Source organism: Heloderma suspectum, chromosome 5, assembly GCF_057233095.1.
Source record: "Heloderma suspectum isolate Gila_16-S chromosome 5, 16-S_ref, whole genome shotgun sequence".
Classification (NCBI taxonomy): domain Eukaryota; kingdom Metazoa; phylum Chordata; class Lepidosauria; order Squamata; family Helodermatidae; genus Heloderma; species Heloderma suspectum.
The window spans coordinates 135,214,156-135,286,244 of record NC_139462.1 but is presented as its reverse complement, the minus strand read 5'-3'; positions in this window follow the sequence as shown (position 1 = coordinate 135,286,244).

The following is a 72,089-nucleotide window of genomic DNA, read 5'->3' as shown; positions in this document are numbered from 1 at the left end:
TATCGGAGGTTGTTGATAATTCTCCCAGCAATCTTAATTCCGACCTCTGATTCATCCAACCCGGCATTTCTCATGATGTACTCTGCATATAAGTTAAATAAGCAGGGTGACAATATGCAGCCTTGTCGTACTCCTTTCCCAATTTTGAACCACTCGGTTGTTCCATGTCTGGTTCTTACTGTTGCTTCTTGACCCTCGTACAGGATTCTCAGGAGACAGGTAAGGTGGTCTGGTACTCCCACCACTTTAAGAATTTGCCACAGTTTGTTGTGATCCACACAATCAAAGGCTTTAGCGTAGTCAATGAAGCAGAAATAGACGTTTTTCTGGAATTCTCTTGCTTTCTCCATGATGCAGTGAAAGTTGGCGATTTGATCTCTAGTTCCTCTGCCTCTTCGAAACCCCGCTTGTACTTCCGGTAGTTCTCGGTTCGCATACTGCTGAAGCCTAGCTTGTAGGATTTTGAGCATCACCTTGCTGGCATGTGAAATGAGCGCAATGGTGCGGTAGTTTGAACACTCTTTGGCGTTGCCCTTCTTTGGAATTGGAATGTAAACTGACCTTTTCCAGTCTTGTGGCCACTGTTGAGTGTTCCAGATTTGTTGGCATATTGAATGCAGCACTTTAACAGCATCATCTTTTAGGATTTTAAATAGCTCGGCTGGAATACTGTCATCTCCGCTAGCTTTATTGTTACTAATGCTTCCTAAGGCCCACTTGACTTCACTCTCTAGGATGTCCGGCTCAAGTTCAGTGACCGCACTATCATGGCTATCAGGGACATTCAGATCTTTCCTGTATAATTCTTCTGTGTATTCTTGCCACCTCTTCTTAATCTCATCTGCTTCTGTTAGGTCCCTGCCTTCTTTGTCCTTTATCATGCCCATCTTTGCACAAAACGTTCCCTTGAGATCTCCAATTTTCTTGAAGAGATCTCTAGTCTTTCCCATTCTGTTGTTTTCCTCGATTTCTTTGCATTGTTCCTTTAAGAAGGCCTTCTTGTCTCTCCTTGCTATTCTCTGGAACTCTGCATTCAGTTGGGTATATCTTTCCCTTTCTCCCTTGCTTTTCGCTTCCCTTCTTTCCTCAGCTCCTTGTAAAGCCTCATCAGACAGCCACTTTGCTTTCTTGCATTTCTTTTTCTTTGGGATGGATTTCGTTGCTGCCTCCTGAACAATGTTATGGACCTCCGTCCATAGTTCCTCAGGCACTCTGTCTATCAGGTCTAATCCCTGAAATCTATTCCTCACCTCCACTGTATATTCATCAGGGATATGATTTAGGTCATACCTGAACGGTTTAGTGGTTTTCCCGATGTTCTTCAATTTAAGCCGAAATTTTGCAAGAAGCAGCTCATGATCTGAGCCACAGTCAGCTCCAGGTCTTGTTTTTACTGACTGTATGGAGCTTCTCCATCTTTGGCTGCAAAGGACATAATCAATCTGATTTCGATATTGACCATCTGGTGATGTCCATGTGTAGAGTCGCCTCTTGTGCTGTTGGAAAAGAGTGTTTGCTATGATCAGCGTGTTCTCTTGGCAAAACTCTATTAGCTTTTGTCCTGCTTCATTTTGTACACCAAGGCCATGCCTGCCTGTTATCCCGGTGATTTCTTGACTTCCTACTTTAGCATTCCAATCCCCTATGATGAAGAGGACATCTTTTTTTGGTGTTAGTTCTAGAAGGTGTTGTAGGTCTTCATAGAACTGATCAACCTCAGCTTCTTCGGCCTCAGTGGTTGGGGCATAGACTTGAATTACTGTGATGTTGAATGGTTTGCCTTGGATTCGTACTGAGATCATTCTATCGTTTTTGAGATTGTACCCCAGTACTGCTTTTCCCACCCTTTTGTTGACTATGAGTGCTACTCCATTTCTTCTAAGGGATTCTTGCCCACAATAGTAGATATGATGGTCACCTGAATTAAATTCGCCCATGCCTGTCCATTTGAGTTCGCTGATTCCCAAGATGTCGATGTTCAATCTTGCCATCTCATGTTTGACCACCTCCAGCTTACCTTGATTCATTGATCTGACATTCCAGGTTCCTAAACAATATTGTTCTTTACAGCATCGGACTTTCTTTTCACCACCAGACACATCCACAGCTGAGTGTCCTTTCGGCTTTGGCCCAGCCGCTTCACTCTTTCTGGCGCTACTTGGAAATACCCTCTGCTCTTCCCCAGTAGCATATTGGACACCTTCCGACCTGAGGGGCTCATCTTCCGGCGTCATATCTTTTAGCCTTGTGATACGTTCCATGGGGTTTTCTTGGCAAGAATCCTGGAGTGGGTTGCCATTTCCTTCTCCAGTGGACCACATTTTGTCAGAACTCTCTGCCATGACCTGTCCGTCTTGGGTGGCCCTGCACGGCATAGCTTATGGCTTCACTGAGTTACGCAAGCCCCTTCGCCACAACAAGGCAGTGATCCCAAAATAAGGAACGCACGGGTTTTTTTTTTTTTAAAGTCAGACGTGATAGGCTACATAAGCATTTACGTAGCCTATCACTTTTTTTAAAAAACCTAGCTGTGATAGGCTACGTAAATCTTTACGTAGCCTATCACGTCTTTTTTTTTTTTTTAAACTGGAAATGGCAGCGGCGGCAGCCAGTCGGAAGACTGGCTGCTGCCGCCGCCACACTGCCGCCAGAGCCGCCGCTGGAGCCGCTGCCACCGGGAAGATCCGCCCCAGGTAAGTCTCGTCCCGGGGGTGGGGGGGTGGCAGGCCATTCCGCCACAGATTTCGGGGGGCTGAATGCACTGGCATTCAGCCTCCCCGAGATCCGTGGTGGAATTCTCTAACATCCCTACCATAATGTTGAAACAATTACGTATGTGGGAGCCAAACTCTGAAAGTATGTGCACACCAAAATGCAACTCTTTCTTTAGTAATATTTATCTGTGCAGGAAAAATAGCAACCTCAAATTGTGCCAAATTATAGCTAGGTGAACCAGTTATCATGACTTCAATGGGTCTAGTCTGGCCTAGAATCAGGGCACAATCCTATGCATGCTTAGACAGAACCCCTTCCCCCACAACTCCCAGCATCCCTTCAGCCAGGGATGCTGGATGTAGCACACTGGGAATTGTAGGACTTTTTCTCTCTCTAAATATGCATAGCATTGCATCTACCAATTAAAGGTGTGCTGAAAATCCTGCCCTATCATAGGGCCATTCACCCCACCATGAAAGGGAGGTGGGCTTTAGGCAGCTTTCAGAACAGGTGGGCAAATTTTAACAATGGTTTTGTGAGGGAAGGTTTGGTGTCTTGTAGGTACACAAGGTGATCATGGGTCTGGTCTCCTTTTAGAGGGTCTACTCTCCAGAGCCACTCAGCCATGTTTCCATCTGCTGAGAAGACAGAATGCCTACAGGAATGATGCTACAGCAGGAAATTTGGCCATGTTGAGAGGATGTGGAGAGGCTCTTGGTTACTTTAGACAGGCATCAGGCTTTCTTCAAAGTTAAAAAGGGGGAATCAAAGCCCTATGAGGAGAGACTGAAAGAACTGGGCTTGTTTAGCCTTGAGAGGAGAAGGCTGAGGAGAGATATGATAGTGCTCTTCAAGTACTTGAAACGTTGTCACAGAGAGGAAGGCCAGGAGCTCTTCTCAATAATCCCAAGTGCAAGACATGGAATAATGGGCTGAAGTTACAGGAAGCCAGATTCTGGCTGACCATCAGGAAAAATTTCCTGACTGTTGGGGCAATATGACAATGGAATCAATTACCTAGTGGGCTCTCCCACACTGGAGGCATTCAAGATGAAGCTGGACAGCCATCTGTCAGGGATGCTCTGACCTGGATTCCTGCATTGAGCAGGGGGTTGGACTTGATGGTCTTATAGGACCCTTCCAACCCTGCTATTCTATGAATCATAGAATAGTAGGGTTGGAAGGGGCCTATAAGACCATTCGGTCCAACCCCCTGGTCAATGCTCAATTCTAGAATCCTTGGCTATCTCCTATAATTAAGAGAAGCTGAGTGCTACTCCCCCTCCCACATAAACTTTGTTGATACTTGTCTACTCAAAATATTTAGGATCATGTTCATTCCCCCCCCCCAATAGCTCCCAAAAGCTGGGCCAAAAGGTTTGGCCAAGCTCTAGTAAAAGTGCGACCCACCAAGCATCCCACCACCCACTGTTACTTCTGCCTGCCTGGGGCCACAAAAAACAAAACAAAAATAAACAAACAAAAAACAGGGTGCTTGCAAAGGACCAGGAAGACTACCATATATGGTGAACTTATTCAGCCTAGAGGGCCACATGTTGTACAGATGTGGTCTTGTCACAGTCTATATATTGAAATAAAAACCGTCCTCATTATCAGCTGAAGAGGGAGGAGGATCTTTTCAGAGAGAGGATTGGGTAGGGCCACATTTAGATATCTGAAACCCTCCTGAAAATTGGAATTTTCCTTAACTTCACTTAAAACTCCAATGTCTCACCTGAATCCTCCAAGTGTACCTCAAATTTTAAAATGTTGTTGTCAGTAAGATCCAGTGGCAACTTATGCTATTGTGGAAATAAGACTTAACAGTTAGCACCAACCATGATTTCTTTTCTTAACTCTGGTTAAGATCCCCCCAAAAGAGTGAAACCATGGTTTAGTGCTTTCTAGCTACTGTAAGTCCTGCATCCAGGAAACATGCATAGGGAGAGGCTCTTGAGACCTGCTTATCACGGTACAAGCAGAGAGGTTTGAGAAGAGGAGGCAGTGTATAAGCATATAGCAGGAAAACAAACTATGGGTAAGGACCAAACAACAGACAATGTTAATGAGTCTTTGTATCTAACATACAGGATTTAAAAAAATGTAAATTGCAACAGGTGAGGGAATTGATAATTAATGGGATCAGAGCAGGAATGGAGTATTTTAACTCTTCCCTCCCTCCCGGGGAAAATCCCTCATCTGGAGTTAGTGCATGAATTGGGAGGAAATCCCTCATTGGTGCCAATGGGGGATTTCTCCCCAAACCAAGTATCAGCTTCAGAGGAGGGATTTTTCTCAAACCTCCAGCAGGGGAGGAAGGGGTTAAGTTTCCTTCCACACCTGCTCTGATCCCATTAATTATCATCATTATTATCATCATTATTATCCCATTAATTATCATCATTTGAGGCATTTTTCAGTTTTAAAAGTCTCCAGGTTAAATTACATCATGAATGCCACACATAGTTTGGCCCTAAGTGTTGTGTCTGCATGGAGCCCTGGTGTCAATAAACAGCATACTTTCCATATGACTAGTGACATTTTTAGGGGCACTTGACAATCACCCCCTCCCCACAGTTCTTTGGAATGAAAGCCATCAGTCAGTTGATCAATGGCGGTTCAATGTTCAAAATTTGATTATTTAGTGTGTTTTTCTAGAACAGGATGAAAAATCAGGAAACTTGGAAATGTGACGTACCTATCTAACGTTCATAAATCTGAATTATATTTATGGGTAGATTTTCTTACTGAATCAATTCAGTCTTGCCTCATTATTTTCCCAGCAAAGAGCAACAAACTTGAAAATAGGGGTGTACAGATTACTCACCCTATTCCAGTTCGGGGCGTCCGCAGTGGGGGGAAGTGATCCGTCCCTCCCCCCAGAATACTCCTTGGCTGGCTCTGCTCCGTGGCGAGTCTGCGGAGCCACCAGCTGGGGCCGCCCACAGCTTGACCTCTGTCTGCTGCCAGGTTGCGGCAGCAAAGGGCAGCTGCTGTGGTAGCCACCATTTGCGTCCCTGCGTTAGCCGTGATAGGCTACATATATATTTACGTAGCGTAGCCTATCATGAAAAGAGCAGGGATGCAAATGTGTAGCGGATGCTAAATATGTATGTATTTACGCTAAATACTTATGTAGCCTATCACAGCTAAAGTAGGGAGGAAAATGGCGGCTGCAGACCAGGGCAGCCATTCACAGCTGCAGACCAGGGCAGCGGGATGGACCGGGTGGCTGACAACAGGTAAGATCCATCCCAAGGAAGTTTTGAGGGGTGGCGGGGGGGCATTGCTCCGTTCCGCCACGGACTCGGGGGGTCTAAAGAATTCTAAAGATTCTAAAGAATCTGGCCTCACTGGATTCCGTGGCAGAATTCTCTAACATCCCTACTTGATAATTATTTTTCTAAGTTGATTACTGCAACTTGGTTTTCACAAGGCTGTCCTTGATGATAGTTCAGAAACATTAGCTCATCTAGACCACTGTGGTATGACCACAAGGAGTATATTACGTCAATCTTGTATGAGTGCCATTGGCTTCCAGGCTAAATTCAAGATGTGGTTTTGTGTTTTTTTTAACCTTAAGAACCTTAAATACCCAGGACCTAGGGTATCCGAAGGACTCTCTTCCCCTCTGTAACCCCCTGCCCCCATAATTAATCTGGTTGGTGGCTGTCACCACCATTGGAGGCAAGACTGACATCTGCTTGAAATAGTACCTTGGACCCTATTTTGATGCCCTCTATTTTGTGGAATTCCCTCCCCAAGTGAATTAAGTTCTTCCTTCTGGCTTTATGCTCTCCCTTATGATACTACTTTTTGTTTGCATTATTGTTGATGTTAGTGTTTTAATTAATATTTTGATCATTAAAGTCTTAAGAACTGTTAACCAATCTGAAGACCACTTGGTCAAAAAGCAGCCTGTAAATGCAGTGGATGAGTGGATAGGTTGAGTGAACCAAGTAAATGCCTGGATAAATGGATGAACAAATATAATTTTTTTAAAAAATGTTTATCTTGGTAGCGACTCTTCTAGAGGTGCAGAGAACAAGTGACATTATGAGCAATTTAGACATTTTGGGCTAGAAAAAGGGGCACATCATTAACATCATTATGCATTAATCATGCAGTTGTAGGCATAATTCCATCTGTGTCTGTTTCAATGAGACACTGAAGAGGCACTATTTTTAATACTTAACTGGATTCATACAGGAGTCTTGTGACAAGCTTTTAATGCAATTCAAGTGGCTGTTAAAAAGTTGTCCTGATCACTGCCTGTTCTGGCGGAAAATATCTTTCCCAAGAGTAAGTACTAAGTAGTGGAGATGGTGATGGGGGGGGGGACACCAGCTGTAATTGTGTAGAAGACTAAGAGTGAGGCCATCCAACATATTGTTTCATGAACCATATACTTCCTTGAGTGTTAAGACAGCAAGAACATAAATTATCTAGATCCCTTTCAGTCTGGTTTTCAACTTGAATTTGGTACAGGGATGTCAGGGTTGCATCTGAGCCCATAGAGTCCCAAAGCAGCTCTGATTCTGAGGAAGAGAGGCAACTTGTTGGGGAGGAACTTTCCCAGACTTCAGAGGTGCAACTGGAGGGGGAGCCCCCCCTTCTCACATCCCTGGGAGTGACAGCGAACAAGGTGTGGAAAGGGAAGGACAACCTGAACTTTTAGATGTGAGGTGCAGTCACAGGCATAAGCGAGAGATCGCAGGGGCCAAGCGTTGGCACTCAGCACGATTGGCTCAGCATCAACAGCTGCACCCAGAAGCATCACAGGAGAGGGGGGAGATCTTCCCCTCCCACCCCTTAAGTTCAGAGAATTGCCGCCCTTTTCCCAAACAGAGATCAACTGAGGTAGTTTCCCTTTGAACCCCTAGATGGCTGTTCCTTTGTAGTTCCCTGAGTCTCTAGTATTTAGCATCTGTATGCCTTATTAGGGTAAATGGAATTAAAGCCTTGGAAAGCAGCCCTTTTGTCTGAGTGTTGATTTGGCTATTGGAGTATTCAGTAGGCAAAAGGGAATCCTGACAAGGGACAGCCTCCGCTGCTCCAGGTGACAATCAGAACCAGGAACTGGACAGGGGATGGAGAAATCTTTCAGGTTTCATTCAGGCTCTCAGTTTTCCACTGCTAGACTCATTCCATTTCAGTTTCACATCAGAATATGTTGTTCTGCATAGAAATTCATATGTATTTTTGTGCACATTTTTCAAATGTGCACATTTTTGTATGCATGTATCCATTGACTACTACAACATGTTTGTGCAGTTTTTGTCACTATAAATTCTTCTGTGTTCATTTTTCAAAGTGCACATTTTAAACACTTTTTCTGTTGTATAGGACTCATTACACGTGCAGATATGCATGGATTTTCAACCACCAGTTGTGTTTGCATCGACATTCAGTTCTGGAAGGTGTGCATTGTATAATCTCATATTAAAATGCAAACCTAATCAAATTTCCCATCCCTAGTTCTTACCAACTTTTGTTCAGATCACAGTATCCTTCTGGGCCAACTTGCTGAGATGAGACTGTGGGATATTGTTTTGCAGTGGTTTCATTCCTTCCTGATGGGCAGACCTCAGAAGGTGGTGCTGGGGGCTTGCTACTTCATCCTGTGGCTTTTGGCCTGTGAGGTGCCATGCTTGTATCCCATGCTGTTTAACATCCATATTAAATCACTGGGTGAAGTCATTTAGGGATTTGGGGAGTGGTGCTGTCAATATATGGATGACAGCAAGCTCTATTTTTCTTTAAATCCTTGAGAGTCAAAAAAAATCCTGAACTAGTGTCTAAAACCAATGAAGAACTAAATGGGCCCCTCAAAAGCTGAAAGTTAATTCAGATTATATGGAGGCACCATTGTTTGGGGATATGCCTGACACAGGAGTAGGACAAAAGCCTGTGTTGCATAGGTGTGCTCTTGTATCCAGCACTGCTCCTGGATATCCAGGCGGAGGTGGTAATCAAGAGCACTTTTTATCAGCTGAGGCTTGTACACCAGCTGAGCCCTTTTTGGAGTAGGGAAGACCTTGGCCACAGTCAGTCACGTTTTGGTGGCATCCAGATTAGATTATGACTAGGGTTGGACAGGGACCCCCCACGACCTGATTCGGGGCCCCAACCCACCCAGCCACATGACAGCCCTGCTCCTTACCTTGACCTGCTGGGAGCACCCACAGCCATCGTTGTCTTGGAGGGAGTCGCCATTTTCTTTTAAAATGGCAACTCTTCTCCTTTCAATAATTAAATGTTGCATAGATTGCAGCTATAAAGGGGCCATCTATGTAACACTGCAGGTGTAAATGGGCCATTTAAAAGAAAATGGCTACTCCCTCCAAGACAGCAATGGCTGCAGGCTCTCCTCATACGTCCAGGTAAAGAGCAGGGGGCCCATGTGGCTGGGTGGATGGATCCACCCCAATCCACTTTGGGTTTCAGGACCGAAGCAGTGCACAGCCCTACTTATGGCAACATTCTGTGTGAGGCTGTCCTTGAAGAATGTTCAGAAACTACAACTGGGCATGAATGTGGTTGCCAGGATGTTAACTGTGCAGACCACATGGATCATAGAACCCCAATTTCTTGAGACAACAACTTTGGCTTCTAGTTGGCTTCCATACTTAATGTAAAGGTTTTGATGCCTAAAAGCCTTAAGCAGTTTGAGATAAGGACCACCTTCTGCCATATGAACCTACCCGTACACCTTGGGCAACAGCTGCACAGCATCTGATCCATGTATCGTTCCCCCATTGAGCTTTTTCAGTGGCAGCACTGAGGATGTGGAATAGTTTCCTCATGGAGCTTTAGCTTACGCCTTCCCTGCTGGCTTTTAAAGTCAGGTTAGAGTAGTTCTGTTTGAAAAGGGTTTTGGAGGTTAACTGGTTAATGTCGATTGTGATGGCTGAGTGCCCCACACTGTTGGCTTTTGTGGGTAATTATGTTTGTTGGCTGTGGCTGAGTTGTTGTTATAGTTACTTAATTTTATTGTTACCATGGTTTTTATTATGGCGTTTTATGGTTCTTTAACTCCCTTTGGAGAGTCAGTTGATCAAAAGGTGGGGTATGAATATCTTAATAAAGAAATTGGCAGTTTCTTTGTGAGGAAAGAGTTCTGGAAACTAATGGGTCACAATCTAGCCAATGTAAAGTAGTTAGAATGATCCATCCATCCCTACTTCCATCTCTCATCCCCGTTACATTCATAAGTCCGTTCCATCCCATTTCTGCATTGAGCTGCAAATTCATTTTACCCTGCATGAAAATTTGCATTTAAATATACATTTTATATAAGTATTTGTGTATATATTTTCTCAAAAAACCCACATTTCTAAACCTAGGAAGTTGGATCCAGATTTACACTGGATCAACTGCTCAGATGGAAATGGACTTCCCTACTGCCTTCTTCCCATGGCAACCCCTCCTTGCCCCCGAAAATGCTTCAGAGAGTCAAGAGCCCTTGCTGAATAGGGTGTGGTATGGTGAGGAAAGGGGGATCCCCAAAATTGGGTGGAGTGACCTTCCATGAGCAGAGGCTTTCTTCTCTTGGGAAGTTGCTTTCTCACACAGAAGGAAGCTCCTGGATCCAACTCATTGTATCTCAAAATATTTATTTAATGCATTTCTACCCCCCCCCCCTTTCATGCAGTCAGTGGTCAAGGCAATTTACAATAAAACCATAAGAACACAACACAATTTCAAAACCCTATAAATAAAACAGATAAAATTCATACATTACAATAAAACAGGGCTATCATCTAAAATGGAGCATCACTGAAAGCTCAGCAAATTTGATGATGATTATTACAAGTTGGTTACCCGCAAGCACAGCTCATGGAGAAAAATCTAATCTTACTGAAGGTTTAACTTAACAGCATTTGTTGAAACATTCGAAGTGTTACATCTTTTATCTTTACAAAACTTCCTTAAATACAATGTTCTTGGTGTAAACTCCAGGGCAGCCACTGTAACGCCCTTGTTCTGGTCCATCAACGACTTGGATCTTGAGGTTTGCCAATGAGCACACACAACTCATGGCAACAAGAGTTGCCTATGGAAGAAGACAGGTGTAGGCAGATAGATGCCAACTTGGTCTGCAGTCTGTCCCTGGCTCCTGTTGATGCTAATGGCAAAGGCCAGACAAATGGGGAACTGGTGATACTGAACTGGAAGGGGAGAGATGAGTTGGGAGGTACAAGGCTGATCCTTGATGGGAAGATCTGCTTGCACTTAGCCTGTCCAGTGAGGGCTTCCTGATACACAGTTGTTGTGCATGTCAAACACGATGAACTTCATGCCATTGATAAGGCCCTGGGTCACTTCCAGGTTCCTTAGCAGGATGACCACAGTGCCCTTCATCAGAGTCAACTTGCTTGGCAGCAAGGCGCTTGGGTTGAGAATGTTTAGGAACTCTGAAGGGTATTGCCCATCAAGACTGGCATTACCTCCAGTGACTTTGTCAGTGCTCAAGTAGATCCTTCCCTTGCCTTCCATTCTGTGCAGTACCATCTGGTTGATGCAGTCACAGTGCTTGTTCTTGGGACACTGAATGACCTTGCCTGCGTTGTCACATCTGGCTGCCTCACTAAAGTCAGTCCCAAATACAGCAGTGACAATGTCCTCGTTAACAATGCATGAGTCTGGGATCTTGATCATGTCTTCTCAAACAGCTGGGAACTCTTCCACAGTACCATTCTGAGTCAGAACTCAGAAGTAGGCAGCAAATTCAGATTCACTCTCCAGGGTAGGCATGTTGTGAGTAAGCTGGAATTTGGTGACACTGTTCTAGGCTTTGGTATCCTTGACCGACTGGCCAATGATGGCTGCCCAGATGCCATGTGGGACAATGGGCAAGGTCTTCCTAAAGTCACCACCAAACACAATAGTCTTGCCACCAAATGTGGTGTGATTGCTCATGAGCTCCTTCAGCAGCCTGTCTACACAGTCAGCAGCAAAGCGGTTAGCCATTAACACTTCATCCCAGATGGCTATGTCAGCAGATCTAAGAAGAGAGCCAAGAGCACTGTCAGGCTCGATTGATGAGACTGACGTCTCACCCAGTTTGAGTGGCAGCTTTAGGTATACCCTTAAGGTGTACAGAGACTTTTAAATGCTACTTTGTTAGATTTAACAGCTAGAGACTAGGGCTGTACATGGGCCCCCTGATCTGACTCGGAGGCTGCTTCAGGGCTTCCAAGGTGGGCCTGATTTGCTTTGGGCTGATTCACTCCCCAACTTGCCTTGGCCCCAAAACCAAAGTGGGATTCGGATGGCGGAATCCCGCTTGGGGGCTCCTGATGCCCCCAACATGCTGCGCAAGCCCCCAGCTCTGTACCTGGGCCCTTGGATGCATGCCAGCAACCATCACGTTCCAGGGAGGAGGAGTCACCACTGTCATCATCATTGCTGCCACCACCACCACCGCAGCCCCTGCTTCTGCCGCCGCTGCCGCCGCCACCGCTGCCCCCATCAGCTCCTGAGCCCTGCAGGTCTTGCTGCAGGGAGTCACCATTTTTAAAATGGCAACTTTGAAAATGGTGACTCCCCGCAAGAAGAGCCAGCATGCTTCCTGAGGGCTCAGGTAAGGAACTGAAGGTCCAGCACAGATGGGCTGCTGAATCTCTGGAGAGTACGGAAGCTCTTCAGAAAGCCCCCCAACTCACTTGGGTTGCTTCATGCCCTCTCTGCTTTGCCTCAGAAGTGGCCTGAAGCAGCCTGCTTCCACTCAGAGCTCGAGCTTCAGGCTGAAGCACTGCACAGCCCTACTAGAGACTTCCTTTCTGGGAAATAACTACTTTGACTGGGTTACTTTTAAACGTAAGTGTCTCTGCATTCCTTCAGGACATGTTTACAGGCCAGCTGGGTTACTTTTCACTGTAGGTGCCTCTTCATCCCTTCATGCTTTGCTTACAGGCCATATGTTACTAAGCATATCATTGTACTTTGGCCTGCACCTGGGTTTATAAAGGTATACAGAAAGGCTTTTCTTCATATTTCATTTTGCCCCAATTTGTAATTAACTATGTTTGTTTAATTATACTTGACATTTTTGATATTGAAATAAAACTTTATAGTACATTGTTTTGATAGCTTAATTCTTAAAAAAGGCTTCATGGACATAAACTTCAGACTTTGAATTATAGTGAAAAACATTGTTATTCATGGAATCCATATGTCAAGAGCTTTCTAATGAAGTATGTTTCATGAGAATCAGTCAACGGGAAGGCAGTCAAAAAGGGATGACCAACTAACTCCCAACTTCGAATGATATATAGGATTATTTAGATTTATGTGTTGCTTCCCACTTCAAAAAGTAGAAGTAACTTACACACACACAGTACAGAAGTCCATAGTTAACACAACAGGAAGAAGAAACCAAGATCAATATAAACCATAATCAGCACAATAATACAAATTAAAAATACCATTAAAACATAATCTGATAACAATACAATATGAAAACTGTTCATCCACAAAGACAGAAAATCTCTCCCTGCTCACAGCCTAGAATGACCATCACAAAAGCAACCCACAACAATTGGGCCATAACTAATGTCCAAATTACTGGAAAAATAAGTACATTGGCACCGAAATGGCTAATAACAAGGAAGCCAGATTTCCTCCCTGAGAAGGGAGCTCCACAATGGAGCATTTTAAAAAAAACACCTTGATACATGGTTTTGAATTAAGAACTACATTTCAAAATCCAGAGAAGTGCAGAATTTGAAGGATAACTACATGCCAATCAGCACATTAGTCTGGAGGTGCCGATCATGTCAATTCATATCAGCATCCACAAAGGTTAAATTCCACAATCATCCATACTTGGAAGTCCTATTTATTTAAGTGGGGCAGTTAAACATGTGTTTAAATTATCCTCATTAAAATCAATGGGACTTAATTCTGGCTTGATTTTGCCTTTGGAGTTTTTGATTTTATTTCTAAGCTGTGTCTATTATTTACAAATATATACGTGAGGTAGGAGGGAAGCAAGCACGCAGATAGATAGGCAGTACTAGTCTTAAAAGTATGGCAATCCATCCAAAAGCAAAAATGTACCTTTGTAGTTCTACAGAGCTGCTACCAGACCAGGCCTGTAGTCAGGGGTGGGGGCAGGGGGCCCTGCCCCCCTACGTTTTCCCTGCCCCCCTTTTACAAACAATTAAGGAGTTTACAATTTTGTCTTTAAAAGGCTTACAAACTATGAACTGCCCCCAAATTTTAGGCTGGTTATGGGCCTGTAGCTGACAGTCAGCTCCTAAGCATAAACTGTTCTCCTCTTTCAGCCCATTCAAAAATGACCTCTCCCTAGGGATGTATGAGAAATTTGTTTCAGTTCATTTGTTTTTATCAGAATTTACCCAATTTGCACCTTCTGGACCAAACACGAACTGATATGCAGTCTGCAATTCAAGTCCGTACATTTCCGAGCTTCCAGTGTAATTTACAGGCCTCAAAAATGCATCGACAGCATGCATACGTTTGAAAAACGCACATGAAAAAAATGGGTACTTTTCAAAAATAAGCACAAAGACACTTTAATCAGTGGGAGAGGAACATATACGTTTAAAAGGTGTGCTCAGCTGATGCATTTGTTTGGAGAAATATGCATTAAAATATGTAAGAATGTTCACGAGAAAAGCAAAAAACAAACATAAAAAATGAAGATCAGAACCTGATACAGACAGGAGATGGAATGAGCCTAGAGGTGGAATTTGGAGAACTTGAATGAGCTTGGTTTTTGCTTGTATGCACATCCCTAGCTCCCCCACACCCTGACACGCAATTCTAAATCCAAATCCATTTCAGCTCCTACCAATGCAGAGAGGCATGACCTCCTTAGCTGGTCTTAGTTGTCTGCTACTTAGCATTCATTCTCAGTAGCCAACATATGCCGAAAGTAAAAGAAGGCTCTTAAGGGAAGGACATCATGGCCTGTAGTGATATCAAGGAGTTACGATTAATGCTGGCTGATGCCAGGGCCTTCACTGGATAGTTCTAATCTGTGACTGTGTCTGCTATCAGACAGCCAGTCAGGAAACATTTCTAACTAGACCTACAGTTTTGTTGAGTGGTGTCCTGCTTTGACTGCTGCAGACTGTGAATGAATGCAGGGCTAATACAGAAGCACAGCAATGAAGCCAGCAAACATTCAAGCATACAGGTTTCCATCCAGTGGGGTTCAGGCTTAAGACAGGAGTGGTCCAAATATCAGGGAGAGGTCAAAACACAGGCAACCAGTCAGATACATTACACAGTCCAGAGGCAGAGTCAATGGGGTATCCAAAGGTCAGTAACATGGAGCATCAATCACAGGGCAAGACCCAGGAAGCAAGGTACACAGGAGCTGGAAGAACACTGTTGTCCCAACACTGCCTAGGTCTACAGTGAAGGCTTTTAACCCCAAAGCCTGTTAAGCCCCACCTAGAGCTCAGCTGCAGTAATCACAGCTCCTGGTTCAGAGCCCTACTCCTGAGCAGTTGGTTTCTCCTGAGGACTCCCCTGCAAGCAAGCACTCCTTCTCATAGGGGCCCTACTGGCCTGTCGCTTGAGGCGACAATGCTCCTGGGGGCCAGAGGGTTGTTCAGCCTCAGAGGCAGAGTCTCCTCTTCCTGACAGGGATGGACCTGCAACCATCACCTCTGAGGGCCCAGGCTCCTGCTGGACTGTTGGCAGGACATGATCTGGGGTACCCTGGGTCTCTGGGGGCTCCAGCTCCTCCTCTGAGGAGGACTCCTCCTCTGAGGCCATGAGAAGTGGTGTGAGAGAGAAAACAAATCTTTTCCATATTTTTATTCCTTTGTGAAACATGGTTGCATCCAAGTGAGAAAATATGCCAAGTCATAGCTTCAGAACAGAGGTTGAGTAGCACCAAGAGAGGATGACAGCATTTTTCAATTCAAGGGGTGTTAATATAGGCATGCCCCCTCCCCCCACTGGTTAGTAGAAAGAAGTGGGCATTTTGGTAGAGTCAGTATGGTAAGGAAGCTTCAACTGGACTACTGATTAGGAGTGCTATTCCGTGCGCCGTGGATACAGTTAGAGAGCGAGAGGCGGCCTGTGGCAAACTGGTTTTGTGGGATCGGTTCCAGCTTCTTCCTTCTGATGAAGTGGACAAGGTGCTTTCATCTGTAAAGCCAACCACCTGCTTACTTGATCCTTGCCCATCTTGGCTCATTATGAGCTGCAGAGAGAGATTGGGTGAGGGGATCAGGGCGGTGGTGAATACCTCCCTTGAGGAGGGAGTGATGCCATCAGCCCTCAAGCAGGCAGTGACAAGACTGCTCTTAAAGAAGCCCTCTTGGATCCCCAAGTTTTGAACAACTTTCACCCAGTCTCAAATCAGCCATTTTTGGGCAAGATTATTGATCAGGTGGTGGCGATGCAGTTGAAGGCACACTTGGAAGAAGCTGATTATCTAGATCCATTTCAATCAGGCTTCAGGCATGGGCATGGGACAGAAATGGCCTTGGTTGCCTTGGTAGATGATATGAGGAGGACTTTGGATAGGGGTGAATGCTCCTTCCTTGTTCTCCTCGACCTCTCAGCGGCTTTTTATACTGTTGACCACGGTATCCTCCTGGACCGCCTGGAGAGGATGGGCATTGGAGACATCATATTACGGTGGTTCCGGTCCTTCCTCTCTGGCAGGTACCAGAAGGTAGCACTGGGAGAGGAGGTGTTGGACCTGTGGCCACTCCCTTGTGGGGTGCCACAGGGTTCTATCCTCTCCCCGATGCTATTTAACATCTATGTGAAGCTGCTGGGGGCTATCATCAGGAGGTTTGGGGTGCGGTGTCATCAATATGCAGATATTGTCCATGTGTAGAGTCGCCTCTTGTGCTGTTGGAAAAGAGTGTTTGCTATGGTCAGCGTGTTCTCTTGGCAAAACTCTATTAGCCTTTGTCCTGCTTTATTTTGTACACCAAGGCCATGCTTGCCTGTTATCCGGTGATTTCTTGACTTCCTACTTTAGCATTCCAATCCCCTATGATGAAGAGGACATCTTTTTTTGGTGTTAGTTCTAGAAGGTGTTGTAGGTCTTCATAGAACTGATCAACCTCAGCTCCTTCGGCGTCAGTGGTTGGGGCATAGACTTGAATTACTTGAATTACTGTGACATTGAATGGTTTGCCTTGTATTCGTACTGAGATCATTCTATTGTTTTTGAGATTGTACCCCAGTACTGCTTTTCCCACCCTTTTATTGACTATGAGTGCTACTCCATTTCTTCTAAGGGATTCTTGCCCACAGTAGTAGATATAATGGTCACCTGAATTAAATTTGCCCATGCTTGTCCATTTGATTTCGCTGATTCCCAAGATGTCGATGTTCAATCTTGCCATCTCATGTTTGACCACCTCCAGCTTACCTTGATTCATTGATCTTACATTCCAGGTTCCTAAACTATATTGTTCTTTACAGCATCGGACTTTCTTTTCACCTTGCTACTTGGAAATTCCCTCTGCTCTCTTCCCCAGTAATATATTGGACACTTTCCGACCTGAGGGGCTCATCTTGCGGCGTCATATCTTTCAGCCTTGTGATACGTTCCATGGAGTTTTCTTGGCAAGAATACTGGAGTGGGTTGCCATTTCCTTCTCCAGTGGACCACATTTTGTCAGAACTCTCCACCATGACCTGTCCATCTTGGGTGGCCCTGCACGGCATAGCTCATGGCTTCACTGAGTTATGCAAGCCCCTTCGCCACAACAAGGCAGTGATCCATGAAGATAAGAACTGTACTGTCTGCCTATTTGGTACTGGGCCAGGTTTAAGGTATTAGTACTAGTGTTCAAAGCCCTAAACAACTTTGGACCATGATACTAGAGAGAGTGCCTTCTTTACCAATGTGCCTGGTCACTGAGGTCATCAGAGGGCTTGTCCTTGGTGGTTCCACATGGATTCCTGGCTGGAGTCCACCAGAAAAAGAGCCTTCAGTGTGGCGGCCCCCTTCCTGTGGAACTCCCTGCCTTTGGAGGTCAGGCAGGCGCCAATGTTGTGTTGCTTTCGGCACCTCCTGAAGACATTATTATTTCGAGAGGCCTTTCTTGAGTGACTAGCTGCAGTTTAAAGTTCAGCATCTGTTTCTTTATAATTTTTTATTGTTTTAATATGGTGTTTTATTCTTTTATCTTTGTTGTTCACTAGTCCAAAATCTTTTGATGTGGATTAGTATAAAAATATTGTAAATAAATAAGTGCTCATTGAATGAGTGAAAGTCAAATCCCCAACCAGTGATGCAGCTGGTAAAACAGAAATAAAAACATTAACAGACAGCTTGCCTGTGGCAGTGTTTTGTATGGAACTTACGAAACAAGGTGGCTTTGAGGTCCCTCTTCTGGGTGAACTGCGCACACCCCTTTTGCTTTCTGACAGTAGCTCTCCTAGGTATGTATGAATCCCACTTCCCAGTCCTCTGCTGGGGTCCACTGGGGGGGGAGGCAATCCGTCCCTCCCCCCCGGAATCCTTCCCAGCCGGCTCTGCTCTTCAGCAAGGCCGTGGAGCTGCCGGGCCATTCCTGTGCCTGCTTTTTGCTGTGATAGGCTACATAAATACTTACATAGCCTCTCACAGCCTAATGCAGGCATGCAAATGGCGGCCGCAGCGGCCGGAAGATGACCTGGAGCTGCAGCTACCGCCGCAGCCATCAGGTAGGTCCATCCCAGGGGGGATTTCAGGGGTGGGGGTGGGGGCGTTCCGCCATGGACTCTGGGGGGCCGGATTCTTTAGAATCCAGCCTCACTGGAGTCCGTGGCAGATTTCTCCAGCATTCCTAAGCTCTCCCTGGGTACACCAAAAAGCAGTCCAGGAAGAGAAGGCAGCCATTTAGACAAAGATGTGGAAAGTTATTATAAGCAATGACTACATCTAACACAGAAAATGGTATCTATCTATCTATCTATCTATCTATCTATCTATCTATCTATCTATCTATCATCTATCTATCTTATGTATTCTACTGTGAACTGCTTAGGGATTTTAATTTATTGTAGGGTATAAAAGTATAAATAAATAAATGTTGCCTGTATTATGTTTTTCATTTGCCATTTTGGACAAGCTACTTCTCCCTCTCTTTTTCTTTTTTTTTTATGTGTACTATGTAATTTCTCTTTGATTCTGCAAGTGGACTACATGGCAGTAAAGCTTCGGCTATTCGGCGGTATAGAAATGAAATAAATGAAATAAATAAAGTACCTCACAGTGTAAAGCTTTTATGTATCCATATCCCAACCAAGCCATAGTGCAGTGTTTCCAATGAATGACAACTATGATAAAACCAGCAATATACATTGTGATTTTAAAACAACAACCTCATTCCTCTACTACTAGGAGATGTTATTCAAATTTAAATAGTTTTCCTTTCCTGTAATTAGAACACAAAAGGAGTCTAGAGCAATACCAAAAAAGAAGAGAAAAAAGGCAACATGCACACATCACACACAACACCCACGAAGGCGTGTCAGAGCATTGTGACAGTTCCCTTGGCAGTAAGTGCCTGGAGTTTGGTGTAGACCTACTTTCCCCTTTGTGTTCCTCTAAATCTTCACAGCAGTATATGTACAACGATCAGATCAGTCAAAATTTCTTGGCAGGGTTTCAAACATTCACTCAGTTCTTTCTGTCTACTGTTGAAAATCTTGCTACAAGCTTTTGTAGACCAGGAGTGCAACTCATGGCTGCCTAGAAATAATGTAAATGGGGCAAGGGAAACACCGGACTAGAATATTAAGGCTGCAATCATATGTAGATTTGCTGGGAAGCAACAGCAAAACTAGACATTAAGCAAAAGTAGACATTAAGAGAGCAATCATATGTCCCCTAGACAGTGTCTGGGGGAGATAGAATTTTTCAGTTTTCCAACTCCAAGCTTGTAGATAGCACTATGAGCTCATAGCCAGGAAACCATGCTCCCCACCCCTACCTCCTCCCCCTCATAGCTGGGTCAGAGAGAACCACAGTGGTTGCCCCTCCATGCCTGTCCAAGCTTGTGACATGGAGCATGGACAGGGCGAAAAAGGGGCATTCCTGGGGGTGGGGAGGGGAGGGGAGGAGACTGTGGAAGCTGTTTTAGACAGTTTCATATGAGGTCTCCAGCCCTGTTCCTGTCCCCTCCCTGAAGCCATTCTTAGACACCCAAAATCGGGTGTCTAAGGCAAAGTGCAGGATAGCCAAAGCACAGAAGGAATCCTTTCATCTGTGCTTCAGCTTCAGAGGAAATTGGAGTTGACTGTCCATCACAATAGGATTATGCCCTTAGCTAAACTAGACATTAAGCTAGGGATGGAGGAGAATTTCTCCACGAATCTCCAGGAGGCCAAATGCCAACGCATTCGGCCCCTCGAAATTGGTGGAGAAATGGTCCGCCCCCCCTGCCCCCCCCCGGAATGGGACTTACCACTGTCGAATGTCCCTGGCGCTGGCGGCTCCCGGCGGCGGTTCGGCACCGGTTCGGCAGCGGCGGCGGCGGCCGGTCTTCCGACCGGCTGCCACCGCTGCCATTTCCTAGTAAAAAAACAAAACAAACAACAACAAACGTGATAGGCTACGTAAAGATTTATGTAGCCCATCACGGCTAGATTTTCAAAAAACACCTTTACCTTATAGGTAAATCCTTACGTCGCCTATCACGGCTGACTTTGGGGAAAAAAAAAAAAGCGCGTACACAAATGGCGGAGCCCATTGGCGCTGCCATTTGCGTTCCTTATTTGGGCATGTGTAGTCTACGTAAACATTTACATAGACTACGGCGAAAATAAGGGCAACGGTATTTGTGCTGCCCTTATTTTTGCCGTAATCTACGTAAATGTCTATGTAGACTACATTTACCCAAATAAGGAACGCAAATGGCGGCATCCATGGGCGCCGCCATTTGCGTACGCGCTTTCCCCCCCCCAAAGTCAGCCATGATAGGCTACGTAAGGATTTACATAGCCTATCACGGCTGACTGCAGGGACACAAATGGCGGCGGCTATGGCCGCCGCCATTTGTGTCCCGGCAGGAGACGAGATTCGCGGCTGGAGGGACGGGGCACCTCCCCCCTGGCCAGAATTTTGGCTGGAGGGGCAGGGCGCCTCCCTCCTGGCCAGAATTTCGGCAGGGAGGGATGGGGCGCCTCCCCCCCCACCAAGAATTTCGGGAGGAGGAACACAGCGCCTCCCCCCACCGCGAAGCAAGCTGCGGGACCAGGTAAGGGACTTTTGTCCAATCCTACATTCTAGGGGTGCACGAAACCCACTTACCTGGTCTCGCAGCTTTTCGCGGTGGGGGGGAGGCGCTTCGCTGCTCTCCCCCCGAAGTTCAGGCTGGGGGGGAGGCTTCCCGCCTCGCCCGGCCGAAATTCAGGCTGGGGGGGAGGCTTCCCACCTCGCCCGGCCGCGAAATAAAAAGTTAAAAAAAAACCACGCCCCCGTGATAGGCTACATGACGATTAACGTAGCCTATCACAGCTAGATCTGCAAAGTCAGCCGTGATAGGCTACGTAAATCGTCACGTAGCCTATCACGGGTGACTTAAAAAAAAAAAAAGCGCATACGCAAATGGTGGCCCCCATAGGGAGCCGCCATTCGCGTTCCTTATTTGGTCACTGTAGTCTACGTAAATCTTTACGTAGACTACGGCAAAAATAAGGGCAACGCAAATAGCGTTGCCCTTATTTTCACCGTAGTCTATGTAATCTTTATGTAGACTACAGTGACCAAATAAGGAATGGGAATGGCGGCTCCCTATGGGGGCCGCCATTATCCGTACGCGCTTTTTTTTTTTTTAAAGTCACCCATGATAGGCTACGTGACGATTTACGTAGCCTATCACGGCTGACTTTGCAAATCTAGCCGTGATAGGCTACATTAATTGTCATGTAGCCTATCACGGGGGCGTTTTTTTTTTTAGTTTTATTGGAATGGCGGCGGCGGCAGCCGGTCGAAAGATCGGCTGCTGCCTCCGCCCCTGACCAAGACCCGACGAACCGCCGCCGGGACCCGCCGCCGGGAGGGACATTCGGGAAAGGTAAGTCCTGTCCCGGGGGGGGTGCGGGGTGCGGGGGGGGGTGCCAAGAATTTCTCCCCAAAACTTGTTTGGGGGGCCGAACACGTTGGCACTCGGCCCCCCGAAGTTTCGGGAAGAAATTCTCTGCCAACCCTACATTAAGCTAAGGGCTAGGGATGTGTGAGAAATTGATTTACCCCATTTGCACCATCTGGACTGTACGCAGACTCAGAGGCAATCTGCAGTCAGTCTATACATTCCTGAGCTTGCAATGTGGCTCATGGCTCCCCAAAATTTATTCAACAGCATGTGTACATTTGAAAAATGCACATGAAAAACTGTGTACAGTTGAAAAATGCGCACAAATATGCTTTTGTCAATGGGAGAAGGATGCGCACCTTTCAAAGATGTGCACAATGGATGCATACATTTGGGTAAATGTGCACAAGGATATGTATGGCTTTTCATGGAAAAAAGAAGAAGCTCACAATCTGATATGAACTCGAGTCGGAAAGAGCTTCAAGATGGAATTTGGAGAACTTTGGTGAGCTCGAATTTTGCTGAGTCACACGTCCCTAACCAGCAGATGCCCACAGAGCCTTCTTCACTGCTGTTTGGCCACTATAATCATCTGGAATATATAGCATCTGTTGCTACCCATATCAGGTGGACTGCCAGTAGTCTAAATGAATGTCCAGCAGAGATCATGCCACTGCCACCCTCTTACTTTATGAAAGGGCCACTCAACCTGTGACACATCAAGCCAAACACAGCCCACCCACCATGAACTGTGTCCTCGCAGTTGCTCAATGACCCCGCCCAGTTGTTGCAGGCAGGTGGCAAACACAGAAGGATTAGGGCTAAACTACACATGGTGTTAGTCCCACCTTTAAAGAAGTGAGCTTAAACAAGCTGCATATAATTTAGAGAAAAACAGCTCTGGGACCCCACTGTGGAATGTGCTGGCATTCTGGATCTGGGCCCCATGCCTAATGCCAATAGCTTTTAAATGGCTGGTGGCATTTGACATGATGGGATGGGACACAAGTTGTATTGGCTGCCAGCTGTTAGGGGATGTAGAATTTGAATGTGGTGAGAAAATGAGATGCTTCCTTGACGTGCACAGCCAAGGCATGAGCAGATATATGGAGACTATTGTTACTGAATGTTAACTTTTTGAGGCACACATACTGTGGCCAATTGCCTTATACCAACAGGTTTGAAATGGGAGACTTTGGTGTTTTGTTTTTTTGTTATTTTTCTCTTCTTTTAAGGTTGGCATCAACAACTTTCAGATAACTGACAGAAGTCTAATTCTTCTCCAGGACAGGGAAAGAGATCAGGGAGAAGGTCAGGAAAATGGGTTTCCATTGGGTGTGTAGGGATGGAGACTGTGAAGGTCTGAGGCCTGCAGAGGCAAAGAGGGAAAAGGCCAGGCTTAGAGGCCTGGAGTTTTTGTTGGGAGGGGGTATCCCTGAGAAGAGTAGTTTCATTTCTCTGGTTAAGTTTCAGTTTCATTCCCTCAGTTAAGTTTAATTTCTTCAGGGTTGAAATTATACTTTTGGTTTTGAGGGAGGAAGTATATAAATAGTGAGAGAGCCAGTAAAAGTCAGAGTCAGGAGACCAGAGCTTGAAGAGGGAGCAGGAAGAAGTAGCCCCGAGAAGTCTAAGTACAGCCAGGGTAAAGGAACTTGCGTTTTGCAAATTTTCTTTTCTTTTAATGCCTTTTGTATCATTCAGCTAGGGATGTACGAAAGTCACTTACCTTTTCGTGGATGTGATTCACGGTGGTGGGGGAGGCACTCCGTCCCACCCCCCGGAATCCTTGACAGGGGGAAGCGAACCAGTCCTCCCCCCCGGAATCCTGCCCGGCTGGCTCCGCTCCGCCGCCACATCCACCACATCTGCTGCATCTGCCCCAGGTAAGTTCCATCCCAAGGGATTCCGCGGTGGGGGCCGGGAGGCTGTTCCGCCACGGATTCCAGGGGGCTGGATTCTAAAGAATCTTCTAAAGATTCTAAAGAATCTGGCCTCACTGGTATCCATGGCGGAATTCTCTGCCATCCCTACATAGCCTATCACGGCCTCCTCTGGGATGCAAAAGACGTCCCTGCATTAGCCATGATAGGCTACATAAGTATTTATGTAGCCTATCCCGGCTATGATCAGGAAGCGAATGGCGGCCTCAGGGCAGCCACCATTCGCAAGTCAGTGCGGACGGCAGCAGGTAAGTGCTCCATTTTGTGCGCCTTTCGTGGGTTGGGGGCTCCGTTCTGCGTGCCTTTCATGGGTTGGGGGGGGCGGGGGCTTCGTTCCACCATGGATTTTGGGGGCCCGAATGCACTGGCATTCTGCCTCACCAAGATCTGTGGCGGAATTCTCAGCCATCCCTACATTCAGCTCTGTTGTGTAAAAACCTTTGGTTGTTATTTTCTTGCTTAAATTCACCAGTAAACTGTTGTGGTTAAACCCTGTGTCTAAAATGTCAATCACCCCACATCTACAGCCTAAACCGCACATTACTGGAAAGGGGAAGGTAAAATAAAGAAGGTGGGACTCTTAAGGAGGCAAGAGATCCTTAAGGAGTTGCTCAGGGGGACTAGGTCATAAGGGGAACCTTGACAGGGACCATATGAACAGAAACTGACCTGGAGCCCTAAACCAAAGGCATCACTATAGAGGTGCCTGACACATTGATGCAAAGTCTTGCTGGATTTCCCAGAAGCCCTTCCTACACAGTCCTAAAGCCAAGTGGGACTGGTGCATTAGACCTGATAACAAAGTTCAGCCCCAGGACTCGATCCTGAGGATAGGGTTGGTGTCAGGGATTGGCATCTTCAGGTACCTGATAAGGCCCACACACCTTGGTCTGCTTGTCCTTCTAGTACTTGCTGTTGCCTCCTGATCCCCTGCCCTCTCCACATGTGCATGGTAGGGATGTAAGAAAGTCACTTACCTTTTCGACGAGGCGATTTGCGGTGGGGGGGAGGCGCTCCGCACCTCCTCCCAAAATCCTTCTCTGGCTGGCTCCACTCCACGGAGATTCTGCAGAGCTGCCAGCTAGGGCCGCCCGCAGCTGGAAATCCAGCCACTGGGCAACTTCCTTCCGGAAGAAAAAAAACAACAACAGCGTACGCAAATGTACATCATACATTTTTTTTGCCGTAAGATAAAACGGCGAAAAAAAGGGGAATGCAAATAGTGCAGTGGGCGCTATTTGTGTTCCTTTATTTTTCACCGTTCTAGCCTACGTAAATATTTACGTATATTTATGTAGCAAAAAATAAAGGAATGCAAATAGCTCCCACTACGCTAATTGTGTTCCCCTTTTTTTCGCTGTTTTATCTTGCGTAAATATTTATGTAAGATAAATCGGTGAAAAATAGGGAATGCAAATGGCGGCCACTGTAGCCGCCGCCATTTGTGTACGCCGTTTTTTTTTTTTATTGGCATGCTGAGATAGGCTATGTCAATACTCACTGAAATCCATGGCGGAATTCTCCACCATCCCTAGTGCATGGAGTGACCAACAGAAAGGAGAAGGAGCAGCAGATTCCTGTTGGCTGGTCCTCTCCTTCTGGACAGTGGTGTGAACTGGGCAGGAGTAGGCAAGTGAATAGGCAATGGTGGCAGTTGGCCAAAAGGTGGGTACATTCAGGATAATGAATACCTGGGATAATTATTTTTCTTTTTTAACCTACTGGTATCTTAGCTGACCATTTCCTTTCCTGAACTAGCAACACATGATGGGAACTTTCAAGGTTTGACAACTGCTTTTCAAATTATTCTCAATTCTAAGTCTTCCCTTTCATCCTAATTATTCCCACTCCCAGTCCCAGCCATTAAAAAACAAACAAATCCAACTACCCAAAGACTCAGGATCCCTGCCGAAACACAACATCCTGCCTCAGTATAAAAAAAGATCTTAAATCATATTTATTTTTTCAGTCAGTTAATAGTTATGGAACCACACAGCTTTTCCACCTGGCTCTCCCCAGAGATATTTTCTGAAGTTCTTGGGTAACTGCAGTCTGATTTGTATGATAATATTACCTTTCAGGTTTTCATTTTTTTGGGATTTTTTTTTTTAACAGACATGACTTTGGGGTATTTCAAGCCTTGCTTCCTCATTTTCAGTTAAAATGAAAACTTATATATAAGCAGACATAGCAATGCCTGAGTAGGATCAGTGGATCTGATAAATATTCCAGAAAGAAAAACAATATGGTGGAATGACTGGAGTGGTATATTTAAGCCAGAAATGCCTGAGTTCAATTGTCCACTCAAAGCCATTTCCCACATACCATGGCAGCAAACCCAGGTTTGCCACAAAGTGGCTCAGTAAGAAGCTAAATCCTAACAATAATGCAAGGAGAGTTAGGAAATCTGTCACCCCAAGGGCCCAAATTTCATTTCATTTCATGTATTTATTTCATTTCAATACCACTCTATATATGAAGATCTTCTGGGGAATTTTCTCTACAAATGTGTATCCCCACAGGACACATATGTTTCCAAACACATTCACCTCATTCATAAATCACATGTTTACACTTGAAGAAGATGGCCTGAGACGAAGTTGACTTGCTTGCTAACTTGTGGAAGAGAAGGAAGATGAGTAATGCTCCACTTGTTGCTATTGGATGTGGTTAAGTCACAGTGATAATGCATGTTAGTTATCTGTCATTCTTTTCTCTTTCTTTCACTCATGGCAATTGGCAACATTGAGGGTATTATTTTGAAAACAATGGCTATCATTATGCACATGATCTAACACTGCTATGTGGGTTGTGTATGTCAGTGAGAAAGGGGCGCTCTCGGTAAATTTAGAAGAGTAATTTGTGAACACAAAAGTTACAGTTGGGGGAAGAACAATGACTACTCAACAGCACTGCATCTGGTATTATGTACACATGATCTGCCCTTGGATTCAATTATTGGTTTCAATGGACTCCAATTGTCATAAGAGGGCAATTTTCGAGCAGGAACTGAAAGGAGGGGAACAGATATCTGGGGTTTTGCTACAGGAAATGAGCACACTGTTCAATTACTCCACTCCATTAGCAGCACAAAGCCTTTAAAATGTACAATATTGCTTTTATTTAATTGAAATCTGTTGCTATGGATAGCTTTGATCTCTCAATGGCTTTTCCCTCCCTTTCTGTTGTTACACCCTATTGCTGCTCCTTAAAATAGAATATTTTTGAGACATTCCATGCCTGAACTACCTCCTGGAATTATATGGATATTTATCTGTCCCTCCTCTGTTTTCAAGTGCTGTTAAAAAGAATAAAATATTAACTTGGCATAGTAGTCAAGCTTGTATTTTCAAAAGATTCTCAGGCATTGATTATGAAGATATGTTCATCTCAGTAGCCTTGCTATAACCTTCCTAACTTCAAGTGGGCTTCAGTAAGACTCCTTTCCAGTTTAGATGTAAGTAAGCATAAGAAAAGTTCAGGAAAGAGGCTATCACATTTTCTCTTGGAGATTTTCCAGAAAATGAGGGGAAAAGAAACAATGGGACTGCATTTTAGACCTTTCAACCTTAGGGCTCCAGGGTTAGTTCTTATTACCACTGAGTATCAAGAGATGCAGGGACTAGAAATGGGAACCCAAATGTGGACTGATTCCCATTTGCAGAGCTGCTGGTTCTCCAGGTGGAAAGGCTCTCTGGATAGTGAAGGACTGGTAGTCTCTGAAGTGACTCCACCCACCCCTTCCAGACATTGGCTTCTCCTGACTTGGAAGGACTCTTACGGTTTCCAGGTCAGACTAGGTCTGCAGGGCAGATGGGTGGGGGTTGATGGTTTCGAGGAGAGAAAGGGAGAAAGCCCCATTGTGCTAGAGGAAGTAATTCTAATTAATTCACAGACAGCAGCATTGCAGACATAAATACAGGCCTGGCATGTCTGCCTTTGCTGCTCCTGTGGCACTGAGACCTTTCAAAACATGGCTGCCATTCTCTCCTCTTGCCCAAAAGGGAAGAATTTGTTCGATGATCAAAAACCTGCCAATTTCAGATCAGAGTTAGGGCCATCTCATTTTGGCTTGAGCTCCACAAAGAAACTGGAAGCTAAGGCTGATGCCTTAACAGACATACCCTGTGATCAGTGATGTTGTGCAATGGCATACACTGTGCTTAGGGATAGATGGGTGCCCCCCTGTCTGGGTTCTCTGGGTGCCGCTGAGCCCCTGCCCCTGCTCGTGCACTCCCAGACCTGCACTCAACCACTCCCCCACTCCTGTAATCTTGTATATATGGGCCATTCATGGCCCCATTTTGTTTAAGACTGGATGTGTGCATATTTCACGATCACCTTTGTGTGTGTGTGTGTGTGTGTGTGTGTGTGTGAAATGGTGCTCGTGCTGCTCATGGACGGGTCATGGGTGAGTGCGGGTGGCTCAGTGAGCATTGGGGGGGAGCAGGAGCAGGGACAAAGTTTTGGCTGGCGTGGCTCAGGGGTGCAGGTGTGTGGGGGGCATTCTACCAGACTCCCAGACCCAATTGGCTGCTCGCAACATCCCTAGTTGTGCTTGCTTATAACTTAGCCTCCATGTACCCAGACTTTTCATACGACTTTCAGGCCCAAATCCAGATGGCGACAATCTGCCTGGGTCCAGCAAAATGCCTTGCGTTGTCCTGGTCCAGTATTGCCTTATGAAGTATCTGAGCCTTCCTGTATTGCTAGAGGAATCCTCCTGCGAGTTGACCCATGCCTGTTTGTCGCTTACATCTGTAGCTGGCAGGATGGGTTAGACAGGAAGAGTGGGCCCTTTTCTAGCACCCTTCACTATCCTTATGCTGGCTCAACATGGAGGACCTTTTCGTGTGACTCTACAGTACGACTAAATAATATGAGTGTTCAAATTTCTTATTCTGGATTTGGAACTCAACATGATGAATGAGAGAGAAATATCCAACAGTATACTGAGATTTCCACCAGCAGGCATTCTGCAAGACATTTTGCCTTGGGACCTGAGAAGCTTGGTGGGGATAAAACAGGATTGATGGTATGGTGTTGCAGTTGAAAACAAGTGAAAGGTAGAATGGTTAATAATACTCTTTCAGCAAACCACTTCTTTACCTCAAATTGCATCCTCCCCACTCCAGCTCAAAACTGGAAAGATATGTGGGCTAAGGTTTGTGAGCTCAACTGTCTAACTTTTATTATGTAAGTCTCTGGGAGCATCATTCTGTGAGCACCTTTTAGAAGGATGGAGGCACTGGTCTACAAATGCATTGAAATATAAATAATTAAGAGAGCAACCCTATGGCCACTAGACACTGTCTAGATGGCCATAGGCTTTTTCCATTTCCAGAAACCACACTCCTCCCCCCCTCCCCTGCCCCATCATAGGCGGTGCAGTTCTTTCTGCACCGCTGCCATCTCGTGCTTGTAAACAGAATGTGGAGATGGTGAAAAGGGGGTGGTCTCAGGGGCAGGGAGGGGAGGAGACCATGGAAGCTACTTTAGACAGCTTCCCATCTGGTCTCTGGACCCCTTCACTCCCCAAGGTGTGACAAGATGCCTGAAAATGTGCGTCTAGCCAAGAATGCAGGGTGGGCAAAGTGAGGAGGAGAGGACCCCCTCCGTGCTCCATCTGCCCTGCAATGAATAGGCATCAGCCTCCAGGTTCAGAGGCCGGCATCTATTTCGATAGGATTGCTTCCTAAGAAACCCTGTCATGTTCAAAATCAGTATGTTCCCTAACCCACATTGCTAAAATGCTCCATTTCTTGGTTCCTCTTAAAAATCTATGAAATGGGTAGATTATTGTCAAAATTTGTTTTAACTTTTTTCATTACTGGCACCATCATAAACCACAATGATGCTAGGAAATATGGCTACAAGCATGATGCCCCAAGTCATTAGCAGCAGTACTACTCTCAGCCCCACTGCATCAGAGGAGACCCCCCATGTCCCACTGTTTAACCCATCCTGCCAGCTGTGGGGTGATTAATAACTCTGTGTTGCAAATTACATAATCTACAAAGTGTGCTCAGGCATCAGGCAGGATCAGCACTTGAGCGGCAATGAGAGTGGGCTCTCCACTCCCTCACATAGGGAGAAGTCCCCTAAAGGGCCTGGGGGGGGGGGTCAAGCTTTGGGTTGATACACTTTGGCCATGATCTGTTTTGGCTTGGGTCCAAATAAGAACCTGCAATATGGGAATAATGGACTGTATTAGCATTGGAATTTCATAGTCAAGGGTGGTTTTTAAATGTTTAGTAACTAAAAAGAACAGGGGCCAATGGGAATTTCCTTTCTAATGCTGATTGCTATGCAGAGGGGTGATTTTCACCAATATCAAGGTGGGGGAGGGAAAATGTCAACCTCCCCTGCTGTGTTCCTGAGGACAATCCTCCCATCCACCTGGTATTTCAATTTTTAAAACACATACTCTGTGATTGCCTATTAATGTAACATGTAGTTAGGTTCTAAGCTTGCAATCCTATGGCCACTTACTCAAGAGTAATCCCCATTAAGCTGGATGAGAATTACTTTGGATTAGATATGTACATCATTGTGTTGTAAGACCTGGAGGCTTCTGAGATTCCTGTGCCCTGCTGGGCTGAAGCTGGCAGGGCAGGAGGAGCAACGAAGGTGATCTTTGCCTCCCTGAACTTTGACTTTGGCAATTTTTGCTAGACGGGCTTTTCAGCCCATCTAGCTAGGGCACTTTGGAGGGGGAGGGAAGGAGGCTGGAGGAGGCTCAAGATGTCTCATATCATGGCCTCTCCAGTCTCCACCACTCCCCGCCCACCAGAACAGCCCCTTTCCTTCTCCAAGGTTGCTTTTCCAACCTCAGAGGGCAGCAGGCGTGGTTCTTTCTGTGCCAGCTGTGAGGGGTGAGGGAAGGGGCTGGATCTCCGACTCCCCCTTCTGAATCCAGAGTGGTCTCCAACCTCAGAATGGTTTTTCCAAGCAATCCTATGCCCCCAGGACACTCTCCCAGGGATCATAAGATTGCTCTCTCTGAGAACATTTAGAAGTTGATCCTGCTGATTGTATAAACAGGCCTCCCCCATTTTTTTTTCTTGTGACAACCACTCTGAGGAGAAAGAGTGTGATTGACCTCAAATTGCGAAGGCCCCAAGGATCCTGTTCAGACTTCAGTTACTCATTAGAACTTGATGTCAATTAGTTGATAATTTTTATGGTGAAGGGAACTGCTGTAGTCCTTCAGAGAAATGTAATGTGATTCGCAAGTGGTGAGTTTCATGGAAAGAATGATAATAAAACCCTAGCAAGGAAAGGCTCTGTGAGGGGATATATCCCATTTTTATTCTAGGTGATGTGATCTGGAATATCAGCCTTTTGTTTTACATTTTAGAATGTTAAGTTTAAGTAGAATAATCACACAGTAAATATATCAAAACAATATGTGAGCATCTATGAAGGAGGGATTGTATTTTAATTAACAATTACAGGAGCCCATAAGATCTTCTTTGGTCCCTAGAGCAAAGAAGGGACACATGTTAGCCCATGTGTCAGAGTGACAGAAAGGAGGGAGAGAGAGAGAGGGAGGGAGGGAGGGAAAGAGAGAAAAAAGACATTGCTGTTCTCTTCCCATGGCTCTAGGCTGCTAATTTAAGGGCAGGACAGGGAGATGTTTTCAGGAAGTGGAGTGACAGGGACAGGTTTTGGGGATGGGGAGGGTGGCAGGGCTGAGTAGGGGGAAGCCTGTGAGGTATTTGGGGGCTTGTAAAGCCTGAGCTCTCTCTTTTTGAGGTAGGTTTCGAGGGCCAAGCTCATATAGTGCCAGCATCACCCTGTCACTGAACTAAAGCCTGTGTTCCAAGCTGCAGCCCTGTCTCCTACTGTGCTTCCTCCCAATGGGTTAATCTCCATGTAAGAAAATGTGTATACCTCTTAGCTGCAAGTACTAAGGATCAAAGAATCATAGAATAGTAGGGCTGGAAGGGGGCTAAAGTCCAACCCCCTGCTCAATGCAGGAATCCAAGTCAACGCATTCCTGACAGATGGATGTCCAATTTCACCTTGAATGCCTCCAGCGTGGGTGACATTCCAATCTGTTTCACTTTCTAGCACATTCATGTTTTTTCAAACCCAAGTTAATTCTGTTCCATTCCCACACCAGTTTTATACAGTTTTTTTAAAAAGCCTGCCCCCAAAATGCATATGTATTTTCATGCTCATGAACATTTGTAAGCAGTTTTGCATGCAATTGACCCTAATAGATGCATTTTTGCTGTTTTGTTGTTGTTGCTTTTTATACGCAATTTTGCTGAATGTACAATTTTTGTATGCATTTTTTGGATTGGAGAACTGCAGCACAAAATTTGGAGACATGCAAAAAAGGATGGATAATTGTGTTCCAGTTCACATATTAGTTTGAGGGGTGCAAAATTAGGTCTGTTTGTATTAAATGTAACCAAATTAATTTCACCTTCATCATTCCAAGTGGGTATGCAGATCATGCAGCTGACAGGCACAGTAACACTGAGAATTTCATTTCCTCTAAATTAGCAATTGAAGGGAGTTTAGGGGATCCTCCTCAGGTGGAAGATATGAGGCATTTTGAGTAATCAGATTTTGCCTAAATTGAGATTTAAAACAAATGTGGTGACTCTTTCCCAGGAAAACATCTGAGCAATTTCAAGACTAGAGATTTTTTTTTTAATAGGAGAGAATATATACAGCAATATACCCATGTTTTCCAACACAAAGATACATATCTCTGTAAGACATAGGAGCCCATGAACCTGCTTAAATTCTCTGTCCTTTTCATGAAACTTGCTTTTTTTCAAAGTTTATATCCTCTGTACATCTCTTTCCAGAAAAGCCATTAACTTTTAACAGTCTGGTGCACATACATCTTTGTCTTGCATAATACCTGGAACCTGTTTCACAGAAGCATCACAATATTATCCTGTCCTCCTTCCCTCTTACTGAAGCAATCTGATACTGACAAATCCTTTAACAGAGGCAGATGGAAAAGTACTGAGGCAAACAGATCATAATAATGAGTTGCACACATTGCAGAGTGGGAGGGACGTTTATGGCAGGGGAACTTAGTATTTAACTGCTGCGTGTGAATCCTGACTGCAAAGAGTGATCATTTGGAAGAGTGCTATGCCAAATGTAAACCTACAAACATTTCTGAAACACTAAATGAGCTTTTGAGGGCTGAGAAAAGCAGCTTCAACCCCCAACTTCTCTCCCAGACACACACACACACACACACACACACACACACCATTTTTTATGCTTGTTTCATTCATGCCAAATTTTTGCAGTCCATCAGGATCATGTAGTGAACATGATGACATCACAGAGCAATGGAACCAATCAGATTTGGTTATGTCACGATAATATTAGTGATCCAATGCAACTCCAGAACACTCTTTTAGAATGCAGATTTGAGCAAAATAGCAGAGAGGGAGAAACACATCTGCAGTCTATACATTCTGATGTGCATACAAATGCACATCCAGGCTGACCCTCCTGGTGCTGTGACGGTTTAATTGCTGTAGTTTAGTGCAGCAATTAAACCAAAACAAGGAGCATTGGTCCAGTAAGTGTAGCAACATGGGTTCATCCCCTCTTTCTCATGAAGTGTTCCATATGCCTTTAGAGATAGAGCGCTCTGCTCACATCACTAAAAATTGGGGCTGCCCCCAACAAATGAAGCCAGACATTTTCAGTTTCAACTGGGGTTGTTGCTGTTGGTTTTTTGAGTGGTGATGGTGGCTCCCAAAGATCAGGAAGGGGGCATCAGCCTTTGGGGACCATTAGGTGTCCATTCAAGGGAGAAGAAGCCATTCAAGTTGCCAGGCATTTAAGAATCTTACTGCAATTGGGCACCATTGAGATCTTCTGCTTTGGGCACCAAAATGTCATGGGCCAGCCCTCCTCAGGTGGGACATCTGAGGACTTTTCAGGGAAGTGCAAAGACATTTGATACTGAATGTGCCATATTCAGTACTGCACCCTCTCCATATTTATATGTTCACCCACACCCCTACTATATGTGTGGTAAATAATATATTGCAAACGTTTTCATTTTATAATGTTGGTAGGGAGAGGAGAACCAGCGATTGTCGAGCTTGCCTAAATTTAAAAAAAAAAAAAATCACGTTGAAGCTCATTTCAGCTCACTCCCATTTTCAACCTGTTTTTTGGCTCATTCAAAAGGGGAAAGTGCACATTTTGAATGGAAAATGTACATGTTGGTGTGTATATGTCAAAAGTGTGCACTTTTCCCCATTGACTAAAGCATGAAAATGTGTATTTTTATTTTAAAACTTGCATTTCAAAGTGCACATTAAAAAAAGCACATTTTTGAATGCAGTCACAAATTTGAGAATTTGAAAACTTTTCTGGGAAAAAAGCACTCCTCCTCATCTTCACGTGTGCGATTATGAATGTGTCACATTTGCCAGATTTGCAGATGGAACCAAAATTCTCATATAACCCTAGATTTCTGTTCCATGACTAGCCCTATTCAGGCATTACCCAACCCTAGCAGCAACAGAGATAAGGAGGGGCTGTGGGGCTATGATTTCACCCCAAGATCCTGTGAATTTGCCTAGCCCCCCATGTGTTGAGCGATGACTTTTGCAGCAGGGAGTCTTTTCTATTCATGGAGGCTTCCACACAATTTAGAAGCCTATATCCATGTTGCGCCTTAAGTCAGGTAACTATTGAATAGGCCTTCTACTTAACCGATAGTGTTATCCTTTGATTGCCACAAGAAAATAAGGCCTGTTGTTGTTGTTCTTTTCCATTTCAGATCACTACTGGAAATGGTAATGATATTAGAGCTATTAGAGACGCTGGAGAAATCTGCTGCGGACCCAAATGAGGCCGAATTCCCAGGGATCTGACCTCCAGATTCCACAGCAGACTGGCACCCCCTAACATGGCACGTCCACTGTAGTTTGCAGGATGGTGCTCCAATTGTCTAAAAGGCATTTGTGACCACAAAGCACTTCCTTCTATGCAAATCGCAGCATAAAAGGCCATAAACTACGCAATTCACAGCCCTAATTTTCCAGCAACAGGCTAATGGCAGCCGCTATTAGCTTAGTGCACCTTTTAGGAAGCTGGAGAGCCACCCTGTGAACTGCAGTGGATGCGCTAGGCCTCCAGGGAAATCTGCAGGGCCCTAAGCAGCCCAGATTTCCCCAGGGACCCCTCCCCCAGACCAGACATTGGGGGATTCACCCATGACCCATCCCTAAGAGCTATAGAAGGAGAAGGACATAACCTTTCTTAGCAGGCCCAGAATCAGGGGTTGGCATTACTGGGCATTTGCCAAGGGTCTGAGTACTCCAGTCATCCCAGTGTCTCAGGGTCCCTGGGAGCATCACTCCAGAGCAATGCCCTATCAGGATCCGAGATGCCTTCTGTGGCAAGTAAAAGGGCGGTCAAAGCAGCAGCACTTGCCAGTGAGTCTGGCTTTTATTGTTGCTGCTGCTGCTAGCATCCACTTACTTCAAAGTAAGGGGAGGGAAGCTGAGGCAATCAAAGCACTGCTGCCCTTGACGTCAGTTCCTTGTGGGGAGGGCTTTGCTGTCTCTCCTGGCTCCACTGCTTCTCTTGCTACCACTGCCCACAGGGTCCAATTGTCTGTATCGGGGTGGGCAACACATGGCCAATGGGCCACATGTGACCCCCATCACCCCCTGTTGCAGCCTCTGCCCCCTTCTGCCCCCCCCCAATATTTTTAGAAGGAAAAAAAATAAAAAAATTGGTGACTGTAGTGGCTACCGAGTGCCCAAACAGCCAAAGCCAGCTTTTGCTGAAAGGGGAATTTGAAGCTTTTCCTTTCTTGAAGTTTCTCCATAGTCAAAATGCCTGTGGAATTTGGGGGGAGGGCCAAAGCAGTTTGATGAAACTAGTCAAATGTCTTAGGTAGGGTTTGCACATACGTACATTTAAAGATGTGGAGACGGAGAAAAAAACTCTCTGTCTCTCTCTCACAAACATAGGGATGGCATGGGTGCCCGACTGGCTCCAGGAACCCACTGAATCCCCCCCATCTGAGCCCCCAAATCCAGCTCAACCAACCCTGTGTCCCCTGTGCCACATGAGAAGCTAGGACTTATGGCAGCCACAGGGTCTCCATGCGAGCCCCATTTTAGCACAAGATGGGAACTCTATATTTTCCTAGATCTACTGTTGCACACAACAGAATATAGGGTCATTGCAGCCATATTAGAGGCCTCTAATGTGGTTGAAATGGCCCTTCATGGCCACTGTTGTTCACTGCAGTAGATTTATGAAAAAAGACAGAGTTCCCATCTTGCACTAAAATGGGGCTTTCATGGTTGGCAGTCAAACAAACATATGCCCCATACTGCTACTGAGCCCCCACCCCAATGGCCCATTGGCCTGCCCCATGCTGCTCACCAGGTCGGGTAAGTAGCAGGGGTTTGGCGGGCAAAGTGAGGGGTGGGTGTGGGGGGTTCCAGCAATCCCTACTCTCCCTCTCCCTCTCCCTCTCCCTCACACACACACCATTAATTTCCATGCCCCTGCCTCCCCACTATCTTTTCTGTCTGTGCCCCAGCCCTCACTATGGCCCTGCTTCTCAACCCTTGGACCATGATCTGCTTGCTTCAGCCTTCTCCTTGCCTGTTTGGACCACATCCTTGTCTCAGCACCTGACCAATGGGAGCAGGCCCCAGCTAAGGCCTGACACATACTTACATAATATTATTATTATGGGTTGGGTCCAGATTTAGTCATGTGCAGCTGGGCTGGTGGAAGCCAGCTTCCTGACCTTCTCCTTCCCACAGCAGCCCCTCCAGTCCTCTGAAAATGCTCCACAGAGGGTCAGGGGACCCAGCCAAATGGGATGAACTGTGGTGCATGGGGGAGAGTGGATCCCCAGGCAGACGCATGAGTGGAGCCCTTCCATCTATGGAAGAAAGATCTAGGATCAACAAGTCCATGAAATGCAAAATCCTCAAAAGACGTGTATGTAAAGTGTGGAATGATCTATGTATTTTTTTTACAACTTATACATGAAATTGTGGGTAAACCTTCTATCATGACAAAGAACAAGGCATTAAAAGGGGAAACACCCAAACCCCAGAATGCAAAAAGCAAGGACCCATTTCTGTCATAGCATGACTAAAACTTGGAAGGGCTCTAGGGGCCAGACAAGAGTTCCTCAAGGGCTGGAGGTAACCGTTGGACCACCCTTGAACCATCTCTGGTAAAGCAGCCACCACTCTTACTCAGTGTGCTATCTGATGCATTGGGATAATAATTCTCTTTGCCAGTCTAACAACTTCCCCGGTAATTACTTCTTTGTCTGGTAAATGCCCTTCTTCAATTCTAGTGCTGGCTCTAAAAATGTCCATTATGCATTGGAGAGCAACAGCATAGATTACACTGTATCCTTAAGAGTATTATCTTCAGGAGACATCACACAAAACATGTTACATAAAGAACACAAAAGACTCATTTCTAGCCCTGGAATCATTCTTATTTCACAGAGCTCCAGTAAGTGGTATTACTTTCCCTCGAACAAATGAACTGCCGGGTTGCAGCAGTAATGCCTTCTCCCCATGTAGCGTCTGTGCAGGCCTGCCAGCTGCAGCAATGAGACAACTTCCTAAATCAACTTTGTGTGAGTTTGGTGTGTGTGTGGAAGCCTCAGAGCAAGCTCCTTGATATTCAAGGAATGCAAAAAGAAAAAAAAAAGGGTGTGTGCGTTAAACCTCTTTCAACCCAGGGGCTGAATTCCAGTTGGGAGAAGCTCCTAAAGGTTACATTCCAGTGGTGCGTGGGGCTTAAGGCAAAGGGGGTGTGGCCAAAGGGGAAAGGGTGGGCCATTTTTTTTTTTAAGCAGCATATTTTAGCTTAAAGCTGTTATTGCCAGTAACCAAGTCATAGGAGAGGCATTTCAAATGGGCAGCGGGGGCGGGGGGGGGGACTGCACAAAATCCAAGACACCACCAAACAATTGGTGGTTAGGGAAAGGGGCTGTGGCCATCGGGGAACCCCAGAGGATTGAATTGGGACTTCAGTCAGCCTGGATTTGTTCTCCAGGCCTCAATTCTGTCACCCTGCTATAAAAGAAGTATGAGATCAGCTACAAGTCTAGCAACCTAAGGATGCAAACAGTTTCTTGCAAATGATAATGCGGCCCTTGGAATGCAATGGAGCTTTGTGCTGAGTAGACATGCATAGAACTGAAGCTCACTCGTGCAGTGGTTTGCACCATGTAGCTGTATGAAGATTTTCTTGCCTTTGCAAAACACACACACGCACTGCTCCCAAGTGGTCTTCTATCCAGGTACTGATCAAGTCCATATCTCCTTAGTCTTGTGTTGAGTTGCTTTGAGACCATTCGCTTCACTTTTAGAGTTTCCATAAGAAAAGGAATAGGTTTGCGGCATACATATCAGCAAGAAGTCAGATATTCTTTGCTTAACTCTTTGGAAGAGTGGGGAATCCAATGACAAATGTATATTTTATTTTCAAACAGTTCCATACTCATTTTTACCTTTCAGTGGACATTTTGCTACTACACAATTTACATAATAATAAAATAATATTGTTTGCAAGCCTGTTTCTCTGTCCACCTCCTTCTCCCAAATGCTTTGCTGGCATGGGAGCAGACAGACCAACAGAAAGATGAGAGGGAAGAGCAGGTTACAGACTGTGTTTATGGAACATGCAAAATTTCAACTGGGAGAGAAACCCCAATAACCCCTAGGAACTAGGGATGTGCGAACTCACCCCCATCTGGGTTCTCTGGACTCCTGCCCAGCCCCTGGCCCCGCTCGCCGGTCCATGGACTGTGCTCAAGCCCCTCCTACTCTTGGCGAGCAGCCCGCACTCACCCCAGTGGCCTCATCAAGCTCTGCAGTCACCATTTTTTTTAAACAATGGCGATCGCAAAAATGTGTATGTTTTTGTATGCATGAAAATGTGCATTTTTGTGAATGTGCATATTCTTGTGTGAAATGTGCATGTTTGCAAAGGCACATATTAGTGTGTGTACTAAAATGTGCATTTTTTTGTAAAATACGCCTTTTCGTGCATATGCAGATATGCACATTCGTGAAATGCGCATTTTTGCATGTGCACAAATTTGCGCATTTTTGCAATTGGTATTTTATTTCTCAGAAAATGGCGACCACAAAGCTTGGCAAGGATGCCTAGGTGAGTGCAGTCCATTTGCCGAGCACGGACAGGGGGTGAGCAGGGGCAGGGGCTCAGCGAGCAGGGCTCAGGGGTACAGGCAGGAGCAGGTCTGCCAGATTCTCGGATTGAATCAGGCACCCGTGCCATCCCTACTAGGAACTAGGGATGTCAGAGAATTTCACCACAAATCTTGGGGAGGCCGAATGCCAGTGCATTTGGCCCCCCGAAATTGGTGGCAAAACGGTCTGCCCCCCGCCCCTCTGGTAGGGGTAGACGAAAGTCACTTACCTGTCCTCGAAGCTTGTTCGCGGTGGGGGGGAGGCGCTTCGCTGCTCCCCCCACAAAGTTCAGGCCGAGGGGGGAGGCTTCCTGCCTCGCCCGGCCGAAATTCAGGCCGGGGGGGAGGCTTCCCACCTCGCCCGGCCGCGAACTCCAAAGTTTTTTTTTTAAAAAAAACACGCCCCCGTGATAGGCTACGTGATGATTAATGTAGCCTATCACGGCTAGATCTGCAAAGTCAGCCATGATAGGCTACGTAAATCGTCACGTAGCCTATCATGGGTGACTTTAAAAAATAAAAAAAAGCGTTTACGCAAATGGTGGCCCCCATAGGGAGCCGCCATTCGCGTTCCTTAATTGGTCGCTGTAGTCTACGTAAATCTTTATGTAGACTACTGCGAAAATAAGGGCAACGCAAATAGCGTTGCCCTTATTTTCGCCTTAGTCTATGTAAAGATTTATGTAGACTACAGCGACCAAATAAGGAACGGGAATGGCGGCTCCCTATGTGGGCCGCCATTATCCGTACGCGCTTTTTTTATTTTTTAAAGTCACCCGTGATAGGCTACGTGACGATTTACGTAGCCTATCATGGGTGACTTTGCAGATCTAGCCGTGATAGGCTACGTTAATCGTTATGTAGCCTATCACAGGGGCGTTTTTTTTTTCTTTTATTGCAATGGCGGTGGCGGCAGCCGGTCGAAAGACCGGCTGCCGCTCCTGCCCCGCACGAACACCCGCCGAACTGCTGGCTGGACCCGCCGCTGGGAGGGACATTTGGCAAAGGTAAGTCCCGTCCCGGGGGGGGTGCGGGGTGCGGGGGGGGGTGCGGAGAATTTCTCCCCGAAACTTGTTCGGGGGGCTGAACACGTTGGCGCTCGGCCCCCCAAAGTTTCAGGGAGAAATTCTCCGCCATCCCTACCCTCCGGGGCTGAACTTACCTTCAGCGAATCTTCCTGGCGGCGGCGGCGGCTCTGGCGGCAGTTCGGCGGCAGTTCGGCTGTGGCAGCTGCGGTGGCCGGTCTTCCGACCAGCTGCCGCCACCTCCATTTCCAGTAAAAAAAAAAAAAAAAAGTGATAGGCTACGTAAAGATTTACATAGCCTATCACGGCTAGATTTTTAAAAAATACTGTGATAGGCTACATAAATGTTTACGTAGCCTATCACGGCTGATTTAAAAGGGAAAAAAAACGTGCGTATGTAAATGGCGGTGCCCATGGGCGCCGCCATTTGCGTTCCTTATTTTGACATGTCTTAGTCTACGTAAACATTTACGTAGACTAAGTCGGCGAAAATAAGGGGAACGCAAATAGCGTAGATGCTACGCTATTTGTGTTCCCCTTTTTTTCGCCGTCTTAGTCTACGTAAATGTTTATGTAGACTAAGATGTGTCAAACTAAGGAACGCAAATGGCAGCGCCCATGGGCGCCACCATTTGCATACGCGCGTCTTTTTTCTTTTAAATCAGCCGTGATAGGCTACGTAAACATTTACGTAGCCTATCACGGCTGACTGCAGGGACGCTAACGGCGGCGGCTATGGCCGCCGCCATTTGCGGACCCGGCCGGCCAGGATTCGGGGGGGGAGGGACGGAGTGCCTCCCCCCCTGGCCAGAATTTCGGGGGGAGGAGGGATGGAGCGCCTCCCCCCTGGCCAGAATTTCAGGGGGATGGACAGAGCACCTCCCCCCCACCTCGAATCAATTTCGTAAAAAGGTAATTTTTTTTACGAATCAATTTCGTAAAAAATCACCTCGAATCAATTTCGTAAAAACCCCATGTACTAGGGTTCTGGGTGGCTTTTTAACCATGGCAACAAGCCACCCTGCCCTAGGGATGTCAGAAAAATTAGGGATATCAGAGAATACCACCACGGATCTTGGTGAGGCCGAATGCCAATGCATTCGGCCCCCCAAACTCCGTGGCGGAACGGCCTGACCCCCCGCACCCCCGCGGATCCCCCCCAGGACGAGACTCACCTGGGATGGATCTTCCGGGCGGCGGCAGCTCTGGTGGCGGCTCCAACAGCGGCCGGTCTTCCGATTGGCTGCCGCTGCCGCCATTTCCAGTACAGGCTTCTGTAAAAAAAAAAAAAAAGACGTGATAGGCTACGTAAATCTTTACGTAGCCTATCATGGTTGGGTGGGTTTTAAAAAAACAAACAACCGCGTACGCAAATGGCGTCGGCTACGGCCGCCGCCATTTGTGTTCCTTCTTTTTACCATCTTAATCTACGTAAATATTTACATAGACTATGACGGCAAAAATAAAGGGGAACGCAAATAGTGTAGCGGGCACTATTTGCATCCCCTTTTGATTTGCTGTTTTAGCCTGCGTAAAGATTTACGTAGGCTAAAACGGTGAATGAAAAAGGGACGCAAATAGCGCCCACTACGCTATTTGCGTTCCCCTTGATTTTTGCCGTCATAGTCTTCGTAAATATTTACGTAGATTAAGATATCCAAAAAGAAGGAACGCAAATGGCTGCGGCCGTAGCCGCTGCCATTTGTGTACGAGTTTTTTTTTTTTTTTTTTTACCCAGAGCTCTCCGCGGCTGGAAATCCGGCTGCGGACGGCTCTGGCCTGGCCTGGCCGGGCCTGGCCGGCTGCTCTGCAGAGCTGCCGCGGAGCACAGCTGGCCATTGGAGGATTCCGGGGGGAGGAACAGAGCGCCTCCCCCCCGGCCAGGATTCCGGGGGGAGGGATGGAATGCCTCCCCCCCACCATCAACATAATCCTCAAAAGGTAAGTCACTTTCGTACATCCCTAAGAAAAATCCACCACGGACCCCAGTGAGGCTGGATTCTTTGGAATCCCCCACCACCCCACGAAGTCTGCATGGAGTGGATCCTACCAGCCTCCGGCAGGTCCGGATCCGGCTGCTGCTGGCCACCATCCGGGCTGCGGCCGCGAATGGCATCCTGTGTAGTGGATGCCATTGTCGTGCCTCCCTTTGGCCGTGATAGGCTACGTAAAGACTTACATAGCCTATCATGGCCAAAGGGAAGGACACAAATGGCGTCCTCTACGCCATTTGCGTGCCTCCCTTTTTGCCATGTTTGCCATTGCCAAAAAAACATGTTTGCCATGTTTGCCATGCTTTGCCGTGATAGGCTACGTAAGGATTTACGTAGCCTATCACGGCAAAGCAAGGACGCAAATGGCATAGGGGATGCCATTTGTGTGCTTGCTTTAGCTGTGCTAGGCTACGTAAATATATATGTAGCCTATCATGGCCTATCGTAGGGATGCAAATGGCATCCCCTACACAGGACGCCATTTGTGTCCACAGCAGCCCGGCAGCGGATGCAGGCCCCACTGTGGATTGGCCCGGCTGGCAACTCCCCGGACTAGCTGTGGAGCGGAGCCGGCTGGGCAGGATTCCAGGGGGGGGAGGACCGGATCAACTCCCCTCTGCCATGGAACCAGCAGAGCCAGGTAAGTGGAGTTTCGTACACCCCTAATGAGAATACTTTCTCCCCACAGTGCCACCAAACATGGTTTAAGTTATCTAAGCACATGTTCCTGAATCCTGCACTTTGCTGACCTTCTGTATTTATTGACTACCTCTCAGAGAAACAGCCCCTTGGGGCAAGATGGGGCAGCCACAGCTCAGACAAGGCCACCACAGAAGTCAATGGTGCTAAATGCTCACAAATGGAATCTGGGACATATTGGAGCTTTTCTTACCTAGGGGTGGACGAAAGTCACTTACCTGTCCTCGAAGCTTGTTCGCGGTGGGGGGGAGGCACTTCGCTGCTCCCCCCGCGAAGTTCAGGCCAGGGGGGAGGCTTCCCGCCTCGCCTGGCCGAAATTCAGGCCGGGGAGGAGGCTTCCCGCCTCGCCCGGCCGCAAACTCAAAAGTTTTTTTTTTTTTTTTAAATGCTCCCGTGATAGGCTACGTGACGATTTACGTAGCCTATCATGGCTGACTTTGCAGATCTAGCCATGATAGGCTACGTTAATCGTCACGTAGCCTATCACGGGGGCGTTTTTTTTCTTTTATTGGAATGGCGGGGGTGGCAGCCGGCTGCCGCTCCCACCCCGGACGAAAGACCGGCTGCCGCTCCTGCCCCGGATGAACACCCGCCGAACTGCCGGCCGGACCCACCGCCGGGAGGGACATTTGGCAAAGGTAAGTCCCGTCCCCGGGGGGGGTGCGGGGTGTGGGGGGGGTGCGGAGAATTTCTCCCCGAAACTTGTTCGGGGGGCCAAACATGTTGGCGCTCGGGCCCCCGAAGTTTCGGGGAGAAATTCTCCGCCATCCCTATTCTTACCTACTGGAATTGGATTGCCAGTGCCAGCTGCAAACCTGCTACACTGCACTGAACAGCGTCAGGCTGTCTTTCATCAGCACAAATGCAATGTATCTGTGTATGGGGGCTGGGGGGCAGGGGGAGGTCACCTTTGTAACCCACCCTTTCTCCAAGGAGTTCAGGATGATGTGCATTCCTCTCCCTTCATTGTATTCTCACAACCACCCTGAGAGATGATGGCTGAGGAGCATTTTGAGGTGGTACAATCATGCCAGCCTAGCCCATGGTAACCCAGGGAGCTTCATAGCTAAGCCAAGATGGGAACACAGGTCTCCCTAGTAGAGGTCAAATCCCCTATCCACTCTGGCTTTGGGGTTGGGCTATACTGGTAAAATGAAACTTGGAGCTAATAAGCAGTATAGGTTACCCTTGTTTTATGAGGGTTACAAAATGTAAAATATCTGCATCTTTTTTGTAATGATCATCCAACAGGAAAGTGCAAAATCTCTATGTGGTGAAAAATATCTAGATATGCAAATGCTATACACCAAGAAGTGACATCCTTAAGCTAGGGATGTCCAGAGTGCCCAATTGAGTCTGGGAGGCCAGCGAAATCCCCCTGGCCCCCTCTCACTGAGCTCCAGGGTGCTGGCAAACCCAGCCGATGAGCAGCCTGGAGCTGGCGAGTGGCTGGGAACAGCCTGGACTTGTTGCTGCCTGGTTGGCTGTCAAGGGAGCTTCTGGGCAGGAGGAGGAAGAGGCATGGCACGTGCTCCAGCCACTAGCTGTCTCCTGCTCATGAGCAGGAGATGACTAGTAGCCAGGGTGCCAGCCAAGACCCCATCCTGCCTGGTTGGCTGTCAAGGAAGCCCTTGACAAAAAACAGAGGCAGGAGGGGCCTTGGTAGCACCTCACCGTGCTAGCCCTGGCCTTCTCCCAAGGAGGCCAGGGTGAGGGTGCTGGGGGTGCGCAGTGCCAAGGACTCCAGCACAAGAAAGGAGAGGAGGAATGGCTCAGCAGGCAGGGTGAGTACGGAGGCTTGCTGAGAGGGGCCGGGGGGTGAGCGGGGCAGGGGAGCTACCCATGGGATGGGTCCATCCATCCCTACTTTGAGCCAATTTAAACATGAAGGTGCTCACATGGTGTAGATCTCTCACATGAATTTGGACCTCAAAATGTGAGTACCTTTCTCTCCTTGGAGAAAGGTTCGGTTATATATGTGAAACACCACCACCCTGCCTGATATTACATTTGTGCTGATGAAAGACAGCTTGTTGTTCAATGAAGGTGTAGCCAGTAGGGATGGCGGAGAATTTCTCCCCGAAACTTCGGGGGGCCGAGCGCCAACGTGTTCGGCCCCCCGAACAAGTTTCGGGGAGAAATCCTCCGCCCCCCCGCCCCCCGCCCCCCCCCGGGACGGGACTTACCTTCCCTGAATGTCCCTCCCGGCGGCGGGTCCGGCTGGCGGTTCGTCCGGTGTTCGAGCTATTTGCGTTGCCCTTATTTTCGCCGTAGTCTACGTAAACATTGACGTAGACTACAGCAACTAAATAAGGAACGCGAATGGCGGCTCCCTATGGGGGCTGCCATTCGCGTACGCGCTTTTTTTTTTTTTTTTTAAAGTCACCCGTGATAGGCTACGTGACGATTCACGTAGCCTATCACGGCTGACTTTCCAGATCTAGCCGTGATAGGCTATGTGAATCGTCACGTAGCCTATCAGGGGACGTGTTTTTTGGTTTTTTTTTTACTTTCGAGTTCGCGGCCGGGCGAGGCGGGAAGCCTCCTCCCTGGCCTGAATTTCGGCCAGGAGAGGCGGGAAGCCTCCCCCCCCGGCCTGAATTTCAGCCGGGCGAGGCGGGAAGCCTCCCCCCCCGGCCTGAACTTCGTGGGGGGAGCAGCGAAGCGCTCCCCCCCACCGCGAAAAAGCTTCGGCGAAAGGTAAGGGACTTTCGTCCACCCCTAGTAGCCAGATTGAAGATGGCATTGGCAATCCAATTCTAGTAGGTAATAAACGCTCAAACGAGTCCCAAATTCCATTTGTGAGAATTTAGCACCGTTGACTTCTGTGGTAGCCTTGTCCGAGCTGTGGCTGTAGCATTTTGCCCCATGAGACTGTTACTCTGAGAAGTAGTCAATACAAACCAAAGGTCAGCAATATATGGAGGTTTCAGGAATATGTATGTAAGGTAAATAAAGTTTAGTGGTTTTGCAGGTGGAAAGTATCAGGGAGACTGCTTTCTACCACAACAGGACCACATTTAAGCAAGTGTATCTGTGACGGTACACATCTATGGTTATGGTTATGTATTGCTGTTATATCTCTGTGTGTTATGGTGGGTATTCCTACCTATGGTGAAAGATGAGTGGCTGGAAGAATGGTGGATCTGCATATGTGAGCTAATTGGCTGAAAGAGTGAAGGGGGGGTGAAGTGTGTGTGCTATATAAACCATGTGCTTTGCTGTGAGAGGCAGATAGGGACTTGATGAGAGATGGTTTAAATCAGAGATAGGATAGAGACAGGGATATGATTTGATAGGGTTCAGATTTGAGGACTGAGAACTGAGAGGGAGAGAAAAGTCTATGGGAGGTTGTGAAGGGATTGTTTGAGAGTGTGACCTAGAGAATGGTTTATGAGAGAACATATATTGATAAAGCAATTAAGAGTTACCTGTTTATTATTCAACAGCTTATTTGCTATAGTTAATAAAAGTTCATTTGTTCAGCCAAATCCTATGCCGTCTGCTCTGGGCTACATAAGGGGAAGGTATAAAGGAAACAGTATGAGGTTATAAGTAAAGTCTGTGTGTCCTCACAGATAGAGGACTGAGTAAAAGGTTTGGCCTAAGCCTTAAAGGTCCTGGTGGCCGTGAAACCTGGTGTGGGTGAGAAAGGCCTTCGAGAAGGGGAATTTGCACTAGGAGAAGGCAGGAATGCCACAGTATCTCAAAAACTAATCTCAGCATTTGAGATTAACCAACCTTATGTTTGGAAAAATGAGCAATGGAGAGAAGCCAATACTGACAGATTCATCTATCCCTAGCTGACACCTTGGTATGTGTACATGTAAAGCCCTTTCTCACAGTTGCCAAATGTGCAGTCAGTAGTGGGGATTGGTTGGCAGTCCTCAGCAGGGGATGGGGTAGCCTATGTGGCCTCTCCCAACTGCTTTTAGCATGTGAGGGGGTTCCTCTGAACTCGTCTTCCGTGTAAGTGAAATACTGCATATTTCTCTCTATTTATCCCTGCCTCGACTCCTGTTTCTCTTTCCATCACTTGAATTTTAGATTGTAAGCTTCTCAGGGTGGGGGCTTTGTGAAACACCATGCACACTAATAGAATAACGACAACAACAGGTTCAGATCTCTGGTCTATTCCATCTTATTCTTTTCTTTATACCCTCTTACACCTTTATGTTATTCATCTAATGTCCAGAGAGATCTATCAAACTAGATTGCAATAAGGACTGACATATAAAGTTCAAGCAGAAAAGTCACTTGTCAAAAGACCAAACAAGTTAACTTAACTCTAAACACAAATCTCTCAGTCCGGTCCAGTGTTTGTTTACAGCAATGCAAAAGCTGTATGGCATTTGTGTTTTCATCAAAACAGTTTTTGCTAACCTTTGTGTAATGTGTACCTATGGGGTTTTGGAAGAGGAGGCCACCTTAAAGACATCACTAAATACCTTTGTGAGCAGCATCTCCCATGATAGCTTCTGTCTCTCTGATCTTGTATCACTTATGATTGTTTCTAACAGAACGTGCCTGTGCCCAAAAGTGATGGCTCAAAGATGGTATCCTCCATCAAATAGAAGGAACACAATGTTCCCTTCAGGTAAACCAAATTCTGATTTAAAATGGGGCTGTAGCTCAGTGGCAGAGCCCATGCCTTGCTTGTGTGAAGTCCCAGGTTCAGTTCCCAGTATCACCACTTAAGATGAAGCTAATAGCCTTCAGGACAATGACTAACCAAGGAGTGTCCTGTGCTCAGCCCAGAAAGCTTGAGGGTAAGGATTGTGTGTGTCATTCATTCATTCATTCATTCATTCATTCCATTTCTATACCACCCAATAGCCAAAGCTCTCTGGGAGGTTCACAAAAATTAAAACCACAAAGTACAACATAAAACAACATAAAATATGAAACTACAATATAAAAGTACAACCAGAATAAAATCTAGCAGCAATGCTGAGATTTAAAATACAGATTGAAAACAGCTGAGCTAAACAACTAGAGTGCCAAAATGCTGGGAAAATAAAAAGGACTTCACCTTGCACCAAAAGGAGTACAACATAGGTGCTAAGTGAACCTCTCTAGAGAGCTCATTCCACAGCCAGGGTGCCACAGCAGAAAAGGCCCTCTTCCTGGTAGTCACCCACCTCACTTCCTTTGGCAGGGGCTCCCAGAGAAGGACCCCTGATGATCTTAGGGTCTGGGCAGGGACATATGGGAGAAGATGATCCTTTAGATAGGAAAGGAAAGGAAAGGTTCCTCCTGTGCAAGCACTGGGTCATTACTGACCCCTAGAGGGATGCTGCTTTCACTGGCATTTTCATGGCAGACTATAGTGGGGTGGTTTGACATTGCCTTCCCCAGTCGTGGCAACCTTTCCCCCAGCAAGCTGAGTACTCATTTTACTGACCTCGGAAGGATGGAATGCTGAGTCAACCTGAACCGGCTACCTGAGACCCAGCTTCCACTGGGATCAAACTCAGGTCGTGGGGAGAGTTTCGGTTGCAGTACTGCCGCCTACCACTCTGCGCCACACGAGGCTCTCCTTTAGATAACCTGGCCCCAATTCGACCTCTCCCTTCATATTTTCAATGAATGTGTGAAAAGGTCCACACTGTAGATGGTGCCATGCCTTGTCGTAGTGCAGGGGTGGGCAGAAAGCAGATCTCCAGATGTTTTGGACTTCAGTTCTCAGAATTTCTGACCATTGGCAAAGCTGGTAGGGTCTTCTGGGAGTTGAAGTCCAAAACCTCTGCAGATTAGGGATGGGGGAGAATTTCTCCCCGAAACTTCAGGGGGCCGAGTGCCAACGTGTTCGGCCCCCCGAAGTAGTTTCGAGGAGAAATTCTCCACACACCGCCCCCCGCACCCCCCCCAGGATGGGACTTACCTTTCCCGAATGTCCCTCCCGGCGGTGGGTCCCGGCGGCGGTTCGTCAGGTCTTCGACAGGGGCAGAGGCGGCAGCCGGTCTTTCGACCGGCTGCCACCGCCGCCATTCCAATAAAAGTAAAAAAAAAAAAACACACCCCCGTGATAGGCTACGTGATGATTAACGTAGCCTATCACGGCTAGATCTGCAAAGTCAGCCGTGATAGGGTACATTAATCGTCACGTAGCCTATCACGGGTGACTTAAAAAAAAAAAAAGCGTGTACGCAAATGGCGGCCCCCATAGGGAGCCGCCATTCGCGTTCCTTATTTGGTCGCTGTAGTCTACGTAAATCTTTATGTAGACTACTGCGAAAATAAGGGCAACGCAAATAGCGTTGCCCTTATTTTCGCCTTAGTCTATGTAAAGATTTATGTAAACTACAGCGACCAAATAAGGAACGGGAATGGCGGCTCCCTATGTGGGCCGCCATTATCCGTACGCGCTTTTTTTTTATTTTTTAAAGTCACCCATGATAGGCTACGTGACGATTTACGTAGCCTATCATGGGTGACTTTGCAGATCTAGCCGTGATAGGCTACGTTAATCGTCACGTAGCCTATTACAGGGGCGTTTTTGTTTTTTTTTCTTTTATTGCAATGGCGGTGGCGGCAGCCGGTCGAAACATGTCTTAGTCTACGTAAACATTTACGTAGACTAAGTCGGCGAAAATAAGGGGAACGCAAATAGCGTAGATGCTACGCTATTTGTGTTCCCCTTATTTTCGCCGTCTTAGTCTACGTAAATGTTTACGTAGACTAAGATGTGTCAAACTAAGGAACGCAAATGGCGGCGCCCATAGGCGCCGCCATTTGCATACGTGCGTCTTTTTTCTTTTAAATCAGCCGTGATAGGCTACGTAAACATTTACGTAGCCTATCACGGCTGACTGCAGGGATGCTAACGGCAGCGGCTATGGCCGCCGCCATTTGCGGACCCGGCCGGCCAGGATTCGGGGGGGGGAGGGACGGAGTGCCTCCCCCCCTGGCCAGAATTTTGGGGGGGAGGGATGGAGCGCCTCCCCCCTGGCCAGAATTTCAGGGGGAGGGACAGAGCACCTCCCCCCCACCTCGAATCAATTTCGTAAAAAGGTAAGTGACTTTCGTACATCCCTACTAGGAACTATATTGGGGAATATCACTGTTTCCCTTTGCTTTAGGGAGCCATCACTGGCTTTGTGGCATCTGCAGTCATTAATTAATTCATTTTTAATATACCCTGCCAAAATCGATTGCTTAAGGCCTTTGAGTGACTCCATGTTTAGAAGAACTTGGGACTTCTGGCTCATCGCACACACTGAGGCTGGTTCTCAGTGAGGTGGTAAACCTGTCCCTGGCCTGTAAAACATCAGACTGCTGGTGGGGGCTTACATAATGAAATGCTCCTCTATTAAAAAAAAAAAAATCCCTTCACATAGAAAACTAAATATCAGTGAGAGTTCTCTTCTAGCTAGTTCTGTGCTGAAAATTTCTCCCTCAGTTTTTGACCATTCTCATTTAATTTGATAGAAAAATAAATTGCTCCTGAAAAGAAATTCAATGGCCAAGAGGTTTCGGAGAAATTCTCATGGGTTGGGTTTGTGTTTCTCAGGCTTACCTGACTTACGAGGTTGTCGAGGAATGAGTGCAAATGTCCTGTTTTTCATTGTACGATCTTCTCTTTGGCAGCCTGTCGCCTCCTCAGCTTCCTGCACTTCCATGAAAGCATGGGGAAGACATCATGTGTTAATTCCTCCCATAGGGCTTTTTCAGATCAGGAGGTGCAGACAGTCTGGGAGGCTAGCCGTGATTAGGGAAGCTCAAAAACGCCACACACACACATACACACACACACACAAATGATAAAACACCCTGAGAATGAGGCAGAACAATAGAAGCTTCTTTCATGGGGGAAGAAAACTTCCAGGAAACAGGAGGACAGATTTTGGCTCAGCACTAACTCTACCCCTTCCCTTCAGCTAGGTACAAGCATTGTGGTCAATGCAAAATGGGGGCCAGTCTGCCAATACAGTTGAAGCTGTTGCAGTATGAAAAACCCACACCCCCTTATGAAGGAAGAAAGAAGCTGGGTTACAAGCCCTGCCAATGGGGAGCCCTCCCTGTGAGAAACTGTGGAGAATTTCTCCTTCCCCTGGAGAAATTTGGTGAAATTGTCTCCCAGATTTCTCTGTCCACAAATCAGGTGGAGAATTTTGAGAGATAATTTGTGCACAGCTGTACTTTTAGCCTTCTCCCTGGCATGCTAGTTTTCTGTGAGCATGGAATTTTATTTGTGTGTGTGTGTCTTGTGAGGTTCCACCTGCACTCAGCATTGGTACAGCCCAAGCACAGATTTAACATCTCAATGGGCCATTTTGCACACTTGATGGTGTTCACTGTGGCTTAAGTAAGCCATGGTGGGCAGTGGCACATGTTGGCCCCTGTTGTGAATATTCAAGCCACAGAAGGTGGTTGCCATGGCTTATTATGATGTACAAACCCAGGCAGGGTGGCGTGTTGCTGTGGGTAACAACCCACCCAGAACCCATGTACTAGGGTTCTGGGTGGCTTTTTAACCATGGCAACAAGCCACCCTGCCCTAGGGATGTCAGAAAAATTAGGGATATCAGAGAATACCGCCACGGATCTTGGTGAGGCCGAATGCCAATGCATTCGGCCCCCCAAACTCCGTGGCGGAACGGCCTGCCCCCCCGCACCCCCGCGGATCCCCCCCAGGACGAGACTCACCTGGGATGGATCTTCTGGGCGGCGGCAGCTCTGGTGGTGGCTCCGGCAGCGGCCGGTCTTCCGATTGGCTGCCGCTGCCGCCATTTCCAGTACAGGCTTGTGTAAAAAAAAAAAAAAAAAAAAAAAGACGTGATAGGCTACGTAAATCTTTACGTAGTCTATCATGGTTGGGTGGGTTTTAAAAAAACAAACAACCGCGTACGCAAATGGCGTCGGCTACGGCCGCCGCCATTTGTGTTCCTTCTTTTTACCATCTTAATCTACGTAAATATTTACATAGACTATGACGGCAAAAATAAAGGGGAACGCAAATAGTGTAGCGGGCACTATTTGCGTCCCCTTTTGATTTGCTGTTTTAGCCTGCGTAAAGATTTACGTAGGCTAAAACGGTGAATGAAAAAGGGATGCAAATAGCGCCCACTACGCTATTTGCGTTCCCCTTGATTTTCGCCGTCATAGTCTTCGTAAATATTTACGTAGATTAAGATATCCAAAAAGAAGGAACGCAAATAGCCGCTGCCATTTGCGTACGAGTTTTTTTTTTTTACCCAGAGCTCTCCGCGGCTGGAAATCCGGCTGCGGACGGCTCTGGCCTGGCCAGGCCGGGCCTGGCTGGCTGCTCTGCGGAGCTGCCGCGGAGCACAGCTGGCCATTGGAGGATTCCGGAGGGAGGAACAGAGCGCCTCCCCCCCGGCCAGGATTCCGGGGGGAGGGATGGAATGCCTCCCCCCCACCATCAACATAATCCTCAAAAGGTAAGTCACTTTCGTACATCCCTAAGAAAAATCCACCACGGACCCCAGTGAGGCTGGATTCTTTGGAATCCCCCACCACCCCACGAAGTCTGCATGGAGTGGATCCTACCAGCCTCCGGCAGGTCCAGGTCCAGATCCGGCTGCTGCTGGCCACCATCCGGGCTGCGGCCGCGAATGGCATCCTGTGTAGTGGATGCCATTGTCGTGCCTCCCTTTGGCCGTGATAGGCTACGTAAAGATTTACATGGCTTATCACGGCAAAAAGGGAGGCACACAAATGGCATAGAGGATGCCATTTGCGTCCTTTCCTTTGGCCGTGATAGGCTACGTAAAGATTTACATAGCCTATCATGGCCAAAGGGAAGGACACAAATGGCGTCCTCTACGCCATTTGCGTGCCTCCCTTTTTGCGGTGTTAGGCTACGTAAATCCTTACGTAGCCTATCACGGCAAAGCAAGCATAGGGGATGCCATTTGTGTGCTTGCTTTAGCTGTGCTAGGCTACGTAAATATATATGTAGCCTATCATGGCCTAGTGTAGGGATGCAAATGGCATCCCCTACACAGGACGCCATTTGTGTCCACAGCAGCCCGGCAGCGGATGCAGGCCCCACTGTGGATTGGCCCGGCCGGCAACTCCCCAGACTAGCTGTGGAGCGGAGCCGGCTGGGCAGGATTCCAGGGGGGGGAGGACCGGATCAACTCCCCCCTGCCATGGAACCAGCAGAGCCAGGTAAGTGGAGTTTCGTACACCCCTAATGAGAATACTTTCTCCCACAGTGCCACCTATCATGGGTGACTTAAAAACAAAAAAAACAAAAACGCGTACGGCTAATGGCGGCCCCCATGGGGAGCCGCCGCCATTCATGTTCCTTATTTGGTCGCTGTAGTCTACGTAAAGATTACGTAGACTACGGCGAAAATAAGGGCAACGCTATTTGCGTTGCCCTTATTTTCGCCGTAGTCTACGTAAAGATTTACGTAGACTACAGCGACCAAATAAGGAACGCGAATGGCGGCTCCCTATGGGGGCCGCCATTTGCGTACGCGTTTTTTTTTTAAAGTCACCCGTGATAGGCTACGTGACGATTAACGTAGCCTATCACGGCTGACTTTGCAGATCTAGCCGTGATAGGCTACGTTAATCGTCACGTAGCCTATCACGGGGGCGTTTTTGTTTTTTGTTTTACTTTTTATTTCGCGGCTGGGCGAAGCGAGGCGCCTCCTTCCTGGCCTGAATTTCGGCCGGGCGAGGCGGGAAGCCTCCCCCCCGGCCTGAATTTCGGCCGGGTGAGGCGGGAAGCCTCCCCCCCCGGCCTGAACTTCGGGGGGAGCAGCGAAGCGCCTCCCCCCCACCGCGAAGCAAGCTGCGAGACCAGGTAAGTGGCTTTCGTGCACTCCTACTGCAGATCTGTCTTCTTCCCACCCGTCTCATAGTGCCCAGCACTAGCCATAGCATAGAGCTACTTGGAGATTCAGCCTGTCTATGCCCACCATGGCTTCTGGTTTAATGAATGGGAAAGCCCCCCCATGGCAGCCATTTTGTGAGAGCACACATTGCAGTCTTGCAAAATTCCAAATGTGCTCACCTAGTGAAAAAGTTTGGGCACCTCTGCCTTCCACCAACCATGCATTTGGCAACCACAAGAAGGAGCCCTACATGTGTGCTAAGATCCTGTAGATTCTTTTCAGACCTTTTGCTCAATCTGGAAAGTTTGGAAGTGGTGATTGTGCATGTAATCCCACATCTTCCTTCCCTGCTTTCAGCAAACACACATAAAGGACCATACTGCAGAGTGGTGCATATACATATGTAGGGATGGACGGAACACTTACCTTCCATTCTATTCTGTTTTCCGCTGGGGGGGGGAGGCAATCTGTTCCTCCCCCCTGGAATCCGCTGGAGCGGCTCCACTTCAGGAGGATTCCACGGAGCCACACACCGCCTCCGTACTGCTGGTGATACGGTAATGGCAGCTGCCATTACTGTATCGCCAGTGGTACAGAGCCGGTGTGCCATTCCACCTGAAATCCTCCTGGAGTGGAGATAAGTGATCCCTTCCACCACAGGTTCTGGAGGCTGGATTCCAAAGAATCCAGCCTCAATTGAGTTTGCAGTGGAATTCTTTAACACCCCTATACATATGTGATGCAGCCCTTACATTCAATCTCAGTTCTGAAGTGAATACTTTTTTAAACCTTCAAAAGTAAAAGACACCACAGCAGCATTCTCCCCTGTGCACCGTTTTTTTTCTTCCTAGGAAGATATTCAGAATAATTCAGGGCCACAATCTGAAGCCAATAAATACTTCCTGAAGTGCACAGGTGGCCCTGAAACCAAGGGTTAGACAGAAACACTGGCCTCACTGCCAGGCAATGGAGATGAGTTCCTTTGTCCCAAGGAAGAGAGCAGTCACCAGGGAGTGGGGGGAAGGGGAGAGGAGGGGAGAAAGTGAGCATAAGCAGAGGAGGAAGTACAAAGTAGGTCTTAGTTGGGAGTGTCAAGATTCCCCTTATGACTGGGACCCCCTGAGCAACTTCTTAAGGATCTCTTGCCTCTTTAAGAGTCCCACCTTCCTTCTTTTAAACTTTTCCTTCCCAGTAATGTGGGGTTTAGGCTGTAGATGTGAGGTGACTGACACTCTAGGCACAGGGTTTAACCACAACAGTTTACTAGTAGATTTAAAGCAAACAAATTACAACTAAAGGTATTTATACAATAGAGCTAAGTGATACAAAAGGCATTAAGAGAAAATAGTTGCAAATGAAAGTTCCTTTACTCCTTAGACTTTTCTACGGTGCTTCCTCCTGCTCACTCTTCAAACTCTGCTCTTCAGGCTCTGGCTGTCTCTGCTCTTACTGGCTCTCTCGCTCTCTTTATATACCCCCTCCCTCAAAACCAAAAGTACTGCTTCAAACCTGAAGAAATGAAACTTAAGTGGAGAAATGTAACTGACACTTAACCAGAGAAATGAAACTACTCCTCTCAGGGTTACCCCCTCCCAACAAAAAACTCCAGGCCTCTAAGCCTGTCCTTTTCCCTTTGCCTCTGTAGGCCTCCAACCTTCACGGGGAGGTACCATTTTAGGGATAGAGCAGGGGTGGACAACTTGTGGCCCTCCAGATGTTTTGACCTAAAACTCCATCATCCCTCAACATTGGATATGCTGGCTAGGGCTCCTAGGAGGCCAACACATTTGGAAGACCACAAGTTGCCTGCTCCTGAACTAGTCTAGAGGCAGGTTGGCCAGAGAGGTTTCCCTTGCAATTCAGCTAAGCGCCTGTAAGATAGCCAGGAAGAGTAAATAGAAAGCTGTGTGCAATTTAACCCACTTCCTTCTGCCTGAGATCTGAGTGGAAATCCTTCTCCAAGAATCGTCTTCTCCCTGCTGAGTCCTGCTAGGATTCTCTCACCTCTGCATGGTACATGTTGAACAACACCTTTGAATATCAGCCCCAAGAGCAAAACCTGTGTTCAATAGTCATAACTGCAAGGAAGCAGATAAATCGCCCGCAAAATATGTGAGGAACACACCTGCCATTTCCCCTTGATTAACAGTAACCTGAAATGGGCACAATCTGCATAAATATACTGTAACTGTCAAAGGGTAAAGTATAGTGTAACACAAATAACACTAGCTCATGCAAATTTAATTAATATTTGAGATTTATCTATAACTATAAATATAAATATAGCACAAAATCTTTCATTTTGCTGCAAGGCAATTGTGTATCATGAAGAAGGGTACGTATTCGGAGTGGATTTTTCATTCCAGATTGTTGTGCTATGATTATTTACCTACATTTCTTCAAGTTATTTTCAACCCATTTTTCACTGGTTTTCAGTTCAATATACTGCATTTGTCATCACGTCTGAATTACTTTCCTTCAGCATGAGTCATTACCCTACAACTGGACTCCCCTACTGTTGTCCAGAAATTCCTGTAGAAATAAGAGATCTGTCCTTGATAGCTCACGTCGTATTAGTTATCAAGATAATTCATTCTTTCCACATCCATCTATGTTTAAGCCAGTTCCCAACTTTCTGTCCCACTCCTTTCAACGTTTCATCACATTTTAATGTGATCAAGAAACAAACACCAGCATAGGGGCTGGCTGGATTCTCAGGAGCTCCAGTAAGTTCTTTTGGGCAAAAACAATTGACTACACTCTGGGATCAAGCTGGGAGGGAGGGGCGTGGAGTCTGTTCTCACAGAGACTCAGCACAGCAATGGCTGCCAGGCCTCCACTGTCATAGATGCCAGGGTGGGGACAACGAACAGTGGTGCACAAAGATGTTTCACTTGCAATCAGTCTAAGATTGGTGAGATCAAGGTGTTATAGTAAAGAGTTAAGAGTACATTTGTTCATTTTTTAAGGTTAGTTTTGTTCTGGAGTGTTAAAATAACACATGAAAAAAGAGAATATTGAAGATGGCCATTTCTATACCAATTAATGGTCCCCTTTCCTTATTACATTGTTATCTGACTTCAGCTTCTTATAAAGACATGTATATTGAGGTTTTGTTAAATTTTTTGAAAGGTATTTGGTTAATTAATCAGCTGGTTACAAAGCACATGATTTAACTGACTGCATTTAAAAAAAATGAAATGACAGCCTTGGTGTTTTTATCTCATTTGTGCTAAACATGATAGCTGATTTTTTATATCTTGGTTTTAAATACACTAAGGACACAATCCTATGCATGTTTAAAAAGAAAAAAGTCCTACAATCCCAGCATGCCTCAGCCTGCGATGCGAGCTGGGGCATGCTGGGAGTTGTAGGACTTTTTTTCTGTCTAAACATGCATAGGACTACACTCTAATTGTCATTCTGAACTTTCAGTAGAGGTTGGATATGCCATACGTAGGAATACAGGAACATGGGAAGCTGCCAAATAATGAATCAGAACACTGCTTCATCTAACCCAATATGTTGATGATGACTGGCAGCAGCTCTCCAAGGTTTCAGGCAAGTTTTCCAGCCCTACCTGGAGATGCCAGGCATTGAACCTGGTGCACTATCACTGAGTCACACACACACACGCACACACACACACACCAGTTTGCTGCTGAGAATAGTGACCTTAGATTCAGTTCCCCTCTTTTCACCATAACAATTCATTCCTGAAATGACATCACATTATGAATTTTTTTGCTACCTCAGGCAATAATATATAGTGGAGTCAAGGAAACACACAATGTGATTATGCGCACGTGGTGTATTTCAGACGCAAAACATTGTAAGGGGGACTGGATGCAGGGTTGCCATTTTCATCTAGGATTCTTTTTAAACCAGAAATGCTGGGGATTTAATCTGAAAGTTTCTGCATGCAAAACATGCTCTTCCTTTGAACTATGGACCTACTAAAAGTTCTACTTTTAGATTCTTTATCATAGAACTGGTACTACCTTTAAAAGGGGGAAACATTATGTTCTTGGTTTGCAGCAATGCAGGTTTTCTTCTTATCAGGAAAAAAAAACCCAGTAATTGCTTTTTCAACTTGTACCATAAACATCTTTTTAAACAACATGCCTCTCTTTATGGCTTTAATTATTTACCATGTATTTATGGCTCTCCACCTCCCCCCACCCCATATGAAGCTTTCAAAATAATTTTCTAACCAGTTTTGCAGTGAACTATCTAATATCTAGAATATATGCCAAGGACAGACTCATGCAGATAGCATGGAAAAGAGGTTGTTTTCACCCCTAGAAGGGCAAGTGGAGAATCTAAAACTCAGTATTTTATCTACAAAAGAACATTCACCTAATCCGCTCTTAATGCATGTTGATTTGGGAATGACTCAAAAATATAAATTCTCTGAAGAACTCCCCAAAGGACCTCCAGCAACTTTATTATATTTCTAGGGTTGATTTAGAATCTAAGAACCCTTTTTTGATCCTTTTATGGATTTTTTTTTTCATTTTAAGTGCTGCATACACAGTTCTTTCTCTCTGAGCTACCTGTCAAAGTGTTATCTGAAAATTCCTTTTGATTGAAGGACAGTATCCATGTGTTTTAAAGTGGTAAAGGAATATTGTAGGAACCAGAATGATGATTCCTGACTTAGCTGTAAAATAACACTACAGTGTCTCAGCTAGGGCTGAGCACCAAGTCCTGAGGTGGATTGGGGTGCTTTGGCCTGAAGTGATGTGCTTCTGGAGTGGGTCAGGATCAGGCTGAAGTGCTCCAAAGTGGGCTGGATCACTCCGAAGTCGTTCGGGTGCACTTTGGCCCAATCCGGACAATGGCTGCATGAGCCCCCTGCTCCTTACCTGGACCCCTGGGGAGTGCAGGCAGCCATTGCCATCTTGGAGGGTGTCACCATTTTGAAAGAAAATGGCAACTCTTCTTCCAGCAAGAGGAGTCACCATTTTTTTTTAACGCCCTTGCAGAGGCCAATGGCTGCATGCACTCCTGACAGGTCCAGGTAAAGAATGTGTGTGGGGGTGTTGTGCGGCTTGGCAGAGGTGAGGGGGTGCCAAAGTAGCATGGACAGCAGCGGGGGGCTTGCTCAGCAGTGACAGGGGGCCCTGCTTCAGGTCTCCAGATCTTGCTTTGGCTCCAGAGCAGGCTGAGGCTGGACAGGGCCAATTTGGGACCTCTGAATTGGCCTCCGAACTGAGGTGGGGTGGGGGCTATGCACAGCCCTAGTTTCAGCCTTTGAAAATCAGTATATATGATGATCCAGTCCAACAGTTAGGGATGTACGAAAGTCACTTACCTTTTCGAAGAGTGACATTCGCGGGGGGGAGGCGCTCCGTCCCTCCCCCCGAAATCCTGGCCGCGGGGGAGGCGCTCCATCCCTCCCCCCTGAATCCTGGCCAGCCGGCTCCGCTCTGCAGGGATTCTGCGGAGCCGCTGGCCAGCTCCGCCAGTGGCCGGACATCCGGCGCTGGCTAGCAGGGACGCAAATGGCGGCGGCCATAGCCGCCGCTGTTTGCGTCCCTGCAGTCAGCCGTGATAGGCTACGTAAATGTTTACGTAGCCTATCACGGCTGATTTAAAAGAAAAACAAACGGTGTGTATGCAAATGGCGGCGCCCATGGGCGCCGCCATTTGCATTCCTTATTTTGGCACATCTTAGTCTATGTAAACATGTATGTAGACTAAGACGGAAAAAATAAGGGGAACGCAAATAGCATAGCGTCTATGCTATTTGCGTTCCCCTTATTTTCACCGTCTTAGTCTATGTAAATGTTTACGTAGGCTAAGACGTGCCAAATTAAGGAACGCAAATGGTGGCGCCCATGGGCGCCGCCATTTGCGTATGCGCGTTTTTTTTCTTTTCTTTTAATTCAGCCGTGATAGGCTACGTAAACATTTACGTAGCCTATCACGGTGTTTTTTAAAAATCTAGCCGTGATAGGCTATGTAAATCTTTACGTAGCCTATCACTTTTTTTTTTTTTAAACTGGAAATGGTGGTGGCGGCAGCCGTTCGGACGACCGGCCGCCACAGCCGCCACCGCCGAACCTCCGCCAGAGCCGCCACCGGAGCTGCCGCTGCCGCCAGGAAGATCTGCCCAAGGGAAGTCCCGTCCAGGGGGGTGGGGGGGGTGGCAGACCGTTCCACCACCGATTTCGGGGGGCTGAATGTGCTGGCATTCGGCCTCCTCGAGATCCGTGGTGGAATTCTCTGACATCCCTACCAACAGTCCATCTAATCCAACATCCTGTCTCTAACTGTGCCCAGCAAGATTCCTCTAGGCATGACACAGCCAGAATATGCAAGAACTTTGTCCTGGTATTTAATTCCAGCATCTGGTAATGGTATTTAGATATAGGCTGATTCTGAAAATGGGAAGTTCCACTGAGGGCAGAAGCCTAAGGGACTGACACAAGAATGACAGAAGCCTCTGACCTTGGAAGCTCTGAGAATCCAGTGCCCTGCTGGCTTTTGCTGGAAGGATGGGAGGAGCAGCAGAGGAATTTTTTTTAGCCCCTCCACCCTCTTCTGTTGCTTTTTTTTTTTTTTTTTTTTTTGCTAGACAGGCCTTCGAGCCCATCTAGCTGAGTCGTGTGCTAGGGGCAGTGACTGGTCCAAGAGGCCTTTTGATCTGGTGGAACAACAGCCTCTCCTCTCTCCTCCCTGTCCATTGGCATATCCCACTCTTTCTCTCTCCATCCTCTTCCTGAGTTCAGAGCTCTTGAACAATGGATGACTGAGGGAATTAGGCTGGTACTAGGGAAACTCCTTCACTCTGCAGTCCCTGGCTGTACCCTGACACATGTATACTGTCCTTCAATCAGAAGGAATTTTCAGATAGCCCTTTGACAAGTAGGTACTTCTCAGGGAGAACAGACTGTGTGTGCAGTAGGGCTATGCAGGGACCACCTGACCCACCTCAGGAGCTGCTTCAGGGCTTTCAAGGCAGGTCCAACCTGCTTCAGGCTGCTTCAGGTCCAACCCAACCCATTTCAGACTCTAAGGCTGAAACAGGATTTGGGAGGCTGAGGTCGGCTCTTCCCCCACCTGACGCGTGAGCCCCCTGCTCCATACCTGCACCCTCAGGACGCTGGCCCTCAGCCTCTTCAAGGGAGTCACCATTTTGGCAACTTCCACTATTTCTGGAAATTGAATCCTGTCCTATGCGAATGGTGGTCGTAAGGACATCATGTACACAACATTACAGGCTTTTGCACCTGTAATGTTGCTTACATGATGGCCTTATGGCCACCATTTGCACAGGATTCAGTTTCCAGAAATAGAGGAAGTCGTAGTGGTGACTCCCTCAAAGAGGCTGACAGGTGCTGGCGCATGTCCAAAGGGTCCAGGTACGGAGCAGGGGGCTCGCACAGCTGGGTGGCAGTAGGAGGGGCATCTGGGCAGAGGGTTGACAGTGTGGTGGGGCTTCTGGATTGCTCTGAAGCATGCCAAAGTGCTTTGGAGTGACTTGACTCACTTCTAGTTGCTTCATGTCTATCCTGGCCTGCTTTGGTTGTGGCCCAGAGCACCCCACTTTGGCTTGGAATTCAGCTCTGATGACGAAGAGGTGCACAGCCATAGTATGCAGCACTTAAAATGAAAACGTTCCATGAAAGTCTGATAAAGCTGGCTCAGAAACTAGCATGTTTGTCAAATTAACAGGAGCACAATGCAGGTACATGGATACTTTGGTCTAGATAGTGGAGCATGGCCTGGCTGTAGGCTTTCCAGGCAGGAAAAAACCAATGTAGATACTTAAGGACTCAACCCAGAAAAGGGAGATCTATTAGTATCCATTTATGAATTTCTGTTACAAGTACAAGTTGGAAGGCTATCCAAGGGCACAGTGGGTGAACTGAGAAAAAGACGAATGATGAGGTAAAAGGAAGCAAAAGGCAGAAATAGAGAGGGAGGGAGAGAATCTTATGTGGTATATCCAGAAGTCAGAGCATGGTAGGGCATCCACCAGGTAGGTGCAAAATCAGAAATCCCAAGGCTGCAATAGTGCTTCCATTGGGCAGCAACACATAGGAATGGAGCACAAAATTAAATAAGGTATCCAGGCAGGAGTTCCAAGAGTCACTCAGGCAGAGCGTCTCCCAGCAGGACTGCTCTTCAAAACATACTAAGAACAGGGATCCACAAGCAAATATGTTTTAAATAAAACTAAGGACAAGGATACCTATTGAAAATATGAATCAGTCAGTTTTGCTTTCTTTCACATTCAGATTTTTTTATAAAAAATCTCAAGTTCTTCATAAACAGGAAGACATTTATGAAGTTTGGAATGTTCAAATCAAAAATTCTCGCTCGTTTGCACTGGCCAAATTCAGTGGCCTGTCATGAAGCTGTTACAGCCTGTCAGAAAAAAGGGGCAGCCACCCAAATTCAGCACCATAACCATGGCTGTACTAGTGATATACGAATGTTATGAAATCCGTTCTGTTTCTTTTTCGTAGCTTGTTAGGGATCTTTCGTTCCATCATCCGCAGTGATTTGAGAAAGTGTATTGAATCTGGACTGCATTTTCCGGTTCACTGTTTGCAAACTCCAGAGGTTTACCTGTGTCTGCCTCTTTTCAAGGAGGAGGGAAATCCCATTGAAGCAATTTGCCTTCTGATTTGGCGGTGACAGACGCTGCTTTCCCACCCAAGCGCTGCTTTCCCACCTAAAGCAACTGCTTAAAAAAAATATCTTAAAAGATACCAAGCTCTGTCAGATGAATTGCATGGCACAATCCTATGTGTGTTTAAAAAGTCCTACAACTCCCAGCATTCCCCAGCCAGCCATTCCCCATGCTGGGGAGCCCCATGCTGGCTGGGGAATGCTGGGAGTTGTAGGACTCTTTTTCTGTCTAAACATTCATAGGGTTGTGCTCTAAATAGCCAGTGAAATCCAAACTTAGAAGGCTTTCTCCTGCTTGGCTGAAAAAGAAAACTCCCCCATTCACCCAGGGAGCCAATGTGTTGGGAGGTACTGGGTAAAACAAGGGTACATAAAATAAAAAAGGGATCCTCATAATTTCATATAATTTTTAAAGGGGAGACCCACAAAACCTGTATCCAATCACAGAGCACAGATCCCTCCACTGACTGAAGTAAAAAAAATATGCATCTGCCACCAGCCTACAATCCTGCATTTAAAATGGGGTTTTCTGCTTCCATTTTAAATGCAGGATCACAACTGACTGCCTTTACACACGCTCCCATACTGACCTCCCCTCCCCCACCCTTCTCCCTGTAGCTTAATTTCTGCTGTAGCGTTTCTTCTCCCAGCCCCAATCCTGGGCACTTACTTACTTGGGAGGAAGCCACATTGAACTCAATGGGACTTACTTCTGAGTAGACATAAGATCGCCCCGTAAGTCTGCAACCCTCGAGTAAGCCCCATTGAACTTAATAAGGTGCACAGGCCTAGTAAGGATCGGAGAACTTGTGATTTTATTCTACTTTGACTGTATGTTACGTAAGGGCCACATTTATTCACACAAACATAAAGACCTAGTGCTTCTGTAACCCACTGGTATATTTTTCTTTAAGAATTCTGAGAAAATATTGTGCACATGCCCAGTAAAAGAGTGAAAGAGGGAGTGGCCACCATTTTAGGCAGTTACCAAAACTGCAGTGAGAATGAAGCTTGTTTTCTCCTCCCTGTAAGACCCTGAACCCTTCAGGCAGGGCTGTTTTAACAAAGTTCCTGTATTGCTGGATCCTGATCCGTATTGAGAAGATTGCTTCAGAGCTAGAGTGAGCTCAACTGAGTAGAGACTGGTTCCTTCTCCAGCCAGCAGAAGAATCAATCTTCAGAGAGAAGTTTAATTATATTTTTGTTGTGGACTCAAGCTGAAAAAAAAGACAACTTTGGGAGAGCTGTGCTCTGTTTTATTGTTTTGGTGGGTTATGCATGTAAAATTATTAGATGTGCATTATTATCATTTTAAATTAAGATATGAAAATATATGTTAATTGTTCCTGTATAAAGCCTTTGCTGTGAGCCCCTTTAGAAACCCTGAAGGAAAAGTGTTACACTTCCATTATCAATTAATATTTGTGAAAGCCGGAAATGTGGTGACAATGGCTATTCCCATGTGAATGCTAACAAACCCAGAGAAATGTCAATGTTGAAAAACTCAGGGATACACTTAGATCCAAAATGTGAAAGTAAAGTCAAGGTTTCTGTGGCTGAGGCTGTGATTTCTAGGCAGGCTTGCACACAAACATCTGTAAGTGACACCATGCCCCAGACACATGAGCACTACAGTGCCCATTATAACTTATCCTATAAAACCTTCTCCCAGGCAGAGTAGCAAGAGGGAGCCATGATACTTTATTTGCAGGCACAAGGCACCAGTAGAGAGAGAGATGATCCCTGACTAAAGAAAAGCCTGTATAAGACAGAGTGCCTGATACAGGGATGGGGAAGAAATATGTTTTCAGTTAGGTTTTTTACCAGAATTTATCCAATTTGCACCTCCTGGAACTGAACACAGACTCAAACACAGTTAATACTTCTTTTATTCATATGTTTTGGAAATACCCAGTAGTTGCCTCTTTTGGGGAGAAAGTTATCATATGGATACACTTTGTATTGGAAAGCTCTTTGATACTTACTGATGTACTTGTTTTCTTAAACTATTTACCTGCTTTTTGGAATGTAACACAAGGTCAGCGTCAATGGATTTCTTTGCGCCCTTTTGGCTGCTAAAAGACTGATACTTCAATATTGGAAGGATAAAAGCTCACTGCTTATAATGCAATGAGACCTAACAACACTAGCAACATTTGAAAGAGTGGTATATAGGTATCACTTGCAAATGACTTATATTTGGATATCTGGTCCACTTTTACTGAAGTTTATGTGTAATCTATTCTTTACCCCCCCCTTTTTCTCCCTATAATGTAGTAATATTTGAAACTGAGGAATTTACGGTATGTTGTTATATTTTCTTTCTTGGGGGGGGGGGTTGCTATGTTTTTGTTTTGTTTTGTTGAAACGCACTATAAAAAAAGGATTTTTTTTTAAAAAAACGTGATTTGTGGTCAGAGGTGTACATTTTCAAGCTTGCAATGAGATTCAGGGAACCAAAAAATCCAGTAAATATAAGTACATTTGGAAAATGAACACGAAAAAATGCATTCATTTTAAAAAATGCCCATAAAAGTGCTTTTGTCAATGGGAAAATTGTGTACATTTTAAAATGTGCAGACAAATTTGTACATTTTGAAAAATGCACACTGAAATATGCATGAATATCTGTGCAGGGGTGGGGGGAGTTTGCAGCCCAGTGCAGAGTCAGGTCAAAATGTGCTTTGGGGTGTAAGTTGGAAAAACTTGAAGAGGTCGAGCTTGGCAGATTCTCACATCTGTAGCTTGACAATGGCAGAAAAGAGACAGGACCCCTGAGCTCAGGTGGGACAGCTTTTAATAATGGCTCCTTTTTTGAACTTGGCAAGAGGGACTAGGTATGAATGAGAATTTTAACTGTGCTCACAAAACTCATGAGCATGCCCATTCACAACCCTGAATGTGAGCACAAGCAGAATGTGATTTCCAACACTGTTTGAAAATTCTCGAATATGCGCTCATATTCAAAAATTGCACAAATCTCAGAGGCAAAGCAGTCAAAATTGTGCAATTTTTACAAATGTGCAATTTCACGCTTCAGTCTATGGGGAAGATTGCGCATCTTTGAAAAAAAACCTCACATTTTGAGTGCAATTCTCTTCAATCACATCTGATTTGTTTGATTTCCCCATTTGCACAAATTGAAGAGTGATCGCAAGCGCCCACAGACATTGAAGGGGAGGTGAGCATCAAGTTGCTGGTCAGAGAATTTGGGTGAATGCAAACACTGCTTGTTTGCCCATCCCTAGCATGCCACTTGGGGGCTGCCAACAGACTATAGTTATATCCACTCCATCACCAAAGGGGGGCATACCCCCAGGTATGTTTGTAAAAACAAAATTTCCCAAAGTAGTTCCAGTCCTCCAAGCATTTTCAGGCATGGTCCTCTGTAATTGCACTATAATATGGAGGCCTACAGTTCTTATTAATAACTCAACAAAGAGGCCCTTTACTTTTGGCTGTTCAGTATTCTTTGATTTCTGGCTTTTAATTGCAACAGCAGACTTGATAATTGCACTGGGGACCACAACATAGGTGGTCTGAAGCTGGAATTAATTTTTGTTCTCTAGTCCAACAAAACCTCTTGAGAATCTGCAAAGGTAACACCTCCTTGTAATAAACCAGCACCAAGATGATTGGACGGGGTGTTGGCTTCCTTGATTAACATCACTGCTGTAAGGAAAGGAGTAGGGTTTTTAAACTCCTCTAAGACCAAATTCACTCTAGCCAAATTTTCCATGTGATTCTCAAGAATCATTTGGATCACTCATACCATGGGCCTTCCAGTCCAGATGCTGCATCCAGTATAGCCAGCATGAAGGCAGCAGCCTCCACTGTTGTATATCCCCAGCATCTGGCAAGCAGGGACACCACCCCACAAAGAAAAGTATGGACAGTGTCCTGTGGGACAAAGCAGCTACATTTTCTTTTCATGTTTGCTCTAAAGTACATAGAGGGCCAGATCTTAAAAGCCTTTCTGAGCCCCACACAAGGGTTCTGATCTAGGTTGGGGGCCTTAGACCTACTCTAGAGTAAAAAAAAGGGAGGGGGGAAGAGACATAGCTGCTAGATGCACATTTAAGGTAAAGTCTGTTTTGGCCTTGTATAGGAGAAAGTGCTTGAAGCCCTGTAGGAAAACAGCAGAATTCTCCACACGTTCATATACCCATATACATGATGACACAGAGAAAATCAGTAGTGCGAACTATCCCTTCGTGTTAGTGATGGGGCAATCTGCCTTGAGAAATGTTGTGAGTCTTAAACTCTCTCTCTCTCTCTCTCTCTCTCTCTCTCTCTCTCTCTCTCTCTGGCATCCCTCAAAATAACCATAACATTGTAGCATCAACATTCACTATAATTTTGGTTTAGGTAATATCTGGTGACAACTCATGGGTACTCCAGCTGCAAAGGCTTAACTACATGGAACTTTTTTTTGATTTAGCAAGGCAAGTTGTTTCTTCTTAAGATAGGCCAGGAAGGATGAATGTCTCTATGCTGAAGATTGGGTAGTTGCAGCTGGAGCAGACAAGAATAGTCTAAGGCTACTTAGTCATGACAGAAAGAAGACTTTGAAGGTAGGGATGGTGTGGAAGCCCAACTGGGTCTGGGAGTCTGTCAGGCTCCACCCCCCACCTGCACCTCAGACCACATCCACCAAGCCCCTGGCCTTGCTCACTCCTGCTTGCACCCTCCTGGACACTCCCTGAACCCACCTGGACCCATCCATGAGCACCCACCATTTTGCTGAGATTTTTTTTTTTTAATGAAAAAAGGAGATAATATGTGTACATTTGGGCTGGGGAAGCTTGATCTATGCAATATTAGAGGCATTCTGCCTCTAATATTGCATAGGTCAAGCTTTCTCAGCCTGAATGTGTGCATATTTAAATATGCACATTTTTAATCAGCTTCTTTTTTTGTAAGAAAAGAAAAAAAAAACCCTTGGCAAAATGGTGGGTGCTTCCGGACGGGACCCATGGTGAGTGCAGGTGGCTTGCCAAGCTCGTGGGGGCTTGAGCGTGGGTCTGGGGGAGGCTAGAGCAGGGGCTGAGCTTCAACAGGTGGCCACTGATACTGGCTGCAGGTGGGTTTGCACATCCCTATTTAAAGGTGACTTTCCTTCTCACAACCATACTCTAAACCAAAAGTGAGCAACTTGTAGCCCTCCATATGTTCTGGCTTACAGCTCCTATCATGCCCTAATCAGCACTGCCAGTAGTGAGGATTCATGGGAGTTGTAGGGTAAAACATCTGGAAGGCCTCAAGTTGCACACCCCTGCTTTACACCACTGCACTGTATCATCACTCATTAAGGGCACAAGCCTATCAAAATAGACATCAGCCTCCAAACTCAGAGGCTGGTGCTTATCCAATGCAGGGGATCCTCTCCTCCATGCTCCAGCCACATTTGTGACTAGATGGTGTTTTTGCATGCCTAGCTACGGCTTCAGGGAGGGGGAGAGAAGAGGCCCAGACACCCCATAGGAAGCTGCCAAAAACGGCTTCCATGGTCCCCTCCCCACTCCTGGGACCTCCTCCTTTTTGCCCTCTCTGCACTCGGTTTTTGAGAGTGGAGGCACAATGGTGTGGAAAGAGAACCACACTGGCTACAAGGGGGCAGGGAGCATGGTTTCTGGGAACTGAGGTCAGATAACCTCAGCTTCCAGAAGCCAAAACATCTTATGGCTATCTAGACAGCAAATAGCGGCCATAGGATTGCTCTCCCCATGAAGCAAAGTGTGTGTTGGTGTAGCCTAACACTTTTTAAAACAAATAAAACTGCATGGGCTGTGTACAAACTATAAATAATTATGTTTCATTCAATGAACACTTTTTCTTCCACATTGTACATAAACACCTTTTGGTTATGCTTGTTTCCAATTAACCAGATATCGAGTGCAGCATGTGGGGCATGGGAAATTGTGTCATCAAAGAAGGAAAGTTAGCAAATGCCCTGAAACTGAACAAAACCAATATTTATTTGAGCAACATTCTACTAATTCCTTTTAATTAGAATGTATATGCTTTGACCTAGTCAGAGTACATTTATAGTAATGTGTCATTTGTAAGAAAAGGGGAAAAAAGAGATGCATTGTGTGTCTGATTTTTAAGAGGTGGAAAACAGCCAATTAACAGCAATACTAAAATGTGTAAAATATAATTTCATATGCAAGTATGCTTCTGGAAATGTTTTGATATACACTCCATTGGGGAGAGGGGAAGGCCCTGTAGTGACAAGGAAATTCATAATTCAAGAACTTGGAGGGGCCATAGCTCAGTGTGACAGAGTGCATGTTTTGCATGTAGAAGGTCCCAGGTTCAATCCCCATTGTCTCCAGATAGGGCTAGAAAAGAATCCTGCCTGAAACCCTGGAGAGCTGCTGCCAGTCAGTGTCGACAATACTGGGCTAGATGGACCCAGGGTCTGACTCAATATAAGGCAACTTCCTATGTTCCTAACGGTATCCAGCATTACTGCAAACAGAGTTGATTGAACACCTATGCAAAGCAGGTAACCCAGTGGATATTTCTTTTCCTCTAGCACACCTCTAACATAAACTATGTAGCAATATCTCACAGGACACACTACATTTCAGTCTCTTTGAAATACTAGAGAGATCTTTTTCTTCAGCAGGAGTTGTCCTCATCATATATTGTGCATTATTGCTAGAGGTAACATGAACGGCTCATCTTTTGATGTTGAGGGGACTTTTACCATCGAAGTATACACCAGCGTTTCATCATGAGCCAAGCTCTGTGCACAACCCAAGGAGTTGTTTGACCTTGCTAGAATAAATACTGCCACTGTAAGTGCAATCTCATATAAACACTTGTCACTGTTTCTATACTGCCCATTGCAGAATTTATCACCATGGGTGTAATAAAAGTATACCGCAGCCATTGCAGTCTTGCTGAATAGAGAGAGGAAAAGGGGGAAAGCAAAATTAACTCTGACAGCAAGTTCAGATGTAGCTTTGGGCCATATTCTTCACTCGTGGGAAGTAACTACTCCACAAGCAATGGAATGTGTGGGTGCAGGTTTGAGCCACTCGTAGGAGGTGTATACTCTATCTTAATTCACTCTGAAGATTATCTGGAGAAACTGAATTAGTTTCCTGAGTGGGTGTAAAACTAATTTGGACTCTGGGTTGGGTCTTAATTAAGTCCGTAGGTGATGACAGCATCACTATGGTCCTGGGCCAAGAAGCATCAGTCCCTGTGGCAAATTCCACATAAATGTCTCTCAGCTTAGGGCTAAACTGAACATTGCCAACTCACTGTTAAAAAAAGAGACAGTAGGCACAGGGGGAAGATTTGGCTCAGGTCTAGAGAATATCAGAAGCTGCTTTATACTGAGTCGGAGTGGTCCATCCAGTATTGTCAACACTGACTGGCAGCTGCTGTCCAGGGTTTCTGGCAGGAATCTTTCCTAGCCCTACATGGAGATGCCAGGGATCAAACGTGGGACCTACTGCCTGCAAAACATGTCATCTTCCACTGGCTTTAAGTCTTTCCCCCTGCCAAGGTTCCCCATCTGCACTGCTGCCCTACACCTGCTATTTGCATCAGGAGGAAAGCTCCCATTGGTACCAATGACTATTTCCCTACTAATGTGCATAGGAGGCACAGGGACTCCTAATCTGGATTGGGGAACATCATGGGTGCAAAGGGTTAAGACTTCCCTCCTTCCAATCCAGCTTGCACCCCCCCATCACCACTGCCAAGACCTCACCTGCTACTTACTTCTTGAAACCCATTCATGAAATTGCAACTATGTGTGCACAGAATCACATCTAATTTGGCCCTTGCAGAAACTCTTTTAGCTCCTTTGAACATTTCTCAGATGTTCTTCTTAACCAAAACCTCCAAATACTCTTATTAAACTCTTTGAACATCCCACAATTTCCCTCAGAGGTTTTGCCCAAGTAGAAATCTCTGGATTTGCCTCTCATTTTGCTCTATGCAAAATTATGTGGCCAATCTAATTAAAGGAGACCCCTCAAGACCCCTCAAGTTTACCAAGTACTTAACAACTAGGGCTGTGCACTGCTTCAGCCCGAGGCCCGAACCCCAAGTTGAAGTGGGCTGCTTCGGGCCACTTTGTACCCCCTCTGAGGAGAAGCGGAGGGGGCACGAAGCAGCCCGGAGTGGCCTGGGGGCTCAGTGTGCTTCAGCTCCTGGCCCAGCCCCCCTGGCACCTCTAGATCCTTACCTGAGCCACCTTCTCCTTGCCCCCTGTGCTACCGCACTGCACCGCCTCTGCTGCCATGCTGCCACCTTTGCTGTTGTGCTGGAAGTTCCAGGAAGTTGCCATTTTAAAAATGGCAACTCCCTGGAAGAAGAGTCGCTGTGCGTCCAGGCGAAGGCGGCACAACGGAGAATGCGGTGCAATGGAGAAGGCGACAGAGGAGGCGGTGGCCCAGCTAAGGAGCTGGGGATGTATGGGGGGGAACCCGCTTCGGGTTCAGGGCCAAGGCAGGTTGAGGGCCCCCTGAATCTGCCTGAGGTGGATTGGGGCCCGCTCGGATCGGGGGGGTCCCTGCACAGCCCTATTAACAACCACCATTTTCGCACTTCCAGGGAGAAAGCAAAATGTGAAGTTCCTATAGCCCAGGGGCATTGAATCTCTTTCATCCCAAAGGCCATTTTGGGCAAGCTCTTCAGAGCCTCATCCCAGTGGTGGGTAGAGCTGAAGGTGAAAGGGGTGGGGCAAAAGGGGTGGTTTTAGCTTAGAGTTGTTACTGCCAGTAACTCATCCCTAGGAGAGGCATTAAGCATTGCCAACAATGTGTTCTCAGGTAATGGCACATAAGCAGGTTTCCTTGTATTACCACCCATAGGGGTGCCAGACCCCCCCGCTCCTGCCCCTTGCTTTGCCCGCCAACCCCCTGGTATTTACCTGATCCAGTGAGCAGCACGGGGCTAGCCAATGGGGCCACTGGTGGGGGGGGGGAGCTCGGCAGTGGCGCAGGGCATTCATTTGTTTGGCTGCTGACCTGGTCTCCATGACAGCCCCATTTTAGTGCAAGATTGGCACTGTATTTTTTGTAGATCTACTGCAGTGAGCAATTGTGGCCATGAAAGCTGCAAACTAATATGGCTGCAGTGACTCTTTTTGGCCACCACGGTGTGCAACAGTAGATCTATGAAAAATACAGAGTGCCCATCTTATGCTAAAATGGGGCTTGCATGGAGATCGGGCTCCTGCCCTAAGTCTCGACCTTTCTCATGGCGTGGGGTGTGGGGGATCGCTGAACTGGGTTTGGGAGCATGGATGGGGGAGATTCAGTGGGTTCCCAGACCCAGTTGGGCACCCACGCCATCCCTAACCACTCACCCTCTGGAACAGTCCCCCATGTGCGGTTCAAGAGGCAGAAACTTTGGCAAGCTTCAAACACCTCTTGAAAATGCATTTGTTCCCTCAGGCTTTTCCTGGCTTTTTTTTTTTTTGTTGCTTTTGTTGTAATTTTTTAATGTATTTATTGTTTTATATTGTTTTAATATTGGTTTTTTATATTGTATTGTATGTGTTTCCATGTAAACCACTTGGAGATCCTGGGATGTCAAGTGGTATAGAAGCAACTTCAGTAAATAAATACATTCAGGGCATATTCCTATGCATGTTTGCACAGAAAAAAGTCCTACAATTCCCAGTGTTCCCCAGCCATCCTAGCCTGGGAACGGTAAGAGAGGTAGGACTTCTTTCTGTCTAAACATGCCTAGAATTGCACCTTCAGTCTTTTAGAATTTTGGGAAAATGCACAAATGCTGGGAAACCATCCAACCATCTGGTTGACAAAAAAGAGATGGGGCCAGGAAAAGGGAGTGTGACCATCTGTGAAACTGCAGAGGGCCTGGTTTGGACCCCAAGAGGGGTGGACCCCAGGAAGAGCAGATCCAGCCCAGAAGTTCTGCACTCTGCTATACCCATCCATGGGCCTATCATATATGACTGGTGAGTTGTGTTCAGGTTGGCCGATCGAAAGTTGTGCAGACCTGGTCAAAGAG